This window comes from Phascolarctos cinereus, unplaced genomic scaffold (assembly GCF_003287225.1).
Source record: "Phascolarctos cinereus isolate Bilbo 61053 unplaced genomic scaffold, phaCin_HiC Scaffold_3;HRSCAF=262, whole genome shotgun sequence".
NCBI classification, from domain to species: Eukaryota; Metazoa; Chordata; class Mammalia; order Diprotodontia; family Phascolarctidae; genus Phascolarctos; species Phascolarctos cinereus.
In genome coordinates this window covers 77460014-77532102 of record NW_027555736.1, presented here as the reverse complement: position 1 = coordinate 77532102, position 72089 = coordinate 77460014, and the positions used below count along the sequence as shown (strand labels likewise).

At 38.0% G+C, this 72089-nt stretch overlaps 2 pseudogenes across 1 annotated transcript; one reads left to right on the top strand and one right to left on the bottom strand.

Annotated features, from left to right (window-relative positions):
• Positions 1–971: 971 nt before the first annotated feature.
• On the bottom strand, positions 972–3121 carry LOC144456280 (AP-1 complex subunit sigma-2 pseudogene; annotated as a pseudogene).
• Positions 3122–22366: 19245 nt separating this feature from the next.
• Positions 22367–49714, top strand: LOC110203755 (cytochrome P450 2C31-like; annotated as a pseudogene). The gene is made up of 6 exons (XR_013485502.1): positions 22367–22522; positions 28234–28407; positions 42694–42835; positions 43593–43789; positions 47595–47736; positions 49185–49714. The product of XR_013485502.1 is annotated as a cytochrome P450 2C31-like (transcript).
• Positions 49715–72089: the final 22375 nt, after the last annotated feature.

Here is a 72089-nt window from a genome sequence, read left to right as displayed (position 1 = left end):
GTGACTCTGGGCAAGTCAATTAATCTCAGTTTTCTCAACTCTGAAATGAGAATAGCATCACCCATCTCACAAAGCTGTTGTGACAATCCAATGAGATGATATTTGTATAGAACTTGGTACAGTGTCTGGTACCTAGTAGGGCTATATAAATGCTTATTCCTTTCCCCTTATAACTTCTTTTCTTTTCCTTATGTTGTGATCATTTCTTGGGTTCAGTGAAGTACAAGGGATTGCAACAACAACTTTACTGCTCTCTGTTTTGCAATTATTGTTTGTCAATGTTTAATTCAAAATTCTTTTTCTTTTCTCTACTCTTACCCTGCCAAGTCATAATATGGATGAGCCTTTTCCCTTATTCCTGGGCTAATGAAGGAAGCTAGAGAAAATCATGAAAATGTTTTTATTGGGTCCACTATAGACTTTTTTATATCATCTCAATTGGGCCCTCACCATTGCAGAGCAATCCTTTTATGCCTCCATTATCAACTGTCTTACTATCATGATTTTTCCAAATCCCCCTTCAAGTCTCTCAGGGCTCACCCCCACCTCGAACCCTCTCAGCTGATAGGTTTATTATATTTCTCTGAAAAAATTGATTCATTTTCCCATAACTCCCTCTTTTACCCCTCCCTCCATCTTCCCTCTTTCCCTCCTTCCTTCCTTTCCTCCTTGTTCTTACCTTCTTCTGTCCCTCCCTTCTTTCCTTCTTTCCCACCTTTCTTTCTTCCTTTTCTTCCTTCTTTTATTCCCTTTAATGTAATATCCCTTTAGTCTCAGAAACATACATTTTTTTATAAGCTGCCAGTTTCAGATATGTAGTTCCCAATAAGTATCTTTGGTATACATATGTATGTTTGAATTTTAGTGGTAATATTACAACTGAAATCATTTTGATACATAAAATCAGTCAAATTTTTTCATTCCCATAAATACTGAAATGTAACATTAGTGTATAGGTACGTGAAACCATATTGAAACATTATATTTATTTTGAAGTTGCTACAATTGTAGATTCTTTTCAGCTGAATGCAATAGTAGCAACAAATGTGCTCCCTGACTGTGATTTTATGTGTACATCCATAATTACCACAAACAAATAAAATTAATAGGAAACGGACATAATTTACCTTTTGAGAACACTGAAGAGATATTTCTTCTGCATTAAGTTTTAGTTAACATTTAAGTCCCTTAAAAAAAACTAACATTTTTATTCCCTTTTGGAAAAGTGGGGTGTTTTTTATGGAGGCCTGAATGAAGGGGCTTAGCCAAACAGTAATACTGGCAAATGGAGTCTGGCACCCTTAGTTAAACATTAACGTGAAGACAGTGAACATCCACAGTGAGACCACATGATGTCATCAAGATGGGAGCTGGCTTATGTCAGTCCAATTTCTTGTTTGTTTGTTTTGTTGTTGTTGTTTTTTGGCAGTTGGCGTTAAGTGACTTGCCCAGAGTCACACAGCTAGTAATTGTTAAGTGTCTGGTCTGAGACTGGATTTCAACTCAGATGCACCTGACTCCAGGGTCAGTGCTCTATTCACTGCGCCACCTAGCTGCCCCAGTTCAATTTCTTCAAGAACACTAAGTGGGATTTCAGTTTCCTCTTGGAGCAGATCTGCGTATTCATTGGCTTTAAGTAAGTTATTCTTGTTATGATTCCTGAACTTCTCCCCTAAAAGAAATTCATCCAGAATAAAATAAGCTTTCTGAAAATTAAAGATGACATCAAGTTCAGAGACACTGCCAAAATATTTGCCAAGTAGCTCAACATAACGACGAATTATTTCCAGGGTAATTAGTTGTCCTTATCTTCACTAGCACAGCAGAAATACATTTGGTTACCTTATCTTTCGTAGACAGTCTTCAGATCTTGGCACTCCAAAAAGCTGCACATTTTGGTTTATGGGGCAAAACTGTTTGAACAAGTTCTCTTGAGGTTTTTTCTTTTCTTTTCTTTGTCCGATAGCGAGGCATACCATTTCTGGAGTCGGAGCTTTCCCTGACGACTAAAAAGCAACATAAAGTACATTGTGGCCTCAGATAGGAGGGAAGCCCGGTCGCTACCCTGCAGCTCGTGGAACTGGCAGCCCCGGCAAAGTGAAAAGCGCCTTGGACAGTCTGGGAGCCGAGCAGGCGGGGCGTGAGGAGAGAGGAAGAGGGGGAACCGGGAAGGGGCTGGAGGGAGGAAGCGGGATGAGCTGAATGGGGAAAAAGGCTCCCAAATCTCTCCCCAAACTCCTCCCTCTCCCCGCTCCCCTCGCTACAAAACAGGGGAGGCGGGGAGGGCTTGTTGAGCAACTGTCCAAGCTGGAAACTCAATTCCTTTTTCTAAGAAAGAGTTATTTAAGTATTCTACTTCCTCTTTTGTTAATCTGGGCATTTTACATCTCTGTAAAAATTCATCGAATTCACTTAGATTGTTAAATTTGTAGGCACCTAATGGGGCGAAATAGCTCCTAACAATTGCTTTAATTTTATCTTCATTGATGATAAATTCTCTCTTTTCATTTTTGATACTGGTAATTTGGTTTTCTTCTTTCCTTTTTTTTAAAAAAAATTACAAATTTATTTTGATTTATCAACAATCACTTCCATATGCTTTTGAGTTTAAAATTTTTCTCCCCCTACCTCCCCAGCACCCTCCCCACCACCCTCCCCAAGATGGTGCACAATCTGATATAGGCTATACATTTACATTCCTATAAAACATATTTTCACATTAGTGAAGTTGTAAGTAAAAATTAAAACCAGTAGGAGGAACCATCAGAAAGAGGAAAGAAAACTCAACAGAAGAGGAAAAAAAATGACAGCGATTCAACTTCCATAGTTCTTTCTTTGGATGTGGATAGCATTTTCCATCAGAAGGCCTCTGGAGGTGTCCTTCTTTCCTTTTTTAAAAACCAAGTTAACCAATAGTTTATCTATCCTATTGTTTTCCACCATAAAACCAGGTCTTAGTTTTATTTATTAGTTCAATGATTGTCTTACTTTCATTTTTATTAATCTCTCCTTTGATTTTTCAGATTTCCAATTTGGTGTTTAATTGGGTATTTAAAATTTATTCTCTTTCTATTTAAACTTCATGCCAAACTGATTGATCTGCTTTTTGTCTATTTTACTGATATATTTAGAGAAATAAACATTTCCCTAAGTACTGCTTTGGCTGCACCCCACAAATTTTTTCTATGTTGTCTCATCATTCTCTTTCACGAAATTATTTATTGTTTCTGTTATTTGTTCCTTGACCCACTCACTTTTTTTTTTCTGAAGCAACTGGGGTTAAGTGAGTTGTCCAGAGTCACGAAGAGCTAGTAAATGTCAAGTGTCTGTGGTCTGATTGGCCTGAGCTCTATCCACCCCCCTCCCTGTGCTACCTAGCTGCTACAACCCACTCACTCTTTAGGATTATATTATTTAGTTTCCAATTAATTTTCAATCTTTCTTTCCATGGCCCTTTATTCAATATATTTCTATTGCATTATGATCTGAAAGAGATTAATTTAATATTTCTCCTTTTCTGCACTTGGTTGTGAGGTATTTATGTCTAATAAATAGTCAAGTTTTGTGAAGCTGCCATGTGCAGCTGAGAAAGAGTTATATTCCTTTCTATTCCCATTCTGTTTTCTCCAGAGGTCTGTCATACCTAACTTTTTAAAAAGTCTATTCATCTCCTTAACTTCTTTCTTGTTTATTTTTTGGTTAGATTTATCTAGTTTTGAGAGGGGAAAATTGAGGCCCCCCATTAGTATATTTTTACTGTCTATTTTCTCCTGTAACTCATTTAACTTTTCCTTTAAGAGTCTTTTCTTTTTCATTTTAGACTGTAATTGCACAGCCAATATTTCATTATCTCAGAACAGTTTTTTGAGCTATTTTTTGTATAAGTACAGATACTTGTTGAATTTTCTGAATCCTTTATATATACTGATATTGTTACCCTGGATTGCTGGTGCCTACCTGCTCAATGTTCATACTTTCCTTCTGTCATTGAAAACAGACCTAGATTTCTTGCCTTATTGTGAAAGCCTTAAAGAGGGAAAGTACATAGGATAAAGTTTGTCTGCTGATCTAAAAGTAATCAGCCTCAAATTTCCCTTTCTTGATGGCTTCATAGTTTCTGCAGATATAACTAATCTTGCTCTTCTGAAACTGAGGCTGCCTGTCTTAGATCACTCTTGCTGTGGCAGAGATCCCTGGAGAAAATATTGAGTACCTTATGGGGCTTCAGAGATTCAAGAAATTGTTGGTGTTCCCTCTGTGTAAGGGTATACCTGGAAATGTTGATTAGATTCTCTAGGTATTTTAGGGATTCCTTGATAAAATTTGGGTTACTCTACTATGTTACTGAGTTTTGTAGAATTAAACTGTTTCTTTGAGTCTGAACTCTGGGGTGAATGGGGTGGACTTTAGCAGAAGAGGGAGAGGGAGAAGTAGCTCAGTTCCCCAGAACCCAGAGATGATTTATTAATACCAAGCCTGGGAATGAAGAGGTAACCACCAGTGTACCCTACATCCCAAATCCCTTCAGGTAGAAATGATCTGAGATGCTCCGTACTTACAAGATTTCATTCCAAAATAAGAAGGTTTTTTTTCCTTTTCTTTTTTTCTTTATTTGCCTTTGAGTTGGACAAGGACCATTTTAGCCCCTAGAAATACTTGTAAAGTATTAAGCAAGCTTTGTAAAACGTTTTTCCTTTTTGGAATCTATATAAGTGCATTTGTGGCAATTGTGGTTTTCCCACAAAATATGTAGGACTATTTAAGATCTGGCCACACTGACAATTCTGAGACTCTTTTATAGCACTGGGGGAAAGCATTCAAGAAAGAGTATTTAAGCTTCCCTGAGATCCTAGGAAACAGTTATGGATTGAGGACATGGACAATCTGTTCAGAATATCCCATGGCTTATTAGTTGAATACAGTAAAAGTTTTAAATGGGGTTGGAGAATTGGCCAGACCGGGCTCAGTGCTGGGAGCCTCTGGATATTTGGTGAGCCTGCTTCAGGGTAGAGTGGAGATCCCACTTTCTACTTTAGAGGATGAGCATGTATTATGACTGTTTGTAGTAGTTCATTTACCATGTCCTTTTTGGTTGACTACTGAGCTGGAATTGGAAATTCATAGAAAAGACTCTCATGGGGGATATTCTGTTTCTTTTGGGCTAATTTCTTTTTAAATGAGCCAGGAAGCTCTCTAGGACTTGACAGGTCTAGATGACCAGGGCCTGAATCATTGGTATGACTTCCTGGCTGCCAGAGAAAGCCCAACCTAGGAGGCTTCATAGGTTTCATAGAACTGTCACTGATATCAAAGTCAGCAGACCTTTCTCTTTGGTCACTGATGCTGTGACTCATCTGGAAATGGAAGGGGTCCCTTGCACATTTGAATCAATGTTGTATCCTTATTTATTCATTTTTATGTTTGAGTCAATTTAAAAAAAAAACCTTTATGGCCTGCAAGTGTCTTCTTGCATTCTCGTCCTCAAGTTGAACCCTTCTACTGGCTTGAGTTAAGCCTCATCCAGGACAGGTGTCTTCTTTATCTGTGTCTGTTTGGTGTGGTTTCTACTTCCTGCCCTCCATTCTGTACCCACCTGGTGCTCCCTTTGAAATTTCTTATAAAGTGTCAGAGAATAAATTCAGAGGGAGAATCATGGAAGGCTAGGACTGGAAAGGAGCTTTGGAAGTTACATAGTGCACGAACGAGAGTGTGTTGGATCTGGGTCAGCTAGGTGGCACAGTGGATAGAGCACTGGGCCTGGTGGTAGGAATACCTGAGTTCAAATCCAGCTTCTCACACTTGCTAGCTGTGTGACTCTTGGCAAGTCACTTAACCTGTTTGCTTCATCTTCTTCATCTGTAAAATTAGCTGGAGAAGGAAGTAGCAAACCACTCCAGTATCTTTTCCAAGATATCCTGCCATGGGGCCGCAAAAAATCGGAAACAACTGAAATAACTGAACAAATGCTGCATCCAGCTTGTACCATCTCATGAGATCTGATTCTAAAATTTCCGATTTGAGCCTTCATAGCAAATGTTATAAAAAAGGGTATGAGGGGCAGAGCCAAGATGGCAGAGTGAAAGCGGTGACTTGCTTGAGCTTACCCCCAAAACCCTCCAAATACTCAAAAATGGCTCTAAACAAATTCTGAAGCAGCAGAACCCACAAAAAGAGTGAAACAAATTTCCAGCCCAAGACAACCTGGATGGTTGACCAGAAAGGTATATCTGCTGGGTTGGGAGCTCAGTGCAGCGCAGCATGGGCCCATAGGCCACAGCTAACATGGAGCAGGCCTCAGAGGACTGAGTCACGGGCAGCTGTGGAGGTTTCCAGACTCCTCAATCCACAAATGCCAAAGACAACTTAGAAGGTCAGTGGGAAAAGTCTGTTTTCTGCAGTGCTGAAAGAAGAAAGAAGGGTTTCAGCTCCTTTCCCCAAGACAGTGGCCCTGGGGAGGGGCAGCTGCTTCCCAAGCTTCTGGCCCACAGACTGAAGGAGAATTCAGTGGCTGATCAGAGAGGGATTGCAGGGATCTCTTTGCCAGTGCTGAGGCAGGAATCTCTTACTTTGCCCTTGTTTGGATCTGGGTCACAGTTCTGGGCAGCAGTGCTGGGGTGAGGAAGAGCACTGGCATGGTGGAGCTTGTAGTGGCTGTGGAGAGAAACACCTCCTCACAGTTATAGGACAGAAAAGAGTACTTGTGGTCACAGGCCAGGAAAGGAGTAAACACCTTGCCCCTTATCATAAAACCTTGGAAGAATTGAAAATTTACAGGTCCCTACAAGTATCTCTGAAAACAGCTGTACAAACCTCTTAATCTTGGGGCAGTACATTCTCCAAATTGGAAGCGGACTCTTACCTTACCAAAGAGTTTAAAACTCAAGTAATTGGCCAGGATCAGGAGCAAGCAGTGCAAAAAGAGTCAGACTGTATTATCTCACTTTGGTGAAAAAGAAGATCAAAATATACAACCAGAAGACAACAAAGTCAAACCTCCTACATCCTAAGCCTCTAAGAAAAATATGAATTAGTCACAGGCCTTGGAAGAACTCAAAAGACATTTTGAGAAGCAAGTAAGGGAAGTAGAGAAAAACTGGAAGAGAAATGAGAGTGATGCAAGAAAATCATGAAAAACAAGTCAACAGCTTGCTAAAGGAGACCCCAAAAAATACTGAAGAAAATAACACCTTAAAAAATAGCCTAACCCAAATGGCAAAGGAGGACCAAAAAGCCAATGAGGGGAAAAATACCCTAAAAATAAAAATTGGTCAAATGGAAAAGGAAGTCCAAAAGATTACTGAAGAAAATACTTCCTTAAAAATTAGGATAGAGCAATTGGAAACTAGTGACTTTATGAGAAATCATGACACAGTAGAACAAATCCAAAAGAATGAAAAATTAGAAAACAATGTGAACTATCTCAGTGGAAAAACAACTGACCTGGAAAATAGATCCAGGAGAGAGAATTTAAAAATTATTGGACTATCTGAAAACCATGATCAAAAAAAGAGCCTAAACATCATCTTTCAAGAAATTATCAATGAACACTGCCCTCATATATTAGAACAAGAGGGCAAAATAGAAAGTGAAAGAATCCGCAGATCTCCTCCTGAAAGAGATCCCCAAAGGAAAACTTCTAGCAATATTATAGCCAAATTCCAGAGTTCCCAGGTCAAGGAGAAAATATCACAAGCTGCCAGAAGGAAACAATTCAAGTAGTGTGGAAACACAATCAGGATAACACAAGATTTAGCAGCTACTACATTAACGGAGCACAAGGCATGGAATATAATATTCTGGAGGGCAAAGGAGATAGGCTTACAACCAAGAATCACCTACCCAGCAAAACTGAGTATAATCCTTAAAGGAAAAAAAGATCATTCAGTGAAATACAGGACTTTCAAGCATTCTTGATGAAAAGAACAGAGTTGAATAGGAAATTTGGCTTTCAAATACAGGACTCAAATGGAACATGAAGAGGTAAACAGGAAAGAGACTTATTAAGATTGAACTGTTTATATTCCTGCATGGAAAGATGATATTTATAACTCATGAGACCTTTGTCAGTATTACGGTTGTTGTAGGAAAAAAATTATATGTAGGGATAGATAGATAGATAGATAGATAGATAGATAGATAGATAGATAGATAGATAGATAAATAGAGGGCACAGGCTGAGTTGAAGCTTAAGGGGTTATATCTGGAGAATAAAATTAAGGGATGAGAGAGGAATATACTCAGAGAAGAAGAAAGGGAGAGGTATAATGGGGTAAATTATCTCACAAAAAAACAGAGAAGAAAAGTCTTTTACAGTGGAGGGGAAATGGGGGAAGGTGAGAGGGAATGAGTGAATCTTCCTGTCATACGATTTGGCTTAAGGACGGAATAACATACACATTCAGTTGTGTATGGAAATCTGTCTTACCCTACAGGTAAATAGGGGGAGAAGGGGACAAGAGAGCAAGGTGATAATAGACGGGGGGCAGGCTGGGAAAGGGAGTAATTAGGAGCAAATACTTCTGAGGAGGGACAGGGTCAAAAGAAAGAATAGAATAAATGGGAGGGCAGGATAGGATTAAGGGAAATAGAGTTAGTTTTTCACAAGAAGTGTACTATGGAAGTGTTTTGCATAACTGCACGTGTACAACTTATATTGAGTTGCTTGCCTTTTCAGTGAGGGTGGGTGGGGAAGGAGGAAGAGAGAAAATTTGAAATCTAAAGTTTTAAAAACCTATGTTTAAAAAATGTTTTCACATTCTACTGGGAAATAAGAAATAGAGGAAATGGGATACAGAAGTCTCTCCTGCTGCACAAGAAAACAGAAGGGGAAAAGGATAAGAGAAGGGGGGAGAGAGAGAAGAGAGGACAGACTAGGGGATTGGATATTCAAAATGCTTGTAATCTTGGGGTCGGGGGTTGGTGAGATGGGGTGAAAATTTGGAGCTCAAAAACTCGTGGAAGTGAATGTTGAAAACTAAAAGTAAATTTATATTAAAAAAAGAGAAAAAAACAAATAAGGGTATGAATGGTTGCTTTGCTGTTGATTGTTCAGCCTTAAGAACATGAAGGAGAAAATGTTAATAATGCACCTTAAACTTAAGTTTATAGTATACACATTTTTCTTTTTTTTCTTTTTCAAAAAATTTTATTAATTTATTTTGACTTATCAACAATCACTTCCATATGCTTTTGAGTTGAAAATTTTTCTCCCCCTTCCTCACCCAGACCCTTCCCAAAATGGTGCACAATGTGATATAGGCTTTACATTTAAACACATTAACCTATTAAACATATTTTCACATCAGTGAAGTTGTAAGTAAAAATTAAAACCAATAGGAGGAAATATCGGAAAGATGAAAGAAAACTGAGCAGAAGATAAAAAATAACTTCCAAAGTTCTTTCTTTGGATGTGGACAGCATTTTCCATCCCGAGGCCTCTGGAGATGTCTTAGATCCTTGCAATGCTGAGAAGGGTTCAGTTTAACAATCTTAGTCATTGCATAACTGGCTGTTATTGTGTACAAAGTCCTCTTGGTTCTGCTCACTTCACTCAGCATCAGACCATATAAGTCTTTCCAGGTTTTTCTGAAGTCAGCCTGTTCATCATTTCTTATAGCACAATAGTATTACATTACATTCATATACCAAAACTTGCTCAGCCATTCCCCAATTGATGGGCATCCTCTCAACTTCCAATTCTTTGCCACCACAAAAAGAGCTGCTATGAATACTTTTGTACATGTGGGTCCTTTTCCCATTTGTTTGATCTCTTTGGGATATAGCCCTAGAAGTGCTATTGCAGGATCAAAGGGTATGCACATTTTTGTAGCCCTTTGGGCATAGTTCCAAATTGTTCTCCAAAATGGTTGGATCATTTCACAACTCCACCAACAATGTATTAGTGTTCCAATTTTCCCACATCTTCTCCAACATTTATCATTTTCCTGTTTTGTCATGTTGGCCAATCTGATAGGTGTGATGTGGTACCTCAGAGTTGTTTTGATTTGCATTTCTCTATTCAATAATGATTTAGAGCATTTTTTATATGACTATAGATGGCTTTAATTTCTTCATCTGAGAAGTGTCTGTTCATATCCTTTGACTATTTATCAATTGGGGAATGGATTGTGTTCTTATAAATTTGCCTTAATTCTCTACATATTTTAGAAATGAGGCCTTTATCAGAGAGACTGGTTGTAAAAATTCTTTCCCAATTTTCTACCTTCCTTCTAATCTTAGCTGCATTGGCTTTGTGCAAAAACTTTTCAATTTAATGTGATCAAAATGATCCATTTTGCTTTTCATAATGTTCTCTATCTCCTGTTTGGTCATGAATTCTTCTGTTCTCCATAGATTTGATAGGTAAACTATTCCTTGTTCTCCCAGTTTACTTATGATATCAGCCTTTATATCTAAGTCCTGAACACATTTTGACTTTATTTTGGTATATGGTGTGAGATTTGGGTCTATGCCTAGTTTCTGCCATACTCTTTTCCAGCAGTTTTTTTCCAAAGAGTAGGTTCTTATCCCAGAAGCTGGGGTCTTTGGGTTTATCAAATAATAGATTACTATAGTCATTGACTACTGTGTCTTGCATATTTAACCTATTCCACTGATCCACCTCCCTATTTCTTAGCCAGTACCAAGCAGTTTTGATGATTGCTGCTTTATAATACAATTTAAGATCTGGAATTGCTAGGCCACCTTCCCCTGCATTTCTTTTCATTAGTTCCTTTGATATTCTGGACCTTTTGTTTTTCCAAATGAATCTTGTTATTATTTTTTCTAACTCTATAAAATAATTTTTTGGTAGTTTGATTGGTATGGCACTGAATAAGTAAATTAGCTTAGGTAGGATTGTCATTTTTATTATATTAGCTCGGCCTACCCATAAGCAACTGATGTTTTTCCAATTATTTAGATCTGATTTTATTTGTGTGAAAAGTGTTTTGTAATTGTGTTCATAGAGTTCCTGGGTTTGTTTCAGGAGGTAGACTCCTAAATATTTTATAATGTCTACAGTAAGTTTAAATGGGATTTCTCTTTCTATCTCTTGCTTTTGGGCTTTGTTGGTAATATATAGAAATGCTGATGATTTATGTGGGTTATTTTATAGCCTGCAACTTTGCTAAAGTTGTTTATTATTTCAAGTAGTTTTTTACTTGATTCTCTAGGATTCTCTAAGTATATCATCATGTCATCTGCAAAGAGTGATAGCTTTGTTTCTTCTTTGCCTATTCTAATGCCTTCAATTTCTTTTTCTTCTCTTATTGCTAAAGCTAAGGTTTCCAGTACAATATTGAATAACAGTGGTGATAATGGACATCCTTGTTTCACCCCGATCTTATTGGAAATGCTTCTAGCCTGTCCCCATTACATATAATGCTTGCTGAAGGTTTTAGATAATGCTATTTATTATTTTAAGGAAGACTCCATTTATACCTATGCTTTCTAGTGTTTTTAATAGGAATGGGTGTTGTATTTTATCAAAAGCTTTTTCTGCATCTATTGAGATGATCATGTGGTTTCTGTTGGTTTTGTTGTTGATATGCTCAATGATGCTGATAGTTTTCCTAATATTGAACCAACCCTGCATTCCTGGTATAAATCCTACCTGGTCATAGTGTATTATTCTTGTGATAAGTTGCTGCAATCTACTTGCTAGTATTTTGTTTAAAATTTTTGCATCTATATTCATTAGAGAAATTGGTCTATAATTTTCTTTCTCTATTTTGACTCTTCCTGGTTTAGGTATCAACACCATATTTGTATCATAAAAAGAATTTGGTAAGATTCCTTCTTCACCTATTTTCCCAAATAGTCTATATAGTATTGGAATTAATTGTTCTTTAAATGTTTGATAGAATTCGCATGTAAATCCATCTGGCCCTGGAGCTTTTTTCCTAGGGAGTTCGTCAATGGCTTGTTCAATTTCTTCTTCTGAGATGGGGTTATTTAAGTATTTTACTTCCTCTTGGTTAATCTGGGCAATTTATATTTTTGTAAATATGTATCCATTTCACTAAGATTGTCAAATTTGTTGGCATATAGTTGGGCAAAATAATTCCTAATTATTGTTTTAATTTCCTCTTCCTTGGTGGTAGCTTCACCCTTTTCATTCTTGATACTAGTAATTTGGTTTTTTTTTTTTTAAATTAAATTAACCAAAGGCTTATCTATTTTATTGTTTTTCATAAAACCAGCTCTTAGTTTTATTTATTAGTTCAATAGTTTTCTTAATTTCAATTTTATTAATTTTTCCTTTGGTTTTCAATATTTCTAATTTGTTTAGTTGAGGATTTTTAATTTGTTCTTTTTCTAGTTTTTTTAGTTGTATGCCCAATTCATTAATCTCCTCTTTTTCTATTTTATTTATGTAAGCATTTAGAGATATAAAACTTCCCCTAAGAACTGCTTTCCTGCATCCCATAGGTTTTGGTATGTTGTCTCATTATTGTCATTCTCTTGAATGAAATTATTGATTGTTTCTATGATTTGTTGTTTGACCCAATCATTTTTTAGGATTAGATTATTTAGTTTCCAATTATTTTTTAGTCTATCTTTCCATGGCCCTTTATTACAATTTTATTGCATGATCTGAAAAGGATGCATTTAATATTTCTGCCTTTCTGCATTGGATTGTGAGGTTTTTATGCCCTAGTACATGGTCAATTTTTGTGTATGTGCCATGATGTACTGAGAGAAAAAAGTATATTCCTTTCTATCCCCATTCAGTTTTCTCCAGAGGTCTATCATACCTAACTTTTCTAATGTTCTATTCACCTCCTTAACTTCTTTCTTGTTTATTTTGTGGTTAGACTTATCTAGTGCGAGAGGGGAGGTTCAGGTCCCCCACTAGTATAGTTTTGCTGTCTATTTCTTCCTGTAACTCCCTGAACTTCTCCTGTAAGAATTTGGATGCTATACCATTTGGTGCATATATGTTTAGTAATGATATTACTTCATTGTCTATGGTGCCTTTTAGCAGGATGTAGTTTCCTTCCTTATCTCTTTTGATTAGATCTATTTTTGCTTTTGCTTTGTCTGAGATCAGGATTGCTACCCCTGCTTTTTTACTTCAGCTGAGCATAATATATTCTGCTCCAGCCTTTTACCTTTACCCTGTATGTGTCACTCTTTTTCAAATGTGTTTCCTGTAAACAACATATTGTAGGATTATGGTTTTTAATCCATTCTGCAATCCTTTCCGTTTTATGGGAGAGTTCATCCCATTCACATTCACAGTTATGATTACTATCTGTGTCTTTTTCTCCATCCTTTCCCCCATTTATGCTTTTCTTTCTCCTTTTTCCTTTCCCCCTTCACTAGTGTTTTGCTTTTGACCACGCCTCCTTCAGTCCCTTCCCCCTTTTATTATCCCTTTCCCTTTTCTTCCCCTTTAGTCTTACTGCCTCCTTCTTTCCCCCTCCCTTTTCTTTCCCCCTCCCTTTTCTTTCCCCTTTTCCCTCCTACTGCCTATAGGGCAAGTTAGATTTTATACCTAACTTCTCTATATTATTTATGCCTTCTTGAGCCAAATCTGATGAGAGTAAGGTTCAAACAATGCTCCCCCCTCCCTTCTTTCCCTCTGCTGTAATAGGATTTTGTGTCTTTTCCTGTAATGTAATTTACCCTTGTCTGCCTCCTCCTTTCTCAGTACATTTTCTAAGATCAGATTGATCCACTTATTTGGATCCATTTAACCCACTTGATTATTTTTTTTATCATTACATCAAAGTCAACTAATATCCCCTCTTATGTATACTCCTTTAACAGGTGTAATAACAATACAGTTCTCAAGGGTTGCAAGTCTCATATTCCCTTGTAGGGGTTTAAACAGCCCCCCATTAACACATATTGTATCCTTTCTGTCCCATTTACCTTTTTAAGTCCTTCTTGAGTCCTGTACTTGAAGATCAAATTTTTGTTGAGCTCTGGTCTTTTTATCAGGAAAGTTTGGAAGTCTCCTATTTCGTTGAATATCCACCTCCTCCCTTGAAAAATGATGCTCATTTTTGCTGGGTAATTGATCCTTGGCTGCATTCCAAGCTCCTTTGCCTTAGGAATATCATGTTCCATGCCCTGGGTCTTTTAATGTAGAAGCTGCAAGGTCCTGTGTAATCCTGACTGTGGTTCCATGATATTTAAATTGTTTCTTTCTGGCTGCTTGCAGCACCTTTCTTTCATCTGGTAATTTTGGAATTTTGCTATTATATTTCTTGGTGTTGTCAATTTGGGATCTCTTTCAGGTGGTGATTGGAGGATTTTTTGTATGGTTCTAGGAATTCTGGGCAGTTTTTCTTTATGGTTGCCTGAAAGACACTGTCCAAGCTCTTTTTTTCATCATGATTTCAGGTAGTCTAATATTTTTAAAATGTCCCTCTTTTGTCAATTTTCCAGATCAGTTGTTTTACTGATTAGGTATTTTACATTTTCATCTATTTTTTCATTTTTTTTGTTTCTGTTTGACTGATTCTTGCTCTCTCATAGAGATATTAGTTTCCATTTGTCCAATTCTAGTGTTTAACAGATTGTATTCTTGTAAGTTTTTGTACTTCCTTCTTCAACTGACCAATTGTGTTTTTTTATTAATTTATTTTGATTTATCAGTAATCACTTCCATATGCTTTTGAGTTGAAAATTTTTCTCTCCCTTCCTTCCCCCCAACCCTCCCCAAGACGGTGCACATTCTGATATAGGCTTTACATTTATATGCCCATTAAACGTATTTTCACATTAGTGAAGTTGTAAGTAAAATTTAAAACCAATAAGGGGAACCATCAGAAAGATGAAATAAAACTCAACAGAAGGTAAAAATAGGTGATAGCCATTCAACTTCTATAGTTCTTTCTTTGGATGTGGACAGCATTTTCCAGCCTGAGGCCTCCGGAGATATCTTAGATCCTCGTAAAGCTGAGAAAGGTTCAGTTTAACAATCTTAGTCATTGCATAACTTGGCTGTTATTGTGTACAAAGTCCTCTTGGTTCTGCTCACTTCACTCAGCATCAGACCATATATATCTTTCCAGGTTTTTCTGAAGTCAGCCTGTTCATCATTTCTTATAGCACAATAATATTCCGTTACATTCATATACCAAAACTTGCTCAGCCATTCCCCAATTGATGGGCATCCTCTCAACTTCCTATTCTTTGCTGCCACAAAAAGAGCTGCTATGAATATTTTTGTACTTGTGGGTCCTTTTCCCATTTGTTGCATTTCTTTGGGATATAGCCCTAGAAATGCTATTGCAGGATCAAAGGGTATGCACATTTTTGTAGCCCTTTGGGCATAGTTCCAAATTGTTCTCCAAAATAGTTGGATCATTTCACAACTCCACCAACAATGTATTAGTGTTCCAATTTTCCCACACCTTCTCCAACATTTATCATTTTCCTGTTTTGTCATGTTGGCCAATCTGATAGGTGTGATGTGGTACCTCAGAGTTGTTTTGATTTGCATTTCTCTAATCAATAATGATTTAGAGCATTCTTTCATATGACTATAGATGGCTTTAATTTCTTCATCTGAGAACTCTCTGTTCATATCCTTTGACCATTTATCAACTGGGGAATGGCTTGTGTTCTTATAAATTTGTCTTAATCCTCTATATATTTTAGAAATGAGGTCTTTATCAGAGAGACTGGTTGTAAAAATTCTTTCCCAATTTTTTACCTTCCTTCTGATCTTAGTTGCATTGGCTTTGTTTGTGCAAAAACTTTTCAATTTACTGTAATCAAAATAATGCATTTTGCTTCACATAATGTTCTCTATCTCCTGTTTGGTTATGAATTCTTCTGTTCTCCATAGATCTGATGGGTAAACTCTTCCTTGTTCTCCCAGTTTACTTATGGTATCAGCCTTTATATCTAAGTCCTGAACACATTTTGACTGTATTTTGGTATATGGTGTGAGATTTGGGTCTATGACTAGTTTCTGCCATACTCTTTTCCAGTTTTCCTAGTGTTTTTTTTCAGAGAGTGGGTTCTTATCCCAGAAGCTGGGGTCTTTGGATTTATCAAATAATAGATTACTATAGTCGTTGACTACTGTGTCTTGCATATTTAACGTATTCCAGTGATCCGCCTCCCTATTTCTTAGCCAGTGCCAAGCCAAGAGTTCATCCCTTTCACATTAGCAGTTATGATTACTATCTGTTCTTTTTCTCCATCCTTTTCCCCCCGTATTTATACTTTTCTTTCTCATTTTTCCTTTTCCCCCTTCACTAGTGTTTTGCTTTGAATTGTGTTTTTTAGGGACTTGTTTTCTTCAGTGTATTTTTTTTCCAATTGGCCAATTGTATTTTTGAAGGACTCTTCTACCTCTCTCATTTGACTATTAAAATCCTTCCTGAGCTCTTCTAAGAAGGCTTTTTGGGCTTCAAACCAGTTCACATTCCCTTTTGATGTTGCATATGTGGGTTTGTTGACAATGTTGTCCTCTTCAGAATTTCTGTCTTGATCTTCACTCTTCTTACAATATGAATCTATGGTACGTTTCTTTTTACTCATGGTGTTTCTTTATCCCCTGGTGTCTGAAGAGATTGAGCTCTCCTGCTGGGGAACAGAGGGGTAGTGACCCAAGCTTCTTTTGTTGGGAGCCTAGTTCTTGGTCACTGGCTTTGTGTGCTGGGGCTTCCTGTGCTGGCAGTTGGAGGCTGTAGGTTTCTGGCAGCTTACCTCCTGTTGCCTGGAATCATCAAGGCTGGAACTTTCAGGCAATTGTAGGTTGCCTTCTTTTCCTTTCCTTTAGCTTTCTTCAGCTCCTTTTAGATGGGTGCTGCAGGATGTTTATCTGCCTGGGGCCCCCTGCAGTGTTGTCTCCCTCCTTTCTGCTAATGCACTGGGAGATTCCTTTGCAGCGGAGTTCCGAGGCACCTGGTGGTTTTCTGAGCTGGTTTCCCTGGGTCTCCCCCTCCCTCACTGAGGCACTGGGAGGTCCAGGTGTTGGTGTTTGCCTTTTCCACCACCTGGGCTTCAGGATTTCTTCACAATTGGAGGATGCAGGGCTCCGACAGCTCACCTGGTGTTAGGTTGGAATCAGCAAGGCCAGAGTTTAGGAAGCCTTTGGGTGGCTTTCTTCACCTTCTCTCAGATGAATGCAGCAGGGTACTTCTCTGCCTGGGGCCCCTTGTAGTTCTGCCTCCCTTATTTTTGTTGAGGCACTGGGAGACCCGTTTGCTGGGCTGCTGCACTGCTGCTCCCAGTCTTTCTTCTAGTTCAGCTGTTCCGGGTTTTTTTTCTGGGGTGATATTTTCTGGGTTTTCAGAGATTGATAGGAGGGTGAGAGCAACTACCTTTTTTATTCCACCATCTTGGCTCTCAGAAGCGGAAGTCCTCCAAAGTGATCGGAGTTCTCTAGTATTTATAATTTTAAGGAAAGGTCATGGCATCCCCTCTCTGATGTCATGGTCCTCTTCAAGAGTGAAGGACAAAAAAACAATGAGTCAATGAGGTTTTTAATGTTGTAAATGTGTTCTCAATCTTCTTATAGAAATTAATTATGCATTCTGGGTTTTCAAGGGTCTACTGGCACCTATTTAAATATGAAGATGCATATGAAGTGCCTCGGTGGTGCTCAGTGTAAATATGAAAGACCGAAACAAAAAAGGAAACCACAATTATCCTCTTCCTTCCCAACAAGTCAAATTTTCTTGAATAAAGGTTGTTGGATGAGTCCTAAAAGTCCTTTCCATGAGACCTGGGAAAAACTTCCTCTTAAAAAGGCCAAGGTCTCCCATTGCATGTAGGGTCATCTCCAGTCATTCTGATCTATATCTTACCAGTGGACCCAGATGACTCCAGAGGAGAAAATGAGGCTTTTGACTTTGCACAGACATCCCTGATTTATATCTGATTTACTTGCAAATCATGGCATATGCTCCCGGATATCATGGTCCTTGTTGAGAATGAAGGAGAAGTTTTAATGTTATAAAAGTGGCCTCAGTCTTGGAACAAATAAAGAAACACTTCCTCTCAGCACAGTGGTAAAGTATTATGGATATGACATAAACTGCCAAAGTCTTGAATCATTGGTTTTGTTTAATATTTGTTAAATGTATTGATTATTAGAGGAGATGGGGTCATATTGAGAAAAAACCGTGTTATATACGGAGCAAAAGAAATCAGTAAAACTTTAAACAACAAATTAAGGGCTCCTGATACATTAAAATACATTATTATAGAACAAGGGGTAGGGTTGTCTTTGTCTTATTGACAGGAAAAAATCCATTGGAAGCTTACTTAGGATTTTGAGGAATTATTGACTGATTGAGCTCGTGTTTGCAGTCCTCCTCAGCTTTGGATTCTAAGCCTTCCATTGCATTAGTAGTAAGGAAGAGTGTCAATGGATCCATCTGTGGTCATTGCTCTTGGCTTACTGCTCTGTATCTCATGTCTGCTTCTCATTTTATCATGGAAAAAGGGCTTTGGAAAAGGAAAGCTTCCACCTGGTCTTGTTCCTTTTCCAATGATTGGCAATATAGTACAGATGGACCTTAACAATGTCCTTGAAACTCTTTGCAAGGTAAGTATGGATCTCTGTCTTCTGTTGGTTTCATTCCTGACTCTAGTAGCAATCAATTTGTTTTAGGAGACTATCTTTAAGCAGCTTATTCTAACGAATATAGCATGTTAGAGTAGGGAGGTAGTTACATTGTAAGTTTTCTAGACCATTTTTTGATTTACTGCAGTACCTACCAGGGCCCAGTGCTTTAGCTGTAGCTGGGTGCTATCAGTTTCCTTTAGGTTTGGGTGAGATCCATTCTACAACAACTGCCATAGTCTGCTATTACTCCTTACCATGGCACTGCAAAGTTTTAGGAGAAAATGCCATCAGTCCCATTTTAAATGCTCATTGCCCACCACAGGAAGAAAGGTGGTATTTAATGTACCTGATTATTTCTGCTGCCTGAGGAATGAGGAGGTCCTGCAAAGAGGTAGGGACTTCCAGCATTTGTTGAATCAGACTGGAGAATGTTTTCCTTGCACATTCATTCACAGGATCACTCACGCATCCTCTGCTTACAGCCTCAGTCCTTGCATGTAATCTTAAGTGTGCCTGATTGAAAGTAACCCTGGCCTCAAGAGGAACCAGCAAGTTCTGAACTCAGACCTGTAGATATTTAAAGCCTTAGAAATGTGGCCTGAGGTAGTAGAAAAGGCATTGAACATGCAATTAGAAAAGCCTGGGTTCAAGTCCAGATTCTGACATTTACTAGTTTTGTGCTTTGGGCAAGTCATGATGACCTCTCTTGATCTCAGTTGCTTAGGTCTGCATGAGAACATTATTTGATAAATGTCCTATCTACCTCACAGGGTTGTGAGAAAAGATTAAGTGAGATTAACGTGTGAAAACCAAAATATGTTCCCCTTTTGACCTGGTAGTTTGCCAAACTGATATCTTTACCATATACTTCCCAGACATACTTTGATCTTTGGGGACTCAGTGTCCTCATATGTAAAATTATGTTAGGTTTAGAAGAGGAGTTCCTACTCTTGGGATCATGAACTCCCAGTGGGTCTCTAGATATATTTCAGAGGTTCTGTGAGCTAGGATGGGAAAAATTGTGTCTTTATTTTATTCTAATATAAGTGGTTCCCTTTGCAATTCTATGTACTTTATTCTAAGAATATTGTTCAGAGGACTACATAGGCTTCACCAAACTATTAAAAGAGTCCACGACAAAAAAAATGGTTAAGGAACTGGTTTAAAAGACCCCACACTGTGTGAGACACTGAGACTTTTGTCTTTGCCAAGTGATATCTCTTGTTGGGCATAGCACCAAAGGGTGAGTGGCAGCCAACAGATGTACAATATTAGAAAATATGCCACAAAATGGATGAAATGAAGCTGGTGGTCAGGGATTTTCTACCTACCACCAGTAACAGGTAAATTGAAATTACTTCTGACTGCAAGGACAGTGATCATCCAAAGTATTGAGCCATTAAAGACCAAGCAGGGTGTAGTATAGCCAAACTGGATCAGAATCCATATGAAGGGAAGGTATCGATACCTTTTTAAAAATTATTTATTTATTTTTAGTTTTCAGCATTCACTTCCACAAGATTTTTGAGTTCCAAATATTTTCCCCATCTCTCCTCTACTCTCTCCCCAAGATGGCATGCATTCTGAATACTCCTTCCCCTGATCTTCCCTCCCTTCTATCACCTCCCCCCTTTCTTTTATCCCCATCCCCTTGCATTTTCCTGTAGGGCAAGATAGATTGCTATACCCCTTTGCCTTCATATCTTATTTTGAAGTTGCATATAAAGACAATTTTTAACATTTGTTTTTAAAACTTTCTGTTCCAAGTTCTCTCTCTTCCTCCCTCCACACTTACCCTCATTTAGAAAGCAACCAACATGATGTAAGTTATACGTTTGTAGTCATGCAAAACATTTCCATAATAGCCAAGTTGTGAAAAACTAACTATACTTCCCTTCATCCATTCCCACCCCCCCATATATTCTATTCTCTCCTTTGACCCTTTCCCTCCACAAAAGAGTTTGCTTGTGAATACCCCCTCCACCAATCTGCCCTCCCTTCTTTCATCCCTCCCTCTTCTATCCACTTTCCCCTATTTTCCTGTAGGGTAAGATAGATTTACATACCCAATTGAGTGTGTATGTTATCCCCTCTTTAAGCCAAATCTGATGAGAGTAAAATTCATTAATTTGCTCTCACCTCTACCCTCTTCCCCTACATGGTAAAAGCTTTTTCTTCCCTCTTTTATGTGAGATAATTTACCCCATTCTACCTCTCCCTTGCTCCTTCTCCCAGTAAAATCCTGTTTCACCCCTTAATTTTATTTATTAGATATCATCCCTTCATATTCAACTCACCCTCTGCCCTCTGTCTATATAGATTCCCTCCAACTACCCTAATACTAAGAAAGATCTCATGAATTACAAATATCATCTTTCCATGTAGGAATGTAAACAGTTCAACTTTAATAAGTCTCTTATGATTTCTCTTTCCTATTTTTCTTTTCATGTTTCTATTAAGTCTTGCATTTGAAAATCAAATTTTGTTTTCAGCTCTGGTCTTTTGATCAAAAATGCTTGAAAGTCCTCTATTTCACTTAATTTCCATTTTTTCCCCTGAGAGATTATACTCAGTTTTGCAGGTTAAGTGATTCTTGGTTTTAATCCTGGCTCTTTTGACCTCCAGAATATCATATTCCAAGCCCTCAGATCCCTTAATGTGAAGTTGCTAAATCTTGTGTTATCCTGATTCTGTCTCCACAGTACTGGAACTGTTTCTTTCTGACTGCTTGTATATTTTCTCCTTGACCTGGGAAATCTTAAATTTCACTACAATATTCCTAGGAGTTTTATTTTGGGGATCTTTTTCAGGAGGTGATCAATGGATTCTTTGAATTTCTATTTTACCCCATGGTTCTAGAATATCAGGCAGTTTTCCTTGATAATTTCTTGAAAGATGCTGTCTAGGCTGTTTTTTTTGATCACGGCTTTCAGGTAGTCCAATAACTTTAAAATTATCTCTCCTGGATCTATTTTCCAGCTCAGTTGTCTCTCCAATGAGACATTTCATATTGTCTTCTTTTTTTTATTCTTTTGGTTTAGTTTTATAATTTCTTGATTTCTCATAAAGTCACTAGCTTCCATTTGCTCTCTTCTAATTTTTAAGGCATCGTTTTCTTCGGTGAGTTTTTGGATTTCCTTTTCCATTTGGCAAATTCTGCTTTTTAAGGCACTCTTCTCCTCATTGGCTTTTTGGATCTCTTTTGCCATTTGGTTTAGTCTATTTTTTAAGGTGCTATTTTCTTCAGTATTTTTTTAGGTCTCCTTTAGCAAGCTGTTGACTTCTTTTCTTGCATCACTCTCATTTCTATTCCCAGTTTTTCCTGTACTTCTCTTACTTGCTTCTCAAAATCCCTTTTGAGCATTTCCATGACCTGGAACTAATTCATATTTTTCTGGAGGCTTTGGATGTAGGAGCTTTGACTTTGTTGTCTTCTTCTGGTTGCATGTTTTCATCTTCTTTGTCACCAAAGTAAGATTCTGTGGTCTGACTTTTTTTGGGCATTGTTTGCTCATGTCCCCGCCAATTACTTGAGTTTTAAACCCTTTGTTAAGGTAGGGGTTTGCTTTTAGTGTGGAAAATGTATTTTCCCAAGCTTCAGGGACTTTGTGCAGTTGTTTTCAGACATACTTCTAGTGACCTGTGAAATTTTAGTTCTTCCAACGTGGTACAATCAAAGGCGAGGTATTTACTCATTACCTGGCCTGTTCTCTGGTCTAATAGTGACAACAAGCACTCTTTTCTGTCTTGGAACTGTGAGAAGGATTCCTTCTTAACTGCTGCCAGAAGCTCTGCCATGCTAGCACTCCTCCTTGCCCCAGGATGACCAGCCCATGTCAGCGACCCACATGTAATCAGGAGCAAAGCAACAGAATCCTTCCTCAGCACCAGAAAAGCAATCCCTGCAATTTCCCCTCTAATCAGCCACTTGATCCACCCATCGTCTGTAGGCCTAGGGCTCCAGAAGCAGCCAGCATTGTGGGACTGTGCCAGGACTGGGGCCAGCCCATGCTCCTCTCTCACCCATTTCTGACAGACCTTTCCTACTGAGCATCTAAGTTGTCTTTGGCATTTGTGGGTTAGTGATTCAGTCCCCTGAGGCCATTCCAGGTTCACTGAGGCCTGGTCTTTGCTGCAAGACCCACAGTGAGCTGAGCTCCTCTCTCAGCCCTGTGAAAACAGACCTTTCCCATCAACCATCCAGGTTGACTTGGGCTGGAAATTTTTTTTACTCTGTGTTTTCGTGGGTTCTGCTGCTCTAGAATTTGTTTAGAGCCATTTTTATAAGCATTTGGTGGGGGGTTGGAGGAGAGCTCAAGCAAATCATTGTTTTAACTCTGCCATTTTGGCTCTGACCCCCCATCTATACTTTTTAAAACAGTCTTAATATTTTAATAATCCGGCTACTTCTGGAATAGGTCATCTTGCTTAGCCTACCATAGCTAAAATTTGGACAAAAATCCCTCTCTCACAGCATTCTATCACCTCTTGCCTGGCCAAAGTCTCTGATAACCTTTTTCATTACAACTCCTGATAACTGACGAGAAGGCAAACACATTTCTTTGCTACAGCAAAAGTAGAACACTTGTAGTAGGGACATTTGAGTAAATCAAGATGAGAAATGAATGAATGAATCAACAACAAAAACTAGCAAATACAGTACCTACTTTGTGCCAGGCACTGTGCTAAATGATTTATAAATACTATCGATTTGATCTTTGTAACAACTGCAGGAGGTGGGTGCTATTATTACTCTTCAGGTGAAGAAACTGAGGCAAAAAGAGGTTAATGACTAGTTTAGCTAGTAAGCATCTATGGTTGGATTTGAAGTGAGATCTTTCAACGACAGGCCAAGTGTTCTATCCATTGTTCCACCTAGCTGCTTTGGTGATTAGAAAGCAGTTTATCTGAAAAAAAATTTGGAAAATCTTATTAGACTTCAGCCTTGACATAAATCAGCAGTACAACATGGCAGCCCATGGAGGTCAGAAATGGCTTCCTTTGAAAGGTAGAATTTGAGCTTGGTATTAAAAAAGACCAAAGAAACTAGGAGGAAAGAAAGCATTAAAGCCATGGGGGGAAGGAAAAGGGAAGGAGAGAGCTAGTGTGAAGGTACAGAAATGGAAAATGGAGTCCCATGTGGGAGGAACTGGAGTATAGAGTGTGTAGAGTGAAATGAGATGGAGGAAGATTTGTGCATATTATGTGCCAAGCACTGGGTTAAGTGTTGGGAGAAGGAAGGACAAACATGAATTTAATCAGTGCCCTCTAGGGGTTTATATTTAAATGGGGTGGGGAGGAGAGAGCATGTACATTTACATATATATGAATATGGATATATATATATATTTATTTATGTAGCCTTATGCATAAATAGCACACACACACACACACACACACACACACACACAATGGATGTAAAGTGAGGACACAAGCAGATATGGAGATCACCTAAGGACTGATTTTACAAGGTGGCACTTGAGCTGAGCTGAGGATTCTAGGAGACTGAGGCAAGGCTGGGGTACAATACTAGGGAGGAGCACCATGTATGAGGAACAGCTAAAAGCCCCATTCAGCATGGTGTGCTTTGAGGGGAATAATGTACAGTAAGGTTGAAAGGCTAGGTTGGGGCTAGGTTGTGAACGCATTTAAAAACCTAGCAGAGGAGTTTATGTGTATTTGATTCTGAAAGTAATATTGAACCAGAGTTTGTTGAATAGGAGAATGATATGTTCAGCTTATCATTTTAGGAAAATCACTTTGGTTGTTGTCTTTTGTGCTTGAAAAGGACCAGTGAGATATCACTATGTCAGGGTCAAGGTACAGTGTGTCTGACTGTGGCTGGTCAGTCCAATCACTCTCTGCCTATGTGGAGAATGAAATGGACAGAGAAGACTGGAGACAGGAATACTGCACCATTCCAGGGAAAACAGTGATGGAGGCATGCACTAGAGCACATGGATGAAGAGAAGGGAACAGTTGTGAAAGCTGATGTAGGGGCAGCTAGGTGGCACAGCGGATAGAGCCATGGCTCTGGAGTTAGAAGGACCTGAGTTCTATTCTTGCCTGAGACACTTGACACTTACTAGGTGTGTGACCCTGGGCAGGTCTCTGAATCCTGATTACCTCACAAAAAACCCCCAAAAGAATGAAAGAAAGCTTATGTAGAGTAGGAAATGATTTCACAGCTAATTAGGTGTGAGGGTGAGGGAAGAGTTAAGAATGAAGGATCCCACTGAGGTTGTGAACCTGAGTGACTGAAACGGTGGTAGTTCCCTCAACAGAAATAGGGAAGGACAGAAGAAAGAAAGGTTTGGGTGAGGAAGACAATGAATTCAAGGTTGGAAGTAATCAGTTTGATGTGTCTACGGTAGCATTAATGGTGGTGTTTCTCCTATTATTTTAATTTCATTTCATTGTCTGGAGTGGAAAGAATCCAGGATTTTGGTCAGGATTCCTGATTCCTATGCTTAGTTTGAGACTCAACCATTCTTGACTTTAGGTGAGTCACTTACTCTTTCCCAGATTCTTCATGTATAAAATGAAAGGAGAGGACTGGACAATATCTAAGATCCTTTGACTACAACAGACTATGATTCAGTGAAATCAGATTCAGAACAATGGGAAAAGGTTAAAATTTCCCAAGCAGCATTTTGCCAAGCCCTTTCTTCAACTCTTCACCTGCATTGAAGGGGAGTTTCTTTTCTTTCTTTTTTTTTTATTTTTGAGGGGATTCTGAGGTAGGGGAGGAGCTACTTCAGCAGCAGAGTAGTCGTGTTATGAGATCAAGAGTATGTGTTAGTGAATGCAATTTTTGAGATCGGTATCAATGAAAGAGAGAGTAGAAACACTTGGTTGGGGATCTAAACTTTGCAACAGATCTTATGGGGGCTCATGGCATTAGCTTCTATTTTCTCAGAAAGGTATTTAATGAAAGCAACATGAATTAAAATCCATTCCAAGCAATATCAGTCACTTTCTTCTTCAAGGGTTCCATTATGAGGGATCTTGAAGCAGAGGGTGAAGAATTTGATCCTGATAAAGGTCCTATGGAAATAAGATCATAGGCAAAAGTATAGTTCCCAGAATGAGGGTAGTGAGGTGAAGTCCTCATTGTACGTCTGGAATCAGAGGGTGATATTTGAAGGTAGGAAGGCATAATGTATTCAGGGAAAGAAGGACGTGACATATTGAAGTATAGTATGTGCATATCATGTGTGTACGAGAAAGGTATCATAGGCTCAAATTAACTACAATTCTGTTTATAATTGTTAAATTTCTTTTGACTAAGCAATCATTTCTCATTAAATAGCAAGCCCACATAGCATCTTTCCTTAGGGAAAAAAAAAGAAAGCTAAGAAAGCCATCTAATATAGGGATTGCTACTTAGCTTATGTATCTTTCTGTTCTTACTAAGTATGCCTCTTGTTCAGTTATTTCAGTCAAGTCCAACACTCTGTGATCCCGTTTGAGTTTTCTTGGCAAAGATATTGGAGTACTTTATCATTTCCTTCTCCAGATCATTTTATAGATGAGGAACAGAGGCAAACAGGATTAAGTGACTTGCCCACTGTGAAAAATCGTATGTGCCTGAGGCTGGATTTGAATGCGTGAAGATGAGTCTGAGCCACCTAGTAATCCACAAAAAGACAAGAAACAGAGACTCTCACTCTTTCATCCCTCTGTGAAGTAGGGAGACTATAACTTCAGTCTAGCCAGAAAAAAAATTATCATCCTTCAGGCTCCTTGGGTCAAATGAAGCACAGCTACAAACTAACTTACTCTATAACCATTTGGTGTCCCATACATACATACACACACACGCACACACACACACACACACATATATATATAAAATATTATATTATTATTATTTAGTGTCCCGTGTGTGTGTGTGTGTGTGTATACACATATATATACGTACATGTGAGTGTGTATGTGTATATATGTGTGTATATGTATGCATGTGTGTACATATATATACATTATATATATACATATATACACATATATATATGCACATATATACACACACATACATATATACACACACATATATTTATTATTATATATATACATACTATATATATATATATATATAATGTTATATTATATTATTGGGACACTGAATGATTGTAGGAGATATATATATATATAATATATATATATATATATATATATATATATATATTATATATTATATATTATATATATATATATGTGTGTGTGTGTGTGTGTGTGTGTGTGTGTGTGTGTGTGTATAGATATTGCCTGTCCTCTCCCTCTTTGTGGCCACTTCATTTCCCGGAAGGAGATATGGGTGTAGGGCCACCTGATGTATTTGTGACTGTGATGAAGGAAAATGATGTTTAGGATGGAACAGGAAACAATATTGATAGAGGAGAAAGTAAACTGATATCTTCCCCACTTCTCTTTTCCTAGAACAAGGGATGTGGTTGAAGGGTCCTTGGGCATGGACTTTTTGACATGGGCTACAAGGAACTTTGGAGTCTAAGCCTTTTCTTCTTCCTCCTCCCTTTTATAGGACTTGGTTTAAGCAACAGAAAGAAATGGAAGCAAATCTGCTGATTTTCCCTCATGACCCTGAAGAATTTTGGGATGGGGAGGAAGAGCATTGAAGAACGAGTCCAAGAAGTGGCAAAGCACCTTGTGGAGGAGTTAAAAAAAAACCAAAGGTTGGTGTTTCTTTACTTTGTTACCCCTGACCTTAGAAATATCCTTTCTATCCCTGGCAGCTTATGCAGACTGAGGTTGGTGCAGTTAATTTACTGTAGTCTAAAACCACCATCCCGTTGTGGCAATATATCCATGGCCATGTGGTCATTCCTAGAAACCCTGAAGGGTCCAGACTGCTGAGAGAAGAAATGAGAGGCAGTGCAGCTCTGCTAATGAGTTCATGCTAATCTTGTGAGGAGGCAGCATGGTGAGGAACATTTACAGGAATACTTTATGTATTTTCATTCCTTTTCAGAGGGAGCAGAGCTTGCAGCATTGGTTCTGTTACCTTTGGTCAACAATTCTAGGGGTGAAAGGCTTTCCTACAGGATCATTTTGGGGAGTCCAAGGATTTTCCTTATGTTTTGCTCAGTAGCTGTTCAGTCTCCTAAGTGTGAATATCTACAAGACTCTATCCTTGGGCCTCTTTAATATAACCACTACCTTGACCACTATCTCTCCTGTGATCCTGATGGAGACAGCCCAGGCCCTTGAGTCCAAGACCTTGGGAATAGCAGTGTCCTCCTCATCTCCAAATCCCTTCTAGGCCAATCTCTCCAGTTCTCATGAAGAGGATAAATCATTATGGAGAAGAGGTCCATCTTTCCCATTACTGCTAGCAACCACTGATGAACAGCTACCACCAACTTATAGATAAATACAAGGGACAAAAGGGTGGCAGTAATCTCTAGACCTCATAATGAGAAAGGATGAGAACTTTTCTATTGGAAGTAAGGATTCAGAGTAAAGGCCAACATAGTCTAAGGAAACCAAGGAGCAGAATACTAAAATATTTTAGGAGGTTTGTATAGGAAATGATGAGAAAAGTCATTATTTTGCAAAGGGCATTTATCCTACACTTACAGAGCCCTCTTCTGAACATTATCCAAATACTAGAGTAAAGAATTATTGTCTTTTTCCAATAAAGTATGAAATAAAATTCTTCTTTGTAGGTCAATTCTTTTCCATCTCTAATACATTATCTCCCTGGATCTCATCACAAAGTAATTAAAATTTTTGATTTACTACATGAATTTATTTTGGAAGACGTGAAGGAGCACCAAAGGACACTGGACCCAAGCAATCCTCAGGACTTCATTAACTGTTTCCTGATGAAAATGGAGCCGGTAGAGTGTGAGCAGGAGGTCTGAATCTCAGTTCTTGTAGGTGAAATGGCTTGTGTATTAGACCCTGACACTCATATTCACAAACATAGAGCAGTAAGTAATCATATAGTAATCAGAGTGTGGTCAGAGCACTAATGGGGCAGACAAAAGAATCAGAAGATAGGGTCCTAATCCTAATGGAATTTCTAACCCAACAGAAAGAAGGAAGCACATGTAAGGACAAGAGAATAATTATCAGGAATTTGTAAGGAAAACTGAAATAGATTATAAATTGAAGATTGAAGTGATTAAGGTATTTGGAATTAGCAAGAAATGTAGTATTTGGGGAGGATTAACCTAAGGCTTCCTTTTGGAAGTGTTAGGTTTTGATCTGGGTCTTGAAGAAGGCAGTGAGCACTGGGCAGGACATATCAGGATTATTCAAAGACAGTGGAGTGTAGGGGACTCGTTTGGAAATGACTTCCCTTTACAGTTTCCCCTTATGATTTCATTCACTCTCAGCCCTTTGCAATCTAGTTTCCAAACTCATCATGCAAACACTAACACAGTTAGCATAACTGTCAAATGATTGTTTGCATTGTGGAAAGCAATTTGGGACTATACCCCAAAATTTATCAAATTATGCATATGCTTTTACTACTAGGACAATACCCCAAAGAGATGAAATGATGAAGAAGAATAAGGGGCAAAGATATTTATAGTTTTTTTTTTTGTTTTACCAAAATACTGGAAACAAAGGAAGTACCCATCAAGAGAAATGGCTGAGAAACTCATAGTATACATATATAATGTCCTATGTTGGTTTTGTAAGGAATGTCAATTTCATAGAAGCCTGGGAAACTTTTCATGAACTAAACCAGAGGCATGCCTGTAGTGATAGTGTTACTCTACCCTAAAGAAGAGTCATTTAGCAGAAAATGCACAGAAGATGACAAAAGGAAGTTCGGGAAGACAAAGCAGTACAGTTTTAAACGTAAGACATATTTTATGATCTTAAAAAGCAAGCCCCATGTAATTGACGTTTGTGTAACCATACACAATCATATTTTCCTGATCTACCTTGTATATGGAAATGCTTGTTTGCTTTTGGTGTCTGAGGTTGGAATAGAAATAAAATAAAATTAAAAAAGGAAAATAATAACAGATGGCTCCATGATGATGGGGGAATACTGTCGCCCCCCCACCCCATACACACTCACACACATATTTGACAAAATCCCTTAAGTTATCTTTGGGGACAAGATGGAAAGATTTGGGCTAGGTGATACTGCAGTTAAATAGATTCTGGACAGCTTGAATGACCACACACTACGAATAATCATTAATAGGAAGATGTCAGCTAGAATGGAGATCTCTAATGGAGGGCCCTAAGGCTCTTTCCTTGGTCCTGCACTGTTCAACAATTTTTTTTTTTTAGCGACTGTGATGAAAGCATAAAATGTCTATCAGATTTGAAAGTGACATGAAGCTATGCAGGACAGCCAACACTTCCTAATAATTATAGCTCTCCAAAAAAGATTAAAGGGAATAGTGACCTCTTCATCATCAAAGGTTTGCAAGCTGAAGACAGATGAATGCTTGACAGGGAGGTCATAACTAGTAGCTTTTGAAGTCCCTTCAAGGTCTGAGGATTCATGAATTAGACCCCAGAGTTCTTTCCATGACACCATGATTAACTAGATCAAGGTTTCTCCACCTGAAAATCCCATTAGATGTTTGGGAAGGTAGTTTGTTTAATGTAGTGCAGGGGCTACTATGACTGGAACGAATGAACACCATCCCTCCCTTCACTCTCCTAATCTTTCTCCCCTCCCTTCTCTGTGGTCTTTCGTTCTCTTCTGTTCTTTTTCTACTACCTAGCTGATAGACTTCAGGAGAAGACCAGTTAAAGCCCCAGGATTAAGGTCAAAGGCAAGATTGGTCCTATTGGTCGATATTTCTTGATGTGGAAGTAGTTCAGAAATCCGGATGTGTGAGAAGGAAGTGAAGATACTGAAACAAAAAGAAGAAAAGCAGAGCTGGTGAAACCTGGTCTTGGGGAGGAGAATAGAGTAGCTTCTATTTAGCATCTGAATTAGCGGGAAGTTGGTGTGGATCCCACACTCTGAGGGACAGTGATCAGAGAACAGGGCATGGCAAAGAAGTAGACAAGTCAGTGCATAGGGTCTTTGCCCCTTTGCTAAGAGGGAGTGGCTGGTCCTTGATATAAGGTAAAATTGTATGGATCTGGAGTCAGAGCATATTCATCTGCATCTCTGCCTGCCCACTTAGCTCTGTGACTTAGGCGAAGTCCTGATTAAAGAGGAAATGGTAAGTGATGACTTCTAATGCTCCTTCTAGATAGCTCCAAATCTCTGATCACGTGTCTTTCTCAAGAGAACAGCCTTAGATTTATAACAACACATTTCTATGGCCATAGAGTACTTTTCTCAATGGCATAAAAACAACAACAACACAACAACAACAACAACAACATGAGATTGCTAACTTAAAGGCAACGCAATGAAGTTTAAAGTGGAGCTGGCTTTGGAATCTGGGAACCTGTGTACCCTGGGGCAAGTCATTTCACCTCTCTAGGTATAACTGTGTAGGCAATATTCCTTAAATAAAGTATTCATTTAAGTAGAGACCATTAACATTAATGGAAAGGACAAATATAAAACAGAACAGACTATGAATATTACAAAATTTTAAGAAGCAACCTTGCCCCTCCCCCACACTTTTTTCAAGAGTTTGGGAAAGATCCATGGGCACGGAATATTGCATATTATTTCAGATTTTTCCATGTGTTTAGCACTTTTGTGGATATTTTCCTTCTTCTCCTTCTTAAAAATTATTATTGTAAGGGATTGTTCTCTGGGGGAGGGAAATATAGGTGATATAAAAACAAAAGTTATTAATAGAAATCTATTTTAAATAGAAACTGATCAGGAGACTGCTTTTAAAAACATATATAAAAAATAAATGTCACATTTTATAGTGGCCCATAGCCATTGGGGACAGTTCTGAGAATTCATTCTTCTATTAGAATGCCAACTACATAAAAATCTTTATAGCAGCGCTTTTTGTTGTAGTAAAGAAATGGAGACAAAGCAGGTATCAGTAATTGGCTAATAGCTAATAAGTTGTGATACATGGTGAAGTAAACTATCAGTACCTTTAATAAATGATAACTATGAAGAATACAGAGAAGTGTGAGGTTACATGAACAGATGCAAAGTGAAGTTAGCAGAACCAGAAAAACAATATGCATAATGAAACCACAGGGTAAATGGGAAAGAACAATGACCGTAAAGCCTAAACTGAACACTGTGTAATTATAAAGATCAAGCTTAGATCTGGAAAAATAAATTTTCCTTCCCTTCTTTGCAGAGTTCAGGCTACAGGTATGGAACACTGCAGATGTTGCCAGAACTGTTGGTTTTGCTGAATGGATTCTTCCCATCCCATCCCCCCCTTTATAGTCTTTGTTTTAAGGGATGACTCTCTATGGAGGAGAGGAAGGTAAGATATAAAAGCAAAAAATATCAATAGAGGTTGTTTTTTTTTACACCTTTCTGTTGTCTACCACCTGCAGCTAGTACCCTGCTTCAATAATTTGTTGCAAATAAATAACTTTATTATTGAAAAATGATGAGGGAATGAAAGGCCATTTCTCAGAGACAGTTTGTTACCATGTTATTCACTGTACTCTCCATCAAAAATTCAAAATAAATTAAAGGACTCTCTCACATTTTTATCTTTACCAGCAGGTCAAAGTCCATTGGAAGTAAAGCCAGAATTGTCCAAGACAACAAGGAGTTGTTTGCTTGCTGAGCTCCTGTGTGTTTCTCATAAGCTTTGGATTCTAAACTCTCCAGTGTTGTAGCAGTAAGGAAAAATTCCCATGGAGCCATCTGCTCTTGGCCTGGTACTCTGTCTGCTTCTCATTTCAGTATGGAGATGGGGTTATGTGAAAGGAAAGTTCACACGTGGGCCTACTCCTCTTCCAATTATTGAAAATATGCTGCACTTAGATACTAAGAATATCAATAAATCCTTTTGCCTGGGAAGTATCTGTTTGTAGGTTGTGTGTGTCCACATAATTTGTTTAAATGTGGCTTACAGGGAGACATAAATACATACTTTTAGACTAACCCTTACCTATCCTTCTCCCAGAGAGAATTTGATTCTTGCCAGGCAGACAGATTGGTACCACAAGGCTAGCTGTTCTGCTTTCTTCAGAGAGCAGGTTCTAAGGTAGAATTATACCCATCTACTCGCTGAAGTATTTTTAGTCTAAGGAAACTTTAGATTCAAACTGTTCTCCTGATTGATATTACATGACAGAGAATGAGTGCCCCAACCTATATCCAAAGTCTTCACTTACTTTTCACCAAATACCAGTTACACAAAGGCCAACACACAGAGTAAGTAGCAAACAACCCATTTATCCAATCCAAAAGTAAACAGAAATTTGAGAATAAGATAAGAATATCCCAGAACATCAGAATAGAGAGTGAATTCGTTCTCCCACTGGGCAAGAGATTTCAGCTCAACTGAGCTAGAGAGTCCACAGTCTCATCCAAGAGGAAATTCCTTGAAGTCTCTTGAGAAGGAAGCTGAGAAAGGATGTGATCAAGGTATCAGTTCCTCTACATGTCTTCATCTTTCCAGAGCCTTTGTTTACCTCCAGAGACCACTATCTAAAGAAAGCTAGTGCCCAACATTGCACTTGGTACATAATATGAACTTAAGAAATATTTACTGATTTGAATTGAATATCTAAAAGTAGATCTGTATTAAATGATTTCTAAGGTCCTTTCAGCTTTAAACCTATGATCCTATGATGCTGGGATAGCTACTGAGGGGGAGAGTTCAATCAATTGATCAAAAGCTTCAATTAAGCTCAAAGAGCTCACATCAAATAGGAGAGACAGGAAAATAATGAGGGAGGGAGGGAAGAGAAGGAGGAAGGAGGAAGGGAGGAACAGAGAGAGAGAGAGACAGACAGAGAGAGACAGAGGGGCAGAGACAGGGAGAGGTTTACATATATACATACAGATTATCAATGGAAAGTAATTTCAGAGGGAAGGTACTATCGGTGGCTGATAAGAAGGAACTGGCAATGGGAAAGGACTCTTGCAGAAGGTGAGATTTGAAATGAGTCTTAAAATACACCAGCAAAGCCAGGAGGCAAAGGGAAGGAGGGAGAGAATTCTACTGTAAGCAGTTAGTTCAAATACATCATGTCAGGAAAGGGACTATGAGGAATGGCAGGTAGGCCAGTGTAGAATGAATTGCAGAGTGAATTTAGAGCAGTAAAGTACAAGAAGACTCAAAAGGTTGAAGGGGGCCAGGTTGTGAAGGGCTTTAAATGTCAACTAATAACTTTATATTTGATCCCCTGGGTAACAGTGAAGTATATTGAGTAAAGGGGTAATATGGTCAGACCTACACTTCAGTAAAAATCTCTTTAGACACTGAGAGGCAGGTGAATTGGAGAAGAAAGACTTGAAGCTGAGAGAGACGAACAGAGATTGCAATCTGTGGAGAAAACTGAAAGGGACGGAGTCAAGGGCACATATATAGAGCTTGACCTTGACAAGAAGAAAAGCTGGCTGATTTTCAGAGACTGAGAGTAAGGAGGGCAGAGCAGGGAGATGACATTTTGAATTTTGAGATCAAAAGAAGAGAAGAGGTAGCTCATGCTAAATGAGATGTCTACCAATTTTCTTAGTAAAATAAGAGGCAAGATCCTTTACTTTCTGTAGCTGACAAAGGATAGAGGGAAATGTGAGAGACTTGAGGAGAGAATGGAAGGTTTTGGCTTAGCTGCTGAGAGGAATTGGATAGAGAATCAATTAAGGAGGAATAAAAGGATTATTTCACTACAGTGAAGGCTCAGTTGAAGTTAGAAACATAAGGTTTTAATTTACCAAGTCTGTTTAGTTTTACTACTTCCTCTAGTTGTATTCAACAAAATATGAGTAGGAGCAGGGCTAATTGTCTGAGAAAGTAATGAGTTTTAGGTGTTGCAGTGGGTACAAAAGATAGGTTTTGGAGGGATAAGACATAGGGGATAATGGTATGATAGGAGGTTATTGTTAGAGGAATGTTAGTGCTTTCAATTTGTGGGTCATGGTGAGATCCAGGGTATGACTAACCTTGTGTGTGGCTGAAGTGGAATGCAAGGGTAAGTCATAGAATTAGAGGAGATTGAGGTATTGGGAAGTCAGGCTGTTTGAGAGAGCATCACCATAAATCTTAATGTCTCCAAGTACAAGATAGAGTGATTACTTAGTAGGCATTGCAATGGCCCAAGTGAGAAGCAATGAGGAGGAGGTGGCTGTATCATTGAGTTTCAGTTGGTTCTGGAACACAGACTTTGTAATATCCAATAGACAGTTGGTAATGTAGGACTGGAGCTCTGGAGAGAAACTAGGTCTAGATATATAGATACAGAAGTCATCAGCATAGAGATGCCAATTAAACCCATGGGAACTGATGAGTTCACCATGAAAGAGCTTAGAGAGAAGAGGGACCAGGACATAGTCTTAGAGATATATTGCAAGTTATGGATGCAACTTTCCCCCAGACAAACTGCTGGCCAAAGTTATCTAACCTCATTGCCTTCACTTCCTCTCCTCTTACTCACTCCTCTGACTATAATACATGCCTTGCTCTGAGGCTTCTCCACCAATACCTTTCTGCTTCCCTAACCTTAATCCTCCCAATGCTTCATTGAAAGCAAAAGCAGTTGCTCCCATTTGATCCAATAAGCATTTATTAATCACATACCATATGCCAGGTACTATGCTAAGTACCAGAGGTATAAAGACACACACACACACACACACACACACACACACACACACACGCACACACACACACACACACACACACACACACACACACACACACACACACCCTACCCTGCCTTCAAGGAGCTTAGATTCTAATGAAAGAATGTATCATATAAGTAACTAAGTAGATACATTATAATTTGGTAAAGAAAGAGAAAACACAACTCACTTTGCACATCAGGAAATCCTTCCCATGGGCTGTATTTTAAAGGAAACTGGATATTATGAGAGGCAGAGTTAAGGACGAAGAGGAAGACCCTGCTCTAGGGTCAGCAGTCATTCTGCTGGTTGTTACTCCACAGCTTTTGGCTTTTTGACATTTGCTTTCTAGGCAAAGTGCATGTCTTCCTTGGACTCTTTTTGGTGTAAATGTCAAAGATATCATGATGGAGTTGTTTATGAGTCGAAAATTTCTCCAATGAGATTACCAAGGTCAATCCAATTTATTATCAAATTGATCAAACTGCCTTCTATATTTCCTGTTATAGCTGGCAAAAACTTATGTCCCAGTATTCACTCTGTACTTGGGTTCTGAGCGTGCTATCCTGTTACATGGACATAAAGCAATTAAGAAAGCTCTGATTGGTCACAGAGATACATGTGCTGGCAGAGTAAGTTTCCCAGTGTCTGACACCATTAGCAAGGGATTAGGTATGTTTATGCTTGATGTAGGGCAGAGAATCCAGATAAAATGAGGGATGTAGAAAAGTAGCCTTACAAGAAATTTGAGAAAATTTACATATCAGCTCAATTGAATGAATATTTATTAAATGTCTGCTGTATACCAGACACTGTGCCAGGCATAGAAGATACAAACCAAAAATAAAACTGTCCCAGCCCTCCTCAAGAATTTTACATTCTGCTATGTAGGATGGAAGTGGAGGTCAAGGATTCATACAGAGGAATAAATACTAACCCGATACAAAATAAATCCCCAAAAGTTGGGGTTTAGAGGAAAGCACAAACTGCTGAGGCAAGCAGAGAAGACGTCTTGTAAGAGGGGACATTTAGAGTAAGTCTCACAGAAATGTCTGAGTTCTAAGAAGTGGTTGATAAGAGAGAAGGCATTCTGGCATGGAAGGCAGGCTATGCAAAGCTCTGGAGATAAGAGATTGAAAGTCATGTTTAAGAAACAAGAAGCCCACTTTGGTTAGACCTTAGATTTTCTGAAAGTAAGTAATGTTAGTAAGCTTAGAAAAGTAGGGTGGAAGCAAGTAGTGACTGGCTTCAAATGCTAAGTAGAAGAAACTTTGATCCGAAAGGCAATAGGGAGCCACTGGAACTTGCTGAGGAGGGGAGTGCCCTAGTCAGACCTGTGCTTTAGGAATGTCACTTTGGTGGCTGTGTGAAGTTCAAATCAGAAAGGAGTCTGGATGCAGGCAGGCCAATTAAGAGTTTAATGCAGTACTCCAGACCAGAGGTGGTGAGGGCCTGGACTAAAGTGGTAGCTTTGTGAGTGAAGAGAAGATAGATGCAAGATATGTTGTGAGGATAGACTGGACAAGACTTGATAAGGACTAGATGGGGGAGGTGAATGAGAAGGGAACAAGCTTTTATTAGGTACCTTTGTGCCAAGCATTATGACAAAAATGCTTCAGAAATGTTTTTTCATTTGAGCTTTGCAACAACCCTTGAGAGATCAATGACATTGTTCTCATTTTACAGTTGAGGAAACTGGATTATGGAGAGCCAAGCACAAGTGAAAAGGACAATAGTAACTGTATACTCAACAAGTATATACCACTCTGTCCAAAGTTAACAACATTCTCTTAATTGACAAACCTAATTGCTTTCCTTAAACCTCATCTTTGTTGATGTTTCTGTAGCCTTTGACACAGCTGACCAACATTTTCTCTTCCTGGGAACTCTCTTTTCCCTGGGTCTTTGTGACTCTCTCTTTTTTCTCTTTCTCTCCTCCTCTTTACTCTCTGCCTCTTTCCCCCTTTCTTCACTCATCCTTCTCTCTCTCTCTCTCTCTCTCTCTCTCTCTCTCTCTCTCTCTCTCTCTCACCCATTCACCCTCCTACTTCTTTGATCATTCAGCCTTAGTTCTCTGTCTTCAGATCTTCAGTTCACTAACTGTGGGAGTACCCCAGTGTTCCGACCTCAGCCTTCTTCTCTTTTTTTTCCTTTACTTTTACTTGTTGATCTCCTCAGCTCCCCGTGGATTCAGCTATTATATCTATGTAGATGACTGCAAGATATGCAGAAAATCCTCAACTTTTGCAGTGGTTATGCTCCTAGAAAACAGTATGAAAGTTAAAAATGCAAACATTGATGTATTGAAACTATGTGAAATGGGGGTTAGGTTCCTGTAACCACCAAAAATTGTAATCATTCATGAAAGATCGCTGAAAATATACTTTTCTGCATACAATTCTTGATAACAAAATATTAATTCTTATGACATGCACTTTTCCTAACATGATAACCATGAAATAACCCACAAAATCCAGCACACAAAATAAAATTTGGTTGTTGAATCATTTCAAAGTCTCCATGACCCCATTTGGGGTTTTCTTGGCAAAGATACAGGAGTGGCTTACCACTTCCTTTTCCAGCTCATTTTATAGATGAGGAAACTGAGGCAAACAGGGTTAAGTGACTTGCCCAGGGTCACACAGCTAGTGTCTGAGGTGGAGATTTGAACTCCAGTCCTTCTGACTCTAGTGCTGCCACTCTATTCACTGTACCACCTAGCTGCCCTAAAATAAAATTTGTAACATGCAAAACTTTCTCTTGCTAGTAATTCCCTACAAGTCTGTGACCTTTTACGCTAACATCTAAGTGAAAAAAAACACATAGATTTCAGACAGTATTCTATTTTCATAACACATGATATCTATAGTACCAAAAATACTATACAACAAATAAAATTCTTGAAACTAAAACATTTGTAACTTGAGTCTTACTTTCCAGTGTTAGATAGTGGTGAAGTGGTATTGTACCTTACACGATACTGCTGCAAACCCCTCTATCTTCGCTGAACACCAAGAGAGAAGTAGTGGGGTTTAAGTCACTGCTATTGAAGATACTAAGACCAGCAAGATCTTGACATCACCTTAGAGCCCTAAGAACTTCCATTACACTTTGGGGTCTTAATTGTAACACAAAACTTGAGTTTTAAAGGCAAACAATGAAAACATGCAGTTACTGCATGGGAAACTCTTTATTCTACAATGATAGGGTTAACAAGACCAGTGAAGTACCTAGTAGGACTGCACATAGCCACAAATGTGCATGGTGGCCAACACAAAAGTGAAAATGAGGTTACTCATAAAATCATGCTAGTGCTTGGAGTCACAAAATTAAAGTATGGACTGAGGATTGACTATATTTGTATATCTAGTCTCTCTCCTGGGCTCCAGTTCCACATTACCAACTGCCTTTTGGACATTTCAGACTGGATATCCTGTAGGTACCACAAACTCTACAAGTATAAAACAAAACTCATCACCTCCCCCCTCACAAAAACAAGCAAAAAACTGTGCTTTTTCTGAACTTCCCTATTTCTAATCACTGGGTTCTCAATCTCGGTGTCATTTTTGACTTTTTAATTTCCCTGACTCCTCACATCCAATCAGTTGCCCAGTCTTGTTGATTCTACCTTCACAGTAGAGTTCAGATCTGTCTCATGTCATTATTACCTTATTTTGATCCTTTTCACTTCTCACATAGACTGTTGCAGTAATCTCTTAATTAATAATAATTAATTATAATAATTAAATAATAATAATAAATGATAATTAAGTAATCTGTATTCCAATCCATCCTCCATACAGCTTCCAAAGTGCTTTTCCTCAAGTGTAGGTATGACTTTTTTGGCTTCCTTCTGTTAACTTGCTCACCATTCCAATGGCTTACCATTTTCTCTAGGATTAAGTAAAAACTCCCCTGTATAGTATTAAGAGCTACTCACAACCTTAACCCTTGTTAATTCTTTCAGTTTTCTTGCACATTCCTCCTCTCTCCACATCCTCTACTGTCTAGCCATACTGTCCTATTTGCTATTCTTCACTCACAATGCTGGTCTTCACTTCCCCCACTTAGAGTATCCCTGACTTACTTGAAGATTCAGCTCAAATGCTGCCTTTATCAGGAAGTCTTTTTATCTTCCCCATCCCATGCTACTAATGTCTAAATTTTGTTGCTGAGTCGTTTCATTTGTGTCCAGCTCTTTGTGACCCTATCTGGGATTTTCTTGGCAAAAATATTGGAGTAGTTTGCCAATTCCTTCTGCAGCTCATTTTGCATATGAGGAAACTGAGGTAAGCAGGGTTAAATAATTTACCTAAGGTCACACAGCTACTCAGCACCTGAGGGAGGATTTAAACTCAGGAAGATGAGACTTTCTAACTTCAGGCCTAACACTCTATCCACTGTACCACCTAGCTGCCCTCTGAAATTACCTTTCATCATCTGTGTGTGCATGTATGTACACATATAAACATCTCATATATACTTATTTATATACACAATACCTCCTACATTTGATTGTAAGCAGTTTGAAGGCCTGGACTTTTTAAATACCATTTCTTTGTATCCCAGTGGGCCTTAACAGAACTGAATTCTTTTCATCAATAAGATAAAGCTAGTGATAAATAATGCCATCTGGTGATTAAACACTGTATAAGTGCTTGAAATTTTAACAGTGTCAACTAAGGTGTACTCTAGATTTATTGGCGTGCACAGTAACATTCTCTTGTACTTTCAGTGAAAATTAATTTCAAGCTAAGGCTAAAATTTCTCTCTTTCCCAATATTTCCTATTCTTTAGGACTGCCTTGTGACCTCACCATCACCCTGGGGTCTGCCTCCTACGCTATCATCTGCTCAGAAACATTTTGACTATCAAGGTCAGAAATTTCTATATTTAATGGAGCTTTTAAGTGAGAGTGTCAGATTCTCAGCTCTCCATGAATACAGGTGAGGGTGATATTGTCATACTGATTTTATCTGTGAAAAAACTGAGGGTGAGCAGAGGAAAGTGACTTGATTGGGTCCCACAACTAATGTGTCCAAGGTCATGTTAGAACTTGTTCATCCTGATTCCATGTGCAGTGCTCTATCCAGTGAAAGTATCCCAGTATTTTACTATTTCAGCATTTTACATAAGTATTCTATTCCAGTAAAGTATTAAGGAGGCCCTCAGGACAGAGGGTGGGATCTAAAATGATTTTAGAGGTTTGAGGGAAGTGAAAAGAGAGGTTACCATTTTGCTCTTCCACACTTTGCCTCAGTGACTTCTGCCTACCTGATCAGTTTCCTCTTCTGAAATACTACTTGAATCCAAGAGTAAGGACTTACCTTGTGTATCCAGGCCCTCCTCAAAAAGTTGTGTGACTATTTTCCCTTTTTAAGTCTACAGTTCCCCCCCCCATCTCTAGTCCATTTTCTCCCAGGAATTCATCATGAATTAATAAAAAACCATTCATGCCTTGGGTGACTTTGGAGAAAGTGAAGGAATATCAAGAAACCCCAGAGCCCGTGACCCTTGGGACTTCACTGACTGTTTCCTGACTCACTTCCAAGTCTCTGCTTATCATCTCCATCTGTCTCTTTCAGGAAAAAGGGCACGTATTGGGGAGAGCCTGGCTCAGATGGAATTGTTTTTCTTTTTCACCACCGTCTTACAAAATTTCACCTTGAAGTCTGCCATTGACCCCAAAGACATTGACATCACCCCAGTCACCAGTGGTTTAACCAGGTGCCACTCTCCTATGGGCTCTGCTTCCTACGTTCCAAGAACACATGAAGGAACACCCCTCTACTGGCAGTTGTAGCACCTTCTCGCTGTCCTGTGCACACATTATACGCATTCTCTTGCCTGGCATTCAAAGCCTTCCATGACTTTTCCGGGCAAATATACTTTTCCGGACTGATTTCTAACTGCTCCCTTTGGTTTTAATACAAATGAATTACAAAGCTTTTGCTCCCAACATTACTCAGGTCCCTTGCCCAGTGCTTTTGCTCCTGTGAAGTATTCCTATTCCCCAAGGTATTTCCTCCCACTCTTCATCTTCCCCTCTTGAAATACTACCCATCCTTAAAGACCAGCTTATATACCACATCCCTCTGAATTCCTTAACGCTTATGTACTACCCAATAGAACATTTAATTGTATACTCATTTTGTTTTGCTTGATTTTACTGAAGATATTTTATGTATTTATGTTCAAAGATTTCAATTTCATCTCCTGGGCAGGTAGATGGCATGGTGGATAGTGTGCCAAACTTGGAATCGGGAAGAGCTGGGTTCACATCCTGCCTCAGACACTTACATAGATTTGTGGCCTTGGTCAAGTCCCTTAACATCTCAACCTCTGTTTGTTCTTCTGTAAAAGGGAGCTAATAATAGTACTTATCTCCTTTAGTTGTTATGAAAATCAAAGGAGATGACATAATCTTACTGCATCCAAGGTCATCTCCAGTTGTCCTGATCTGTATCTTGCCAATGGACCCAGATGACTCCAGAGGAGAGAGTGAGGTTGTGGACTTTGCACAGCCCTCCCTCACTTAAATGCAACTCACTTGCATGCCATGGCATCACCTCCCTGATGTCATAGTCTTCTTCAAGAAGGAAGGACAAACAACAACAACCTACCGTGAGTAGTAGTAGGAGCTGCCTCATTGGGGACTCAACTGAAAATGCCCAGTTGGCAACACAGCTCCTTTCTTTTCCTTTCTTCCTTCCTTCTTCCTTCCTTTCCTTTCCTTCCTTCCTTTCCTTCCTTTCCTTTCCTTTCCTTCCTTTCCTTCCTTTCCTTCCTTTCCTTCCTTTCTTTCCTTTCCTTTCCTTCCTCCTTTCCTTTCCTCTCCTTTCCTTTCCTCTCCTCTCCTCTCCTCTCCTCTCCTCTCCCTCTCTCTCTCCTCTCCTCTCCTCTCCTCTCCTCTCCTCCCCTCCTCTCCTCTCCTCTCCTCTCCTCTCCTCTCTCTCCCTCCTCTCCTCTCCTCCTCTCCTCTCCTCTCCTCTCCTCTCCTCTCCTCTCCTCTCCTCTCCTCTCCTCTCCTCTCCTCCTCTCCTCTCCTCTCCTCTCCTCTCCTCTCCTCTCCTCTCCCCTCCTCTCCTCTCTTCTCTCTCCTCTCTCTCCTTTCCTCTTCTTTCCTTTTCTTTCCTTTCACTATCTTCTGTTTCCTTTTCTTTTCTTCCTTCCTTCCTTTCTTCCTTCCTTCTTTCCTCCTTTCTTTCCTTCCTTTCTTTTTCCTTTCTTCCTTTTTCATTCTTACTTTCTCTCTTTGACCTGAGTTTAAATTCAGCCTCAGACATTTACTAGCTGTGTGACCCTGGCCAAGTTACTTAACCCTGGTTGCCTTCCCCCCAAAATTAAAAAAAATCAGAACTGAGATTTAAACCAAAGTCCTCTTCCTCCAAATCTATCATGCTTTCCCTTGTGCCCTGCTGCCTCCCTTACTTTTCAATTAATCATACCAAAGTATTCCTAGGAAAAGCAACAACAACAGTCTGAATTTACCATTGAAAACTTGGTCTGTAATGCAGCTGATCTATTTGCTGCAAAAAGAGAGACAACAAGCACCACCCAGAGATATGGACTCCTGCTTCTCCTGAAATACCATGAGATAACAGGTGTTATTACAGGCCGATAATGCACATCTGTCATTTAGTCAGCATGAGAGGGGTTCATGGTCCTTTTGAGACTTTCCTTGGAAATTTTCTGTTGTCACTTTAATATATTTAAATCATTACAGGTTCAAGTTTACTTATTCCTCCTTCTCCACTACTACCTCCATGGTGTTTAGTTAAGTGGTATGTAATTGTGAGTTTTCCTGAGAGATAGGCATAGAGATAGTGATAAGGATAGAGACTGGAGCCCAGTGATAGAACTGGGAGGAACTGAATGATTGAGAGGCACTAGTTCCTGATAGCTTCTTGATCCTGCCTGACCATAGAAGGAGCTGGTACCTCTGGATTCCTGTCACTCATACAGCCATGCAGGGAAGTACCTTGGGCCTATGGTTGGTCACATTGAGTTCTGCAACAGGTCAGGACTGAGACCTCTCCTCATTTCCTTAATCAACTGCTGCTTGGCCTGCATTATTTTAAGGATAACTTGAGCCTGTCCTCAGGGCATGGGGCATAGGTACCTCAAGGGATTCTCAGCTGGCTTAAGAGACTAAAATGGAATTTTCATCCATCTATCTATCTATCTATCTATCTATCTATCTATCTATCTATCTATCATCTTTCTATCTATCTACATGAGAATGTGAGGGTCAAATGCATTATTTACCAATGTAGCTCTTGGTGAAAAATCAGGGAAAATATGAGAGAAGGCAGTTTTTGTTCCTACTTTTAAAATCAATTTTCATTCATATTGTGACAGGAAAAATTCATGAAGAAATTAATTGTGTGATTGACTGAAATTGAAGTCCCTGCATGGAGGACAGAAATGAGATGCCTAACGCCAATGCTGTGGTACATGAGATACAACGATGCATTGACCTATGCCAATGTATGTCTGTGTCTCTGCCCCATGCAGAGACAGAAGATGTTCAATTTAGACAACATCTTGTCCCCAAGGTCAGAAGTGTTTCTCACTATAACATGAGATTTTATACTCTCTCCTTTTGAAGTATAGAATCTTAGAGTTAGAAGGAACCTCAGGTCAACCCACATCCCTGAAAAGTGGTTATAGAATTTCAGAATTTGAAGGGATTTCAGTGGTCATACTGTCCATCCTCAATCTGAAAAAGAATCCCATCTATAGTATGCTAACCTTGTGATCATCCAATCTTTGGTTAAAGACTTTCAATGAGGGGAAACCTCTCAATGGAATGCTGTGGAATTCCATTCTAATCTTTGACATCCCTAATTTGAGGGAATTTTTTTTTCTTGCATTAGGCTCAAGTTTGCAATTTTGTACCTTTAGCCTATTGCTCTTGGTTTTGAATCCTGAAACAAAACAGAACAAAGTTACTCTCTCTTTCTAAAAACAGTTCATAAAATACTTGAAATCAGCTATTATATCTCCTGTTCTATGATGTCTTCTGTTCTCTTGTTTAAATATCCCTATTTTCTTCAACCCATCCTCACATGGCATGGACTTGTTATTCTTACCATCCTGGTTGCCTTCTCTTCAGTAGCCTCCAGCTCTTCAATGTTCTCCTAAAATATGATTCCAGAATGAATACTCCTTATTTGTGAGCTAAAGAGCTCACAGTATAGCAGTGTCTACTTCTAAGCTGCCATTGAACTTTCAATAATTACCCTCTGTATATAGTTAGTTATCAGTTTTCACCCATGTAATTGTATGATCATCTAACCTGTATATTTCCATCATTTTCAAAGGAAGAGCATGAAAAATTTTATCAAATGCTTCACTAAAATCTAAGTAAGTGCTATCTACAGCATTTTCCTCCTCTACCAGTTTATTAAGACTCAAAAAAAAAGAAATGATGATTCCACTCCAGATCTTTGTTGACCTCTACTTCCTTATCTGGAGTCATTTCCTCCTTCCTTCGTTATCTAGATTAATGCTCTCTTTAGAAATGTATTCTAGATGGTGAGTGTCAATTGAACTGTACTTTCTTCACTTTATTTTTCTTGCACAGGTGTCTAGGTTCTCTCTTATTTTCTCCTTACTTCTCTGGGGTATTCAATCACTATCAGCCACACATATTTATTTATTTTATACTTTTCAGTTCAAAGATCTTTCCCTTAGAAAAAAAAACTCAGAAGCAAAAGAAAAAGTGAGAATTTCTGTATCTTTTCTTGTCACTTGTCATCCTCATCCTATTACCCTCTGAGTTGTGGGTTTATCCTTTCTTTAATCCTCCTCTTTTCTACAACATAGTTTTAAAAAAAACACCTTCTTGTTGCCCTTTTTTAGCCTCACTAGCCTCTGTTTGTTCTGGGCTTAACCACTTCTGTCGTTCTTATAGAACTGTGACATGCTTCTTTTACTCGTCCTTGTCTTTGAAAAATCTAAGTTGGTTGGTGAGTTCCCTCTAATAATAATAGTATCTATTTTTACCAAGTTCTTTGAGATTTGATTTGCATAGATGATATTATTGAATCTTTACAACAATTCTGTGGAGTAGATATTATTATTATCCCCATTTTACAGGTGAGGAAACTAAGTCATAGAGAGAGCACCTGGCTCTCCTAGGGTCATGAAGCTAGTACGTGTGAGAGTCTGGATTTGTACTGAGGTTTTCCTAACTTCAGGTCTAGCAGTCTCTCCACTGCACCACCTGGCTACCTTATCCACATTGGTATCTTTAGAGAATGTTCCTTTATCTTTCATTGTCAGGATTGTTTTCCTTTGTGTTTTTAGAAAACAACTCTTGTACTTCTTGGCAATAATAATAAAAGCTAGCATTAAGGTTTGTGAAGCAGTTTACAAATGTTATCTCTTTTTATCCTCAGAATAACCCTGACATGTAGGCAATGTTATTATCTCATTTTACACATGAGGGAACCGAGTCTGAGAGAGGGTAAGTGATTTGGCCAGGGTCACACAGCTAGTGAGTATTTGGGGTTGGAGCAGGTGCATCTGAGTTTATCCATTGGGCCACTTAGTTGACTGTGTAATAAACTCTAAGATGGACTGGTCACTTTCCCAAAAATTCCCATTGTTACAATTAATAGGTGTGCACAGAAAGTGTGCCAAGTGTGATGGCATACCCTACAACATAAAATGATCCCTTCAGAGGAAAAATGTTGTGCCCCAAGGGTTGTACAGAGCCACATTCACATCTATGTTATTCAAGTTCCTCTCAGCTGGTTAGAATTTGATCAATAAAAGAGTTTCCCTTTTTTGTTCCACTGTAATTACAGGATGGAATGGTCATGAAGAAAAGTCAAGGAATTATGAATTGCCCTGTTTTTGACAGAAAGGAAATTCAAGGATCTGAATGAATAACTGAAGTTTTTCATCACTGCTACATCATGTCTAACCACCAGGGTTTATAATGTGTCTTCTGTATTCCCTGTCTTCTTCTTCTCTCTCCACGTGGGCTGTTGTATACTCTCAAGACAATGTCACTCTTGATGCTGCCTCCATTTCTCTTTACCTAGATGTTTCTCATCTATCTTCTTTCCTCTGCTTCCTAAATAGCCTCATATGAGTATATCTTCTTAATATATACCACCCCTCCCTCTTTCCTATCCTGTTTCTTTTAAACAAGAGAAACTTTTCCCAGAACTTCTGTCTTGTTAAACATCTCATCATACCAAGTCCTAGTTATAACTTTGAGGTCAAATTTGTTTCCTTGTCTTAAAATCTCCAATCCACCTGTTTTTAGCCACACTTAAAGCATTTAAAAAGCCTTTTGACTGTATTTGTAACAAATCAATTCCATTCTTTGCTGGGTGAATTATTCCAGTCCTGGCTAGGAGTCCATCATGCGTGTATTTTAATGAATATGTGGTCCAGAAATCCAAATCCCATTCTGAAACACGATCTTACAAGATGTCCACTTCTGAAATCTGCCTTTCCTTTCTGAATCTTTTGCTTCTGAATCCAGCCATAATGAATACACCATCTGTGCTCTTAACTTTTTAGGTTCTTTTTGTCCTGAATGTCAAAAACTTTGGAAATGGTTCCAGGTTATAGAGGTACTGTTTTTGCCCCTGTGAATCACCAGAGCTGGTTAGTACTCATCCCTATTCAGAAGTCTTGGAGGTTCCTCCATTTTGCCTTTGATATGTGCTGTGAGAATATGGCAGACCTGTCTATTGTTATCATTGTCAGCAAACAGCTGTTTCAGTGTCCATCTGCAGGGAGTCAATGACTAGCACTATTCTCTACTTCGGGGATATTTCATCAAATAATATCAGTGAACCTACTTTACCATTCTTTAGACTACAAGCCAAGGCTTCTTACCTAGAGTATCCAATTTCTTCATCTTCAAGAAGAGCTTCCAATTTGTTTATCAGCTCTTGCCTCATTCTTCTGTGTGACATTATTTTATTCTTCAACATCCTGTCAGAGGTAGGAATTCATTTCTACCTCTTTAGATCATCTGGCATCAGCTTGAACTTGGTGTGCTTATTATTTACCCAGGCAGTACTTTACTTCTTTGATGGATCCAATGGTCAAAAGTTATTTTATTAACTTTTATTTACCTGCGATCTGCCTCCTTGTGTCTTTTACTCATTTGTGCTGCTTCTGCCCCTCACGTTGTCAAAATTCAGTTTCATCTCTCCCCATAGTATTGCAGACTTTGTAATTATGATCAGCACAAGCATTTAGAAAAATCTTGGCTCTTTCCATGCTACAAAATGAGGGGTTTTGACTAGATGATAGTTCTGAGTTCTCTTGCTGTTTTAACAGTCTATGGTTCTTATTTTTTCATTATTTGTTTGTATCTGTTCATTTCAGGGTACCACCATACTACCAGTATTATCTTCTGTTCTGTTTGATGATGAAGAGTTCCCCAATCCAGACTAGTTTGACCCACATCACTTCCTGGATGAAAGTGGCAACTTTAAGAAGAGCAACCATTTCATACCTTCTTCCCTAGGTAAGACATTCATCTAAATATGTGCATCAAAGATGGATTGATAACTTAGAGCACCTGTGTTTTGATTCAGCATAGCTATTTATTACCTGTGTGTCCTTGGTCAAATCTTTTCATTTCTCTGGACTTCAGTTTACTTATATGCCAAAAGATTGAGTTGGATTAAGTGACCATTATGGTCTTACCATATTCTCTCTCTTTTTTTTTTCATTTTGGTGAGGTAATTGGGGTTAAGTGACTTGCCCAGGGTCACAGAGGTAGTAACTATCAAGTGTCTGATATCAGATTTGAACTCAGGTTCTCCTGACACTAAGGCCAGAACTCTATCAACTGTGCCACCTAGCTGCCCCTTATAATACATCATTCTTCTAATTCTCCTTAGGCCAAGGTTCGTCAACTAAATCAGTTGGGTTTGAGGGTAGTTGTCTGAGCTTATTCCAAAAAAGAGGTAGATCTGAGTGGCCACTCTGTTTTGCATCCAGACCTCCAACTAAATTCCCTTAACAACCCATATTAAAATTTATCCTCCCAGTCACTCTCAACCTGGAGCTATTTCTCAGATAAAGTCTTCCAGGCTTTTATGTTGGTATGGTATAATCTTGTATTTTATCAAGGAAAGAAAGGGTACTGGGTAATGTTCAAGGCTCATTACTTAGCTACCATTATGGCTAAGGTCACCCAAGGTGTAATCCTAGAGTTTATGATTTTGTAGAAACGTGACTCTTGACTGGGACACATGGAGCCCACCTTTCCTAGTTAAGTACATTCTAATGGGGATCCATTGGTACAAAATTATAGATGATGGTCTGTCTTGTCCTTTCCCCTTCAATTCTTGGGGGAACCTATTAGTTATCAGGTAATGTGGTGATAGCCAAGCCTAGTTCTGGGAGACACGGATGTTGTCAGATAACTAACTATCCCTGACATTGTGGTCTCCAATGCCATGCCCTGCTCAGTTGATTATAATACTTGGGTTAGAGCTAGGAGTGAGTAGTTAAGACAAGTGGCTGGATGGCCACGAAGTTGTGGTGTAGACTCCAGAGGTACTTCTGTCCAGAATGGTGACAGGAGGTTCCCAAAAGGAACTTTGATAATTTTTCTGTCACCTTTCCCCATTGCAGTCTCTCTGGTTAGCCCTAAACTTAGTTCCTGAGATTATAAATGAGTGATTATTTTCTCCCTAAAGCAATGACTCCTTTCCTCTGAAGATAAATCCCAGGACTTTCTCTGGTTCAGGGGAATTGATTTAGATAGGGTATACAGGAGGGTCTTCCCTCTCTGTTGAGGGGGAACTGGCTCTACAAACTAGTCAAGGACCAGAGAGGAAAGGAATGCATGCAATCTTTTGCCCAATGCCACTGAGAGTTAGTGTGCTACCTATAAGTCCAAAGAAGTGGTCTATATGAGTCAGAAGTCTCTGAATATCAAACCCTTGTATTTGTCTCTTTTAGGAAAATGGATATGTGCTGGTGAGAGCCTGGCTCGAATGGAATCATTTCTGTTTTTTACTACTATCTTACAGAATTTTATCTTGAAATCTCCCATTGACCCAAAATATATTGACACTGCCCCAATTGCCAGTGGGTTTGGCAAAGTGCCCCCCTCCTATGAATTCTGCTTTCTACCTTCCTAAAACATGTGAAGGACCACCGCTAGTTCCAATCGCCATAGAGGCTCCTGACATGCTATGAAGAAGCTGCATTCATTCCGTTGCCTGTCAATGAAAGCCCTCTATGATTTCAGCCCAATATTCCCTTCTTGCATAATCTAATACTCCCTTTGACTTTTGCCAAAATCATGACTTGATTTTTCCCAATTGCCTGTTTCCCTGAAATTCCATGTTCCTGGAATGTTTCTTCTCATGTCTTCAACTTCACTGATTGAACTCCTCTCCACGCTTCCCATCACAACTTAGATACCATATCTCTGTGACCTTATTAGCACTTACAATCTGTACTTCACAATTTAAGTATGAATTATATACCCATCTTATGTTGTGTATTCTTTTAGGCATGGTAGTTGATCCTAAGCTTCTTGGTAGTAGGGACTTTGTGCCATTTTTGTGTGCAGTTATGCACTCCCAATGGGTTAGAATCTCTTTTCTGCTCCTTAAATGTCTCAGGTTATATACTTCAACACATACATGTATCCTACTCTGATGGCAGCTTTACTACTCACAATGTTATGGCAGTGAGGTGGTACCTTGCACAGATTGTAGGACTTGGATTTAGGAGGAACTGAATTAAAATCTAGCTTAGAAATTTACTGGCTATATGACCTTGGGCAAGCCACTGCCTCTCTATTTCCTTCAGTTTCTTTATCTGTTAAATGGGCATAATCATAGCATTTATCTCCCAGGGTTGTGGTGAGAGGATCAGAGGGGTTTATAATTGTCCAACATATAGTAAAATGTCTGGTACATCATAATTGCTATATAAATATTAGCTGCAAGTATTATTATTGTTAGTAGTATAACAACAACTACTATTACTTCTACTTTTACTACCATAACTACTACTTATTTCACCTGCCTACTCTAATTAAAATATATGTGTGTCAAAAAAATACAGGACACATTTGAGTAGTCCAGTTTGACTCAAGTGTAGAGTATTGAGAGGAACTTTATATGAGAAAAGCCTGTAAAGGAAAAGAGACTTTGAATGTCAGGAAGAAGAGTTTGAACTTTACTCAGCAAACAAAAAGTGAGCTGAGTATTGACCTGATCTATGCATAAGGAAGATTCATTGGATAGAATGTGAGGAATGTATTTTATGGGGGAGATGGCCTTTGTAACAATATATAGTCAAGGAGGCCAGATTATTTCAGGATTTGGGGAAAGGAATTATTTGATGTACACATTACAGTGATTGATTGATTTAATGAAGGTAGTAAATAGAATACCATAGGGATTTAATTCCAATTAACTCTCCATGTGCCTGAGGATTTTCAGCTGGAGTGTACAGAGCTCTTCAGCTGTTAAATCCAATTCCTTCTGAGGCAGAGTCCAGGCTCCAGGCTGCCTGCCCACTCTACACTCCACATCCCTCTTGTAGCCTTCTAAAGGAAAAAGTGTCCAGAGATGCCATGTCAACTAGTCCATAACACCAGGTGTGGAAATTATCTCCTCAGGTGCTCATACTTCAGGGATACAAGTGTTCTTTAAAAGGTTATCATTACACGTACATTAATCTAGCTTGTTATTAACAATTATATACTCATCTTTATGCTGAACAATATCTGTTAACATATCAAGGAAAGAATACACCCAATGGTCTCTAATTGTTTGAGTACTGATAAAAAGGGTAATAAATACTCTTCCAATTGTGTTCTGGAGGCAAGTCCTTTATCCATTCAAACTAGCATAGTGTCATGTTGGCACTTTTTTTTGGATAATTTTTTTTTCAGTTTGCAACATTCACTTGCATTAGATTTTGGGCTTTAAATTTTCTCCCTATCCCACCACTCCCCCCACCCCACCCCAAATGGTGTGCAGTCTGATATAGGCTTTACTTACACATTCATTTTAAGCATTTTTTCCCAATTAGTCATGATGTAAAAAACAATTACGAGTAATGGCAGGAAGCACGAGAATGTAGCAATAAAACAAAACAACAAAAGGAAAAGGAAAGCAAATATTATGTTTCCCTGTGCATTCAGACTCCATAGCTCTTTCTCTGGGTGTGGATAGCAATTTCAATCATGAGACTTTTGGAGTTGTCTTAGATGCTTGCATTGCTGTGAAGGGCCAAGTCTATCAATGTCAGTCATCACACAATGTGGCTGTTACCATGTACAATGTTCTCTTGGTTCTGCTCATTTCACTCAGCATCAGTTCATGTAAGTCTTTCCAGATTTTTTTGAAGTCTGCCTGCTCACCATTTCTTATAGCATAATAGTATTCCATTACATTCATATACCACAACTTGTTCAGCCATTCTCCAATTCATGGGCATCTCCTCAATTTCCAAATCTTTGTCACCACAAAAAGAGTTACTATAAATATTTTTGTACATGTGGGTCATTTACCCATTTTTATGATCTCTTTGAATTACAAATGTAGAAGTGGTATTACTGGGCCAAAGGTATGCACAATTTTATAGCCCTTTAGGCATAGTTCCAAATTGCTCTCCAAAATGGCTGGATCAGTTCTGAAGTTCACTAACAATGTGTTATTGTTCAAATTTTCCCTCATCTTCTCCAACATTTATCATTGTCTTGTTTTGTAATGTTAGCCAATGTGATAGGTGTGATACGGTACCTCAGAGTTGTTTTGATTTGCATTTTTCTAATCAATAGTGATTTAGAACTTTTTTTCATGTAAGTATAAATAGCTTCCATTTCTTCCTCTGAAAATTACCTGTTCATATCCTTTGACCATTTATCAATTGGAGAATGACTTGTATTCTTATAAATTTGACTCAGTTCTCTATATATTGTAGAAATGAGCCTTTATCAGAGACGCTGGTTACAAAAATTCTTTGCCAGTTTTCTGCTTTCCTCCTAAATGTTTAAAGGGACCACAGCATCCCTCTACTTCAACTTGGACTATTTCATTATCATTTAACATTAGAAAACCTAGAATTGCCTGGAAGTTCCAGCCTTGATGATTCCAGCCCAACACGAGGTAAACTGCCAGAAACCTACAGCCTCCAATTCCCAGCATAAGAGGTCCCAGCATGCAAAGCCAGTGACCAAGACCTAGGTTCCCAACACAAGAAGTTTGGGTCAGTACCTTCTGTTCCCCCAGCAGGAGAGCTCAATCTCTTTAAAGGCCAGGGAATAAAGAAACACCATGAGTAAAAAGAAACATACCATAGATTCATATTATGAGAAGAGTGAAGATCAAGACAGAAATTCTGAGGAGGACAACATTGTCAACAAACCCACATCTGCAACATTAAAAGGGAATATGAACTGGTCTGAAGCCCAAAAAGCCTTCTTAGAAGAGCTCAAGAAGGATTTTAATAGTCAAATGAGAGAGGTAGAAGAGTCCTTCAAAAATACAATTGGCCAATTGGAAAAAAAATACTGAAGAAAACAAGTCCCTAAAAAACACAATTGGCCAATTGAAGAAGGAAGTACAAAAACTAACAGAAGAAAAAATCTGTTAAAAACTAGAATTGGACAAATGGAAACTAATGTCTCTATGAGAGAGCAAGAATCAGTCAAACAGAAACAAAAAAAGAAAAATAGATGAAAATGTAAAATACCTCATCAGTAAAACAACCGACCTGGAAAATCGACTCAGGAGAGACAATTTAAAAAATTGGACTACCTGAAAATCATGATGAAAAAAAGAGCCTGGACAGTATCTTTCAGGAAATCATAAAGGAAAACTGCCAAGTCCTAGAACCAGAAGGGAAAATAACCATAGAAAGAATCCACTCACACACCTGAAAGAGATCCCAAATTGACAACCAAGGAATATAATAGCAAAATTCCAAAATTACCAGATGAAAGAGAAGGTGCTGCAAGCAGCCAGAAAGAAACAATTTAAATATCATGGAACCACAGTCAGGATTACACAGGACCTTGCAGCTTCTACATTAAAAGACGCAGGGCATGGAACATGATATTCCTAAGGCAAAGGAGCTTGGAATGCAGCCAAGGATCAATTACCCAGCAAAAATGAGCATCATTTTTCAAGGGAGGAGGTGGATATTCAATGAAATAGGAGACTTCCAAACTTTCCTGATAAAAAGACCAGAGCTCAACAAAAAATTTGATCTTCAAGTACAGGACTCAAGAAGGACTTAAAAAGGTAAATGGGACAGAAGGATACAATATGTTGTTAATAAGGGGGGGGCATTTAAACCCCTACAAGGGAATATGACACTTGCAACCCTTGAGAACTGTATTGTTATTACACCTTGTTAAAGGAGTATACATAAAGAGGGTGGATATTAGTTGACTTTGATGTAATGATAAAAAAATCTAATCAAGTGGGTTAAATGGATCCAAATAAGTGGATCAATCTGATCTTAGAAAATGTACTGAGAAAGGAGGAGGCAGACAAGGGTAAATTACATTACAGGAAAAGACACAAAATCCTATTACAGCAGAGGGAAAGAAGGGAGAGGGGGAGCATTGTTTGAACCTTACTCTCATCAGATTTGGCTCAAGAAGGGCATAATATAATCAGTTAGGTATAGAAATCTAACTTGCCCTATAGGCAGTAGGAGGAAAAGGGAAAGAGGGAGGGGGAAGAAAAGGAGGGGGGAAAGAAGGGAGGGAAGAGCAGTAAGACTAAAGGGGAAGAAAAGGGAAAGGGATAATAAAAGGGGGAGGGACTGAAGGAGGCGTGGTCAAAAGCAAAACACTAGTGAAGGGGGAAAGGAAAAAGGAGAAAGAAAAGCATAAATGGGGGGGAAAGGATGGAGAAAAAGACACAGATAGTAATCATAACTGTGAATGTGAATGGGATGAACTCTCCCATAAAATGGAAATGGATTGCAGAATGGATTAAAAACCATAATCCTACAATATGTTGTTTACAGGAAACACATTTGAAAAAGAGTGACACATACAGGGTAAAGGTAAAAGGCTGGAGCAGAATATATTATGCCAGCTGAAGTAAAAAAGCAGGGGTAGCAATCCTGATCTCAGACAAAGCAAAAGCAAAAATAGATCTAATCAAAAGAGATAAGGAAGGAAACTACATCCTGCTAAAAGGCACCATAGACAATGAAGTAATATCATTACTAAACATATATGCACCAAATGGTATAGCATCCAAATTCTTAGAGAAGTTCAGGGAGTTACAGGAAGAAATAGACAGCAAAACTATACTAGTGGGGGACCTGAACCTCCCCTCTCAGCACTAGATAAGTCTAACCACAAAATAAACAAGAAAGAAGTTAAGGAGGTGAATAGAACATTAGAAAAGTTAGGTGTGATAGACCTCTGGAGAAAACTGAATGGGGATAGAAAGGAATATACTTTTTTCTCGGTACATGGCACATACACAAAAATTGACCATGTACTAGGGCATAAAAACCTCACAATCCAATGCAGAAAGGCAGAAATATTAAATGCATCCTTTTCAGATCATGATGCAATAAAAAATATGTAATAAAGGGCCATGGAAAGATAGACTAAAAAATAATTGGAAACTAAATAATCTAATCCTAAAAAATGATTGGGTCAAACAACAAATCATAGAAACAATCAATTTTCATTCAAGAGAATGACAATAATGAGACAACATACCAAAACTATGGGATGCAGCAAAGCAGTTCTTAGGGGAAGTTTTATATCTCTAAATGCTTACATAAATAAAATAGAAAAAGAGGAGATTAATGAATTGGGCATACAACTAAAAAATAGAAAAAGAACAAATTAAAAATCCTCAACTAAACACCAAATTAGAAATATTGAAAACCAAAGGAAAAATTAATAAAATTGAAATTAAGAAAACTATTGAACTAATAAATAAAACTAAGAGCTGGTTTTATGAAAAAACCAATAAAATAGATAAGCCTTTGGTTAATTTAATTAAAAAAAGAAAGAAGAAAACCAAATTACTAGTATCAAGAATGAAAAGGGTGAAGCTACCACCAAGGAAGAGGAAATTAAAACAATAATTAGGAATTATTTTGCCCAACTATATGCCAACAAATTTGACAATCTTAGTGAAATGGATACATATTTACAAAAATAAATTGCCCAGATTAACCAAGAGGAAGTAAAATACTTAAATAACCCCATCTCAGAAAAAGAAATTGAACAAGCCATTGATGAACTCCCTAGGAAAAAATCTCCAGGGCCAGATGGATTTACATGCGAATTCTATCAAACATTTAAAGAACAATTAATTCCAATACTATATAGACTATTTGGGAAAATAGGTGAAGAAGGAGTCTTACCAAATTCTTTTTATGATACAAATATGGTGTTGATACCTAAACCAGGAAGAGTCAAAATAGAGAAAAAAATTATAGACCAATTTCTCTAATGAATATAGATGCAAAAATTTTAAACAAAATACTAGCAAGTAGATTGCAGCAACTTATCACAAGAATAATACACTATGACCAGGTAGGATTTATACCAGGAATGCAGGGTTGGTTCAATATTAGGAAAACTATCAGCATCATTGAGCATATCAACAACAAAACCAACAGAAACCACATGATCATCTCAATAGATGCAGAAAAAGCTTTTGATAAAATACAACACCCATTCCTATTAAAAACACTAGAAAGCATAGGTATAAATGGAGTCTTCCTTAAAATAATAAATAGCATATCTAAAACCTTCAGCAAGCATTATATGTAATGGGGACAGGCTAGAAGCATTTCCAATAAGATCGGGGTGAAACAAGGATGTCCATTATCACCACTGTTATTCAATATTGTACTGGAAACCTTAGCTTTAGCAATAAGAGAAAAAAAAATTGAAGGCATTAGAATAGGCAAAGAAGAAACAAAGCTATCACTCTTTGCAGATGACATGATGATATACTTAGAGAATCCTAGAGAATCAAGTAAAAAACTACTTGAAATAATAAACAACTTTAGCAAAGTTGCAGGCTATAAAATAAACCCACATAAATCATCAGCATTTCTATATATTACCAACAAAGCCCAACAGCAAGAGATAGAAAGAGAAATCCCATTTAAACTTACTGTAGACATTATAAAATATTTAGGAGTCTACCTCCAAAAAACCCAGGAACTCTATGAACACAATTACAAAACACTTTTCACATAAATCAGATGGAAAAACATCAGTTGCTCATGGGTAGGCAGCTAATATAATAAAAATGACAATCCTACCTAAGCTAATTTACTTATTCAGTATCCAATCAAACTACCAAAAATTATTTATAGAGTTAGAAAAAATAATAACAAGATTCATTTGGAAAAACAAAAGGTCCAGAATATCAAAGGAACTAATGAAAAGAAATGCAGGGGAAGGTGGCCTAGCAATTCCAGATCTTAAATTGTATTATAAAGCAGCAATCATCAAAACTGCTTGGTACTGGCTAAGAAATAGGGAGGAGGATCAGTGGAATAGGTTAAATATGCAAGACACAGTAGTCAATGACTATAGTAATCTATTATTTGATAAACCCAAAGACCCCAGCTTCTGGGATAAGAACCCACTCTTTGAAAAAAACTGCTGGGAAAACTGGAAAAGAGTATGGCAGAAACTAGGCATAGACCCAAATCTCACACCATATACCAAAATAAAGTCAAAATGGGTTCATGACTTAGATATAAAGGCTGATACCATAAGTAAACTGGGAGAACAAGGAATAGTTTACCTATCAGATCTTGGAGAACAGAAGGATTCATGACCAAACAGGAGATAGAGAACATTATGAAAAGCAAAATGGATAATTTTGATTACATTAAATTGAAAAGTTTTTGCACAAACAAAGCCAATGCAACTAAGATTAGAAGGAAGGTAGAAAATTGGGAAAGAATTTTTACAACCAGTCTCTCTGATAAAGGCCTCATTTCTAAAATATATAGAGAATTAAGACAAATTTATAAGAACACAAGCCATTCCCCAATTGATAAATGGTCAAAGGATATGAACAGACAGTTCTCAGATGAAGAAATTAAAGCCATCTATAGTCATATGAAAAAATGCTCTATTTATTGATTAGAGAAATGCAAATCAAAACAACTCTGAGGTACCACATCACACCTATCAGATTGGCCAACATGACAAAACAGGAAAATGATAAATGTTGGAGAAGATGTGGGAAAATTGGAACACTAATACATTGTTGGTGGAGTTGTGAAATGATCCAACCATTTTGGAGAACAATTTGGAACTATGCCTACAGGCTATAAAAATGTGCATACCCTTTCATCCAGCAATAGCACTTCTAGGGCTATATCCCAAAGAGATCAAACAAATGGGAAAAGGACCCACATGTACAAAAATATTCATAGCAGCTCTTTTTGTGGTGGCAAAGAATTGGAAATTGAGAGGATGCCCATCAATTGGCTGAGCAAGTTGTGGTATATGAATGTAATGGAATACTATTGTGCTATAAGAAATGATGAACAGGCTGACTTCAGAAAAACCTGGAAAGACTTATATGGTCTGATGCTGAGTGAAGTGAGCAGAACCAAGAGGACTTTGTACACAATAACAACCACGTTATGCAATGACTAAGATGTTAAACTGAACCCTTCTCAGCATTACAAGGATCTAAGACATCTCCAGAGGCCTTATGGACTGTCCACATCCAAAGAAAGAACTATGGAAGTCAATTGCTATCACTTATTTTTACCTTCTGTTGAGTTTTGTTTCATCTTTCTGATGGTTCCTCCTATTGTTTTAATTTTTACTTACAACTTCAGTAACATGAAAATATGTTTAATGGGTATGTAAATGTAAAGCCTATATCAGATTGTGTGCCATCTTGGGGAGGGTCTGGGGGAGGAAGAGGGAAAAAAGTTTTCAACTCCAAAGCATATGGAAGTGATTGCTGATAAATCAAAATAAATTAATAAAAAAAAGAAAATTAGAATTCAGTAATATGTTTTTTACACATAACACTTTTAAGAGATAGAGACACACACAGATTTAAAATGGAGAGAGGGAGTAGAATTTACCATACTTCAAATGATGCAAAAAATGCAAAGTTAGCAATTATGGTCTCAGACAAAGTTATGGCTAAAATAGATTTAATTCAAAGAGACAAACAGGGTAACTAATTTTCATAAAAGGTACTATAGATAATAAAGCAATAGCAATATTGAACCTATATGAATCAAATTCTATATTTTTATATAGAATTGTAAAAAGAAAAGTTAAATGAATTACAGATGGAGATAGGTAGTAGTATTATAATAGTGGGAGACTTCAACTTTTCCCTCTCAGAACTAGAAATCTAACCAAAAAACAGATAGATCTCTGAGAGACTAGAATTAAAAAAGAAAGAAATAAACCCTTTTCTCAGCACTTCATGGTATCCTTACAATGATTTTCTATATATTAGGACATAAAAATTTTATAGTAAAGGCAGAAACATTAAAAGTATGTTTTCAGATCATAATGCAATAAAATCGTATTTAATAAAGGACCATGAAAACATAGATTAACAACTAATTGGAGCTTAAACAACCTAATGTTAAAGAAGGAGTGGTTTAAAGCACAAGTCATAGAAATAATCAATAATTTCATTAAACACAATGACAACAATGAGACAATATATCAAAATCTAGGGGATGTAATAAAAGCAGTAATCAGAGGAAAAGTTATATCTCTAAATGCTTACATCAATAAAATAGAGTAAGAATAGACCCAATGCAATTTAAAAAAAACCAGAAAAATGAACAAACTGAAAATCCACAATTAAACACTAAATTGGAAAACCTAAAAATTAAAGGTGAGATTAATAAAATTGAGTGTAAAAAGCTCATTGAATTAGTAAATGAAACTAGGAGTTGGTTTTATGAAAAAATCAATAAAATAGATAAACCATTGGTTAATCTGATTTAAAAAAAAAAAGAAATAAGGAAACCAAATCACTAGTATTAAAAATGAAAAGGGAAAGTATACCAGTAAACGAAGATGAAACTAAAGTAATTATGAGGAATTATTTTATGCAATTGTATGCCAATAAATTTGACAAATTAAGAGAAATTGAGGAATATTTAGAAAAATATAAATTGCCTATATTAGCAGAAGAGGAAATTGAGTATCTAAATAGATCCATTTTAGAAAAAAATTGAATAGCCCATAAAAGAGCTTTCTAAGAAAAAAAGCACCAACACCAAATGGATTTACAAGGAAATTTTATTAATATTACAGATCAACTAATTCCAATATTGAGTAAATTATTTGAATATAGGCAAAGAAGGGGTCCCACCAAACTTTTTTTTGAAACAAATATGATGCTGATAATTCAAACAGGAAGAGCAAAAACAGAAAAAGAAAACTATAAACTGTTTCCCTAATATATTGTGACCAAGTGGGATTTAAGAAAATGAAATAGAAGGAATCAGAATAAGGAATGAGATAATGAAACTATCTCTTTTTGTAGATGATGTGATGATAAACTTGGAAAATCCTGAAGACTCAAGTAAAAAACTAATTGAAACAATGAACTATTTTAGCACAAACAAATCAAAACAAAACCCCAACAATTTTAGCAAAGTAGCAGGATATAAAGTAAATCCGCACAAATACTCAACATTCCTATATATCACAAATAAAATCCTGCTTGAAGAGATAGTAACAGATACCCCATTTAAAATAATTCTAGACAGTACAAAATACCTGGGATTATACCTTTCAAAATAAACCCCGGAACTATATAAACAAAATTGTAATGGACTTTTTATACAAGCAAAACAAGTTTTGAATAATTGGAGAAATATTGTTTGTGAGTGGGCAGGACGAAAATAATAAAAATGCCAGTTTTACCTGAACTTATTTGTGTATTCAATGTCATCCCAATTAATTTACCAAAAAATTTTTACTAAATTGAAAAAAAAAATAAGAAAATACATTTGGAAGAACAAAAAGTCAAGAATATCAAAGAACTAATTTTAAAAAAAGGAAAGTAAGGTTGTTTACCAGTACAAACCTTAAGCTCTGTTCTAAAACAGTAATTATCAAAATTATCTGGTTGTGACTAAGAAATAGAAAGATGGATGAGTGGAACAGTGTAGGCATACAATTCACAAGGCCTACCTAGATGCTGAAAAGAGTCACTCTCCTTCCTTCCTCAATGAGTTGCCATCTCCAGTTGACCTGATTCACATCTTGACAGCAGACCTAGATGGCTCAGGAGGAGAAAGAGGCTGGTGACATTGCACAGCCCTCTTTCACTTAAATCCAATTCACTTGCAAGTCATGACATCACCTTCCCAATGTCATGGTCCTCTTTGAGAACAAAGGATAAAGACAGCAACAACCTGGCTCTCAATTTTTCTCCTCCCCAACTACTGCCCTTGTACATAGGGAATACATAATGACTTTTCCTTAAACACCCTAACCATCAGTTTTCCAAAATCTCCTTATGTGACCTTAATCTATTGTCTTTCCATGTTTTCCTCTGCCTTCCCTTTCGAAACCCTACTATTAGCCTACACCAGCATCTTCAACAGTAACCCTTCCTTTCTTTCCTAGGCCATCACTACTGCATTAACTTCACTCTTTTCTTTTTTTCCCTGTGGACCTCTGGGTAAAGCAGTTCAACTCTGTACTGTTCCCTTGAGTCCCTAGCCCCTTTATTTTGTCAGTTGTCTTTTCCCGTTTTTTAGCCCCAGCACTTAGCACAGGACCTGACACATAGTAAGTACTTCTTAAATGTTTAATTGATTTGTCTTGCCAAGCCGCAGCCTTGGATCATTCTCACCATGTCACCTTTGCTCCTACACATGCTGCTTCTGCTGAATGAAGGTGGAGAAAATCTCATGAACCTTCTGATCAGCTCCACTGCAAATTCGTGTTACACAACCTCAAGTGGGCCTTCACTGTTGCTAGGCAATCTTACTGTACCTCCTTTATCTTATTTCTATTCCACTTCCCACAGCAAGTCCTCCAAACTTTTTCATCTCTCCTTCAATTTCTCATGCTCCCCTTCCCTGCACTTTTCATCAGAGAACCTGGCCTCCTATTTTTACAGAAAAAATTGAGATCATTCACCATGAGCTACCTCCTCTCTTCTTCCTCATCTCAATCAATAAACATTTGGTAAGTGCATACTATGTGCCAGGAAGCACTGGGGAAACAAAAAGAGGCAAAAGACAGTAGTTTCTTTCAAGGAGCTCATAATCTAATAGAGGAGTCAACCTGCAAATAAATATAAAAAACAAATGATCTACAAGATAAGTAGGAAACAGAAAGGAGGTACTAGAATTAAGAGTGAGTCTGAAAGGCTTTCTGTAAAAGATGGGATTTTGCTTGGGATTTAGAGGAAGCCAGGGAGGTCAGTATCCTTACCACTCATGTTCTTTTTGCCACCATCTCTTTCCTCCCTCACAGGAGCAAGTGATCTCACTCCTTTCTAAGGCTAATCCCTCTCTATCTGCACAACGGATCTTACTCCATCCCATCTCCTTGAACAGATTTCCACCTCTGTCTTCCCCAATCTCTTCCTCTCTACTGGCTCCTTCCCTACTCCCTACAAAAATGTCTATGTCTGTCTCAACCTCAAATCAAACACTTGATTATTCCATCTCCACTAATGATCATTCTATGTCTTTCTCACATGTTGTGAGTAAGCTCCTTGAAAGGTCTGTCTTCAATAGATGCCTCCACTTCCTGTCCTCTCACTTTCTTCTTAACCCTTACAGTCTGGCATTCAGCCTCATCATTCCACCAAAATTGTTCTCTCCAAAGTTGCCAGTGATCTTAGCTGCCAAATCCAATGGTCTTTTTTTCAATCTCAATTCTCAACTTCTTTGCAAACTTTGATATTGTTAATCCCCCTCTTCTTCTTGATACTCTCTTCTCTCTTTGTTTTCAAAACTCCATTCCTGATTCTCCTACTCATCTGTGTGCTCCTCAGTCTCTTTCACAGGATCCTCATCCAGAAAATGCCCTTTAACCATAGGTGTCCCAGAAAGTTCTATCAGAGCTGCTTCTCCATCTATACTACTTCATTTGGTGATCTCATCAGCTCCCATAGGTTTAATTACTATCTCTATGCTGATGATTCTCAAAATTACCTATTCTATCCAAGTCTCTCTGCTGACCTCCAATCTTCCATCTCCTGTTGCCTTTCAGATGTTTTAAATTCAACCTGTACAAAAATGAACTCATTACCCTTTTCCTCTAACCCCTTCCCCTCCACCCAACTTTCCTGTTATCATAGAGGGCAGCACCATTTTCCTAGGTGCCATCCTGGACTACCCAATATCTTTCACCTCCCATATCCAATCTTTTTCCAAGGCCTATTTCACCTTTACAATGTCTCTTGAATAGCCCCCATTCTCAAACACTGTCACCACTCTATTATAGGCCTTTACCACTCAGTCATGGACTATTGCAATAACCTGCTAGTTTGATCTACCTGCCTCAATTATCTCCTTGCTCCAATCTATCTTCCATTCAACCACCTAAGTCATTTTCCTGAAGTGCACGTCTGATTATGTCACCTCCTCCACTTAATAAACTCCAGTGTCTTCCTATCCTCTTTAGGACCAAATGCACAATCCTCTGTTTGGGATTCAAAGCTATTCATAACCTAACCTAGTCCTGTCTGTACAGTCTTCTTGCACCTTATTTCTCACCATGTCTTCTCATATAGGGACTCTGGTCTCTTGCCTGTTCCAGAAATAAAGATGTTCTATCTGTTGTCTTTGGGCCTTTTCCCTGGCTGTTCCCCAAACCTGGAATGCTCTCCCTGCTCATAACTACTGATTGGCTTCCTTTAAGTCCCAACTAAGATCCCACCTTTTACAAGACTCTTTTCCTAATCTCTTTTAATTCTGGTTTGTTCCCTCTTGTGATTGCCTTCTATTTATTCGGTATATGGCTTGTTTGCTGACGCTTGTTGTCTCCCCATTAGACTGTAAGCTCCTTGAGTGCAGGGATTGCCTTTTGCCTCTTTTTATACCCCCAGCACTTAGCAGTGTTTCTTACATGACATATACTTAATAAATTTTAATTGACTGACATAGCCTACACAATCATGTTTACAAACAGAAAGGAAAAACAAACACAAGATACAAATGATCTAGCAAAAGGACTCCTGAGGTTCTAATGTTAAAGTTCTGAACCAATTAAGATCTGAACTATAAATTTGATAATCTCGTCAGAAATTAGAGCTTTTTAAAACATGTTATCCCAGTAGTAAGGTAGTGCTATGGAGAGAAAGCTGGGCCTGGAGTTGAGAAGACCTGAGACACTTACTAGCTGCGTGACTCTGGGCAAGTCACTTAACCTCAGTTTACCCAACTGTAAAATGGGGATAACATCATCCATCTCACAAAGTAGTCGTGAGAATCCAGTGACACGATATTTCAACAATACCTGGTGAAGTGTCTAGTACCTAGTACGCTCTATATAAATGTTTATTTCCTTTGCCTCAATAACCTTTTTTCCCCCCAGAGCCTTTAAGGTAATCATTTCTTGGGTTCACTGAAGTACAAAGGATTGCAACAACAAACTTTACTGCTCTCTGTTTTGCAATTATTATTTGTTAATGTTTAATTCAAAATTCCTCGTCTTTTCTCTGTTACTATTTCTAGTCTGGGTAAGATTACTCTCACCATTTACTTCCTTTGCCCTTACTCCTGGGCTAATGAATGAAGCTAGAGAAAATCACGAGAATGTGCCTATTGTGTCTTCTACATCTACTACATTATATCATCTCAGTTGGGCTCTGTGACAGAGCAGTCCTTTTATGCCTTCATAATTTACTAACTATCTTACTACCATGGTTTTTTGAAATCTTTTTGTCCCCCCTCAAGGCTCTCAGGGCTCCCCCTTCTTGGACACCTCACAGCCGACAGCCTCACCTCATATTTCCCTGACAGAACTGAAATGATTTGCCCATAGTTCATTCTTATACCTCCTCCCTTCTTTCCTCATTTTTCCTTCCCCCTCCCTCCATCCCTCCCTCCCTCCCTTTTCCCCTTCTTTCCTTCCTTCCTTCCTTCCTTCCTTCCTTCCTTCCTTCCTTCCTTCCTTCCTTTTTTACTCCTTCCATCCATCTTTTCTTCCTCCCATAGGAAGGGACTGGCCATTGAATCTGTAGTCCTGGGAGAACATGGATATTGAGTGGCACTCAGAATGCACACAAAAGACTCACATGGAGGCCACTTTGTCTCTTTCCCTGTTAGTGGCTAGTAAGGATGATGAGCTGCTGGGCTCCTCCATATGAGAGAAGGGCCTCAGCACCCTCTCACACTCAGAGTTTATAAGGTCTTCTATGTGAGACCTTGCCTGGGATAAATATTGGGCCCTTACATTGTCAGGAACCCATTGAGGAAATTCTTCTCTGGGAACTTTTGTTATTGGATTCTTTAAATTGAGAACCACTAGTAAATAACCAGCATTTGTTTTTCTCTCATTTTATTTATTTCAATTTTTTCCTTCAATACATGTAAAAAGCAATTTTAAACAGTCATTTTAAAAATTTTAAGTTCTGGATTCTGTATGTTTGTATGTATATATGTATGCATGTATATTATATGTCTGTGGTCATACAAAATATATTTCCATATTAGCCAAGATACAAAAGAAAGCACAGTCCCAAAGGAAAAAAAAACAATAAAAAGAAAGAGGAAAGTAAAAAAGCAAAGCTTTCACCTTCATTGAGAATCCCTCAGGTCTTTGTGTGGAGGTGGAAAGTGAGTCCTTTGAAATTATCTTGGATCATTGTATTGCTGGGAATTACTAAGTCATTCTCAGCTGATCATCATTTAATATTGCTGTTACTGTGTACATTGTTCTTCTGGTTCTGCTCATCTCTCTTTGCATTAGATCACATGTATTTTCCTAGGTTTTTCTGAAAATATAACGCTCATCATTTCTTTTTTTTTACTTCTTTCTTTAGTTTTTATTAGTTTATTTTGATTTATCAACAATCACTTTCATATGCTTTTCAGTTTAAAATTTTTCTCACCCATCCTCCCTACCACCATCCCCAAGACGGCACACAATCTTATATAGGCTATGCATTTACATTCCTATCAAACATATTTTCACATTAGTGAAGGTGTAAGTAAAAATGAAAACCAGTAGGAGGAACCATCAGAAAGAGGAAACAAAACTCAACAAAGGAGAACAAAATGATAGCGATTCAACTTCCATAGTTCTTTCTTTGGATGTGGATAGCATTTTCCATCATGAGGCCTCTGGAGATGTCTTAGATCCTTATTTTACTGAGAAGGGTTAAGTTTATCGATATTAGTCATCGCACAACATGGCTGTTATTGTGTACAAAGTTCTCTTTGTTCTGCTCACTTCACTCAGCATCAGACCATACAAGTCTTTCCAGGTTTTTCTGAAGTCAATCTGTTCATCATTTCTTATAGCACAATAGTATTCCATTGCATTGATATACCACAACTTGCTCAGCCATTCCCCAACGGATGGGCATCCTCTCAATTTCCAATTCTTTGCTGCCACAAAAAGCACTGCTATGAATATTTTTGTACATATGGGTCATTTTCCCATTTGCATGATCTCTTTCGGATATAGCCCTAGAAGTGCTGTTGCTGGTCAAAAGGTATGCACATTATTATAGCCCTTTGGGCATAGTTCCAAATTGCTCTCCAGAATGGTTGGATCATTTCAGAACTCCACCAACAATGTATGTATGTTCCAATTTTCCCACATCTTCTCCAACATTTATCATTTTCCGGTTTTGTCATGTTGGCCATTCTGATAGGTGTGATGTGGTACCTCAGAGTTTTTGATTTGCATTTCTCTCAATATGATTTAGAGCATTTTTTCATATGACTATAGATGGCTTTAATTTCTTCATCTGAGAACTGTCTGTTCATATCCTTTGACCATTTATCAATTGGGGAATGGCTTGTGTTCTTATAAATTTGTCTTAATTCTCTATTATTTTAGAAATGAGGCCTTTATCAGAGAGACTGGTTGTAAAAATTCTTTCCCAATTTTCTACCTTCCTTCTAATCTTAGTTGCATTGGCTTTGTTTGTGCAAAAACTTTTCAATTTAATGTAATCAAAATTATCCATTTTGCTTTTCATAATGTTCTCTATCTCCTGTTTGGTCATGAATTCTTCTGTTCTCCATAGATCTGATAGGTAAACTATTCCTTGTTCTCCCAGTTTACTTATGGTATCAGCCTTTATATCTAAGTCATGAACCCATTTTGACTTTATTTTGGTATATGGTGTGAGATTTGGGTCTATGCCTGGTTTCTGCCATACTCTTTTCCAGTTTTCCCAGCAGTTTTTTTCAAAGAGTGGGTTCTTACCCCAGAAGCTGGGGTCTTTGGGTTTATCAAATAATAGATTACTATAGTCATTGACTACTGTGTCTTGCATATTTAACCTATTCCACTGATCCACCTCCCTATTTCTTAGCCAGTACCAAGCAGTTTTGATGATTGCTGCTTTATAATACAATTTAAGATCTGGAATTGCTAGGCCACCTTCCCCTGCATTTCTTTTCATTAGTTCCTTTGATATTCTGGACCTTTTGTTTTTCCAAATGAATCTTGTTATTATTTTTTCTAACTCTATAAAATAATTTTTGGTAGTTTGATTGGTATGGCACTGAATAAGTAAATTAGCTTAGGTAGGATTGTCATTTTTATTATATTAGCTGGCCTACCCATGAGCAACTGATGTTTTTCCAATTATTTAGATCTGATTTTATTTGTGTGAAAAGTGTTTTGTAATTGTGTTCATAGAGTTCCTGGGTTTGTTTTGGAGGTAGACTCCTAAATATTTTATAATGTCTACAGTAAGTTTAAATGGGATTTCTCTTTCTATCTCTTGCTGTTGGGCTTTGTTGGTAATATATAGAAATGCTGATGATTTATGTGGGTTTATTTTATAGCCTGCAACTTTGCTAAAGTTGTTTATTATTTCAAGTAGTTTTTTACTTGATTCTCTAGGATTCTCTAAGTATATCATCATGTCATCTGCAAAGAGTGATAGCTTTGTTTCTTCTTTGCCTATTCTAATCCTTCAATTTTTTTCTTCTCTTCTATTGCTGCTAATTTCCAGTAAATAAATAACAGTGGTGATAATGGACATCCTTGTTTCACCCCCGATCTTATTGGAAATGCTTCTAGCCTGTCCCCATTACATATAATGCTTGCTGAAGGTTTTAGATAATGCTATTTATTATTTTAAGGAAGACTCCATTTATACCTATGCTTTCTAGTGTTTTTAATAGGAATGGGTGTTGTATTTTATCAAAAGCTTTTTCTGCATCTATTGAGATGATCATGTTTTCTGTTTTTTGGTGTTGATATGCTCAATGATGCTGATAGTTTTCCTAATATTGAACCAACCCTGCATTCCTGGTATAAATCCTACCTGGTCATAGTGTATTATTCTTGTGATAAGTTGCTGCAATCTATTTGAGTATTTTGTTTAAAATTTTTGCATCTATATTCATTAGAAAATTGGTCTATAATTTTCTTTCTCTATTTTGACTCTTCCTGGTTTAGGTATCAACACCATATTTGTATCATAAAAAGAATTTGGTAAGACTCCTTCTTCACCTATTTTCCCAAATAGTCTATATAGTATTGGAATTAATTGTTCTTTAAATGTTTGATAGAATTCACATGTAAATCCATCTGGCCCTGGAGATTTTTTCCTAGGGAGTTCATCAATGGCTTGTTCAATTTCTTTTTCTGAGAGGGTTATTTAAGTATTTTACTTTTTCTGTTAATCTGGGCAATTTATTTTTTGTAAATATGTATCCATTTCACTAAGATTGCCAAATTTGTTGGGATATAGTTGGGCAAAATAATTCCTAATTATTGTTTTAATTTCCTCTTCCTTGGTGGTAGCTTCACCCTTTTCATTCTTGATACTAGTAATTTGGTTTTCTTCTTTTTTTTTTAATTAAATTAACAAAGGTTTATCTATTTTATTGGGTTTTTTCATAAAACAGCTCTTAGTTTTATTTATTAGTTCAATAGTTTCTTAATTTCAATTTTATTAATTTTTCCTTTGGTTTTCAATATTTCTAATTTGGTGTTTAGTTGAGGATTTTTAATTTGTTCTTTTTCTAGTTTTTTAGTTGTATGCCCAATTCATTAATCTCCTCTTTTTCTATTTTATTTATGTAAGCATTTAGAGATATAAAACTTCCCCTAAGAACTGCTTTTGCTGCATCCCATAGGTTTTGGTATGTTGTCTCATTATTGTCATTCTCTTGAATGAAATTATTGATTGTTTCTATGATTTGTTGTTTGACCCAATCATTTTTTAGGATTAGATTATTTAGTTTCCAATTATTTTTTAGTCTATCTTTCCATGGCCCTTTATTACATATAATTTTTATTGCATGATCTGAAAAGGATGCATTTAATATTTCTGCCTTTCTGCATTGGATTGTGAGGTTTTTATGCCCTAGTACATGGTCAATTTTTGTGTATGTGCCATGTGTGCTGAAAAAAGTATATTCCTTTCTATCCCCATTCAGTTTTCTCCAGAGGTCTATCATACCTAACTTTTCTAATGTTCTATTCACCTCCTTAACTTCTTTCTTGTTTATTTTGTGGTTAGATTATGTAGTGCAGAGAGAGGTTGAGGTCCCCACTAGTATAGTTTTGCTGTCTATTTCTTCCTGTAACTCCCTGAACTTCTCCTGTAAGAATTTGGATGCTATACCATTTGGTGCATATATGTTTAGTAATGATATTACTTCATTGTCTATGGTGCCTTTTAGCAGGATGTAGTTTCCTTCCTTATCTCTTTTGATTAGATCTATTTTTGCTTTTGCTTTGTCTGAGATCAGGATTGCTACCCCTGCTTTTTTCACTTCAGCTGAAGCATAATATATTCTGCTCCAGCCTTTTACCTTTACCCTGTATGTGTCACTCTTTTTCAAATGTGTTTCCTGTAAACAACATATTGTAGGATTATGGTTTTTAATCCATTCTGCAATCCATTTCCGTTTTATGGGAGAGTTCATCCCATTCACATTCACAGTTATGATTACTATCTGTGTCTTTTTCTCCATCCTTTTTTCCCCCATTTATGTTTTTCTTTCTCCTTTTTCCTTTCTCCCCTTCACTAGTGTTTTGCTTTTGACCACTGCCTCCTTCAGCCCTCCTCCCTTCTATTATCCCTTTCCCTTTTCTTCCCCTTTCCTCTTAGTGCTTCTTCCCTCCTTTCTATGCCCCCTCACTTTTTTCCCCCTTTCCCTCCTACTGCATATAGGGCAAGTTAGATTTGTATACCTAACTGATTATGTTATGCCCTTCTTGAGCCAAATCTGATGAGAGTAAGGTTCAAACAATGCTCCCCCCCCTTCTTTCCCTCTGCTGTAATAGGATTTTGTGTCTTTTCCTGTAATGTAATTTACCCTTGTCTGCCTCCTCCTTTCTCAGTACATTTTCTAAGATCAGATTGATCCACTTATTTGGATCCATTTAACCCACTTGATTAGATTTTTTTTATCATTACATCAAAGTCAACTAATATCCACCCTCTTTATGTATACTCCTTTAACATGGTGTAATAACAATACAGTTCTCAAGGGTTGCAAGTGTCATATTCCCTTGTAGGGGTTTAAACATGCCCTTATTAACAACATATTGTATCTTTCTGTCCCATTTACCTTTTTGTCTTCTTGAGTCCTGTACTTGAAGATCAAATTTTTTGTTGAGCTCTGGTCTTTTTATCAGGAAAGTTTGGAAGTCTCCTATTTTGTTGAATATCCATCCTCCCTTGAAAAATGATGCTCATTTTTGCTGGGTAATTGATCCTTGGCTGCATTCCAAGCTCCTTTGCCTTAAATATCATGTTCCATGCCCTGTGGTCTTTTAATGTAGAAGCTGCAAGGTCCTGTGTAATCCTGACTGTGGTTCCATGATATTTAAATTGTTTCTTTCTGGCTGCTTGCAGCACCTTCTCTTTCATCTGGTAATTTTGGAATTTTGCTATTATATTTCCTTGGTTGTCAATTTGGGATCTCTTTCAGGTGGTGAGCGTGTATTCTTTCTATGGTTATTTTCCTTCTGGTTCTAGGACTTCAGGGCAGTTTTCCTTTATGATTTCCTGAAAGATACTGTCCAGGCTCTTTTTTTCATCATGATTTTCAGGTAGTCCAATAATTTTTAAATTGTCTTCCTGAGATTTTCCAGGTCGGTTGTTTTACTGATGAGGTATTTTACATTTTTCATCTATTTTTTCATTTTTTTTTTCTGTTTGACTGATTCTTGCTCTCTCATAGAGACATTAGTTTCCATTTGTCCAATTCTAGTTTTTAACAGATTTTCTATTTTGTTCTCTCACTTATCGCTTGTTAGTTTTTGTCCTTCCTTCTTCTTTATTTGGCTTCATATTGCCATTGTGTTTAGGGACTTGTTTCTTCAGTGTACTCTTCTGTTAGTTTTTGTCCTTCCTTCTTCAATTGGCCAATTGTGTTTTTTAGGGACTTGTTTTCTTCAGTGTATTTTTTTTCCAGTTGGCCAATTGTATTTTGAAGGACTCTTCTACCTCTCTCATTTGACTATTAAAATCCTTCTTGAGCTCTTCTAAGAAGGCTTTTTGGGCTTCAGACCAGTTCATATTCCCTTTTGTTGTTGCAGATGTGGGTTTGTTGACAATGTTGTCTTCTTCAGAATTTCTGTCTTGATCTTCACTCTTCTCATAATATGAATCTATGGTATGTTTCTTTTTACTCATGGTGTTTCTTTATTCCCTGGCCTTTAAAGAGATTGAGCTCTCCTGGGGACAGAGGGTACTGACCCAAGCTTCTTGTGTTGGGAGGCTGGGTCTTGGTCACTGGCTTTGTGTGCTGGGGCCTCTTATGCTGTCAATTGGAGGCTGTAGGATTTTGGCAGCTTACCTCTTGTCGGGCTGGAATCAGCAAGGCTGGAACTTTCAGGCCATTCTAGGTTGCCTGCTTTCACTTTCCATTAGCTTTCTTCAGTTCATTTTAGATGGGTGCTGCAGGGTGTTTATCTGCCTGGGGCCCCTGCATGCTCCCCTTTCTGCTAATGCACTGGAGATTCCTTTGTGGTAGAGTGCCAAGGCACCTGGGGGTTTTCTGAGATGGTTGCCACGGTTCCCCTGCTCTCACTGAGACATGTGGAGGTCCAGGTGTTGGTGTTTGCCTGCTCTACCATCTGGGCTTCAGGATCCCTTCCTGGGGTTCTGACAGCTTACCTGGTGTTGGGTTGGAATCAGCAAGGCTGGGGCTTTAGGAAGACTTTAAGTTGCTTTCTTCAGCTCCTTTCAGATGAATGGTGCAGGGTGTTTATCTGCGTGGGGCCGTTTGTAGTGCTCCTTCCCTTATTTTTGCTGAGGCACTGGGAGACCCATTTGCTGGGCTGCTGCACTGCTGCTCACCATCTTTCTCCTAGTTCAGTTGTTCCAGGGTTTTTTTCTGAAGTGATATTTTCTGGGTTTTCAGAGGTTGATAGGGGAGAGTGGGAGTGACTTCATTTTTACTTTGCCATCTTGGCTTCTGGAAGCCCTCATCATTTCTTACATCACAATTGCAAACCATCATTATCGTATTCCCCAACTTATCCAACCATTCCTCAGTTGATGAGCATTTGCTCAATTTTCAGTTCTTTTCCACCACTAAAAGAGCTACTATAAATACATATATTTTTTATGTATGAGTCCTTTTCCCATTTGTATAATCTCTTTCAGATACAGGCCTAGAAGTTGTATTGCTGGGTTAAAGGGTATGCACAGTTTTATAGCCTTTTGGGCATGGTTCCAAATTGCTCTCCAGAATGGTTGGATCAGTTCA